General features: G+C 41.7%; 2 protein-coding genes across 2 annotated transcripts in view; both read right to left on the bottom strand.

The window, feature by feature from the left end:
• The window catches only part of CPLX4 (complexin 4), a 21,764-nt gene extending 1,688 nt beyond the window's left edge, over nt 1–20,076 (bottom strand). Inside the window, exons 1-2 of the mRNA XM_006276039.3 lie at nt 19,825–20,076; nt 15,911–15,998 (exon numbers count right to left, since the gene is read on the bottom strand). Coding sequence (XP_006276101.1) covers nt 15,911–15,998; nt 19,825–19,991 — 255 coding nt within the window. The 5' untranslated portion in view covers nt 19,992–20,076. The remainder of the gene's footprint in view (nt 1–15,910; nt 15,999–19,824) is intronic.
• A 16,264-nt stretch (nt 20,077–36,340) lies between these two features.
• Nucleotides 36,341–62,295, bottom strand: LMAN1 (lectin, mannose binding 1). The gene is made up of 13 exons (XM_006276042.4): nt 62,033–62,295; nt 60,086–60,240; nt 59,895–60,002; nt 56,999–57,060; nt 56,094–56,193; nt 54,638–54,761; nt 53,215–53,273; nt 52,409–52,541; nt 51,149–51,345; nt 50,963–51,033; nt 43,880–44,033; nt 41,779–41,900; nt 36,341–39,440 (listed from the first exon to the last, which is right to left on the bottom strand). Exons 1-13 carry the CDS (start codon nt 62,217–62,219, stop codon nt 39,404–39,406), a joined length of 1,509 nt encoding a protein of 502 aa, XP_006276104.3. The 5' UTR covers nt 62,220–62,295; the 3' UTR covers nt 36,341–39,403.
• Nucleotides 62,296–72,089: the final 9,794 nt, after the last annotated feature.

Below are 72,089 nucleotides of genomic sequence, written 5' to 3'. Positions count from 1 at the left end.
TACTAGCTGCTCTTGTTTTTATTTTCCTCTGGGCAAATCAGATGGCCATTCTTTTAAATGAAAAACTACTGTGCACACTGTGTGTGTGCCAGGATCCCTTGCGTTTGCAGCTGGAACACTGACAGAATATCTGTTAGATCCTGAAAGCACAGCCAATGTGTCAGGTTGCGTAGTGCAAGTGAAAGCCAGCAAACAATATTTTTATTTCCTAGGTCTGCTGGAAAAGGCCTCTAGTCAAATGAATAGTGGTGGTTGTGGTGAGGGGTTGCCCTGTCTGAATTTGGCCACTGGAATGGTAGCTGGGTTGCCAGCTCCTATCCCTCAAATTAGAAACTCAACAAGTGAGTTGCTTTTTCTGATCCTTCTGTTTCCAGGCAAGAGCTGCTGTTAGTGGATAGTCACTTTTCCACTACATCAAAATATGGAGAGTACATTTGCCAGACCTTTTTTTGGCCACAGTTGGAGAGGTAAAATAACTAGCAATAAAAAAAAATGAAGTGTGAATCTCAGCTACTAAATTATATCTCTTCTGCCTAGAATAAAATAGGGTTCTATTTATAATACCTTGCTAAAAGTCCCTAGTTTTTATTTGATCTGCTTCGTTGCTTTTCCATGTTTTGTATTAAAGGCTAGACCAGAAGGGCAAGAACTCTCACTCTACAAAAGGTTGCTCTTGAGAAATACAGTGGAAGGAATGGGATTATAAGAACATAAGAACTGCCATTTACTGGGTCAGACCATAGGTCCATCCTTGCCCAGTATCCTGTCACAGTGTTAGAGAGTGGATGCTGAAAGGGAGAGTGAACTGGCCATGTCCGGGGTTCCTTCCACTTGCTCCTCTCTCACTTGCAGTTGCCAGCAATGAAGGTCTAGGAAGTTCTGATTCAGAGGCTATACCCCTAACACTCATGCTCAATAGCTACTTATGCACCTTTCCTCCACTATTATGGGTCAGGGACATGTCCCTTCTTCCCTAGGGCTGAACTGTCTGCCAGTTTTGAATAAGGCCTAACTAGTTCCTACCACTTAGTATTTATACAACAGTCAAAGGTCTCATACATGCTTCAGTAGTGTAACTAAAGGGGGCAACTGGGATACGAGCCTTGATGGTGATTTGAAGGAGAGGGGTACAAAAATAGCAGCCTTCATACCACTGGCCAGGTCACTGCTGGCAGCTTGACTGCAGCTGATTGCCCCTGTACCACCACTGCCACTGCCCGGGGCACAGAACTGCCCTGTTATGCCTCTGATGTGCTTTACACACTAGTTGGAAGACAAGCCCAGAAGAGTTTGTCATCTATGTAGCCAACACAGAGAAAAGCTTTGGGAGAAGCACGCCAGCATGTGATCAAGACTTTGTTCAGCACATTCATCATGTTAAATGCTCAAGGTATTTTTCAATCCCCTTTCTTCCCATGTCATTAGAATTTGACAAGGGAAAGTTTTCATTGGTTTCATTTTTAACTTCCTCTCTCACTCCAAGATAGAGCAAAGAGAACCTGTTCAAACTGTATAAAAAAACCCATACAAACATATGACATTTCGGCCCAAACAGTGAAGATTTTGGCAGTCAGATGCATAGGAAAACAGGGGAGTAGAACGGAAACTGTTCTACTTCCTTGACAAAAACTATAGTTATTGGATGGCAAAACAAGCTATTCAGTTCAAGGCTTTGAAATGTGTTCTATAATACCTTTTTGCATTATTTTCCATTTAAGCTTAAGTCACTAAAAAATCTTCCTGCTCTAGCAAAATGAAAGAACATTAATATGGAGACATATTACCTCTATCTATATTCCTTTAGAATCCCTTTGCCTTGCTAGAATAGCATGAAGAGAGAGTCAGGAGTGTAGACTCAGGTCCAAAACTCAGCTGATTTTAAGGGAGAGCAAAATGGTCAACATGAAATCTTAGAGTGAAAGATTTTCAAAAATAATTAGAGCGTGAAACCTAGAAATGATTTATTGGATGAATTAGTTCCTTCTTCCCTAAATCACGCACACAAACAGCAACTAGCAGTCTGTAGGTCTTTGGTTGGCATCTCTGACAAGCTGAAAATGAGAGGCTGCCTTGTACCTCATCAGAGCAATGCTGTGGGGTAATCGGAGGAGTTAGACAACAAAAGGAAGGATATAAGTTGGGCGGGAGTCTGAGAATGCAAGCGAGAGACAAGAGAAGGAACTGGTTAAGCAATTAAAGGGCTTGAGATGCAGCAAGCATGATCCACCCTCGTTTCCTGCTTGCCTGGTGAAAAGCTCGGCCAATGGGACTATGTCAATATCCCAAACAATGGCCATTTTGTTCAAATTTTGCCATGAATTCCGAGGGATCCAGCATTCATCAGAACAGGATATTTTGACACAGTTCACACATCAAAGATAAGCATTAATGCCTCATTACATCTCCAAAATGAAGCATGACAGTGGCAAAGGCCCAATAGGAATATGCAGCAATGCTGTCAGCAGGAGGTGTTTCAGAGATTGAGAGAGGTCCTGGATTCAAATGAATGAATGAATCAATGGAAGAATGAATGAATCAATGAAGTGCACTGGCCAGGCAGTCTCATTTCGTTAGTGAGGGACAGCGGATCAGCTTGCATAATCGCTTAATCATTATTTACTTTTAGATGTATTGGCACAACACTATATGATACATTTATTGTTACGCTATGTTTTACTTTTCTGTGCAGTTGGAAATGCTAAGGCAGGACATCACCAGAGTTTATTACTAAAACAGTGTGCTGTCTCTTGGCCGCTTGCAAGAAAGAATATGTTTTACTGCTACTAGATCTGTGGGGGAGATGTTTATAATGCTATAAACAAACAGAAGTATTTTCTCTTATTCACATAGTGAGCAACATATTAAACTTTCCCTAAGTACATTTTTGCCATCAGAAAAGTTTCTCATCTTGAAATTCCCCAGCTTGTCTTACAGAAGGGAAAAAGCAGACTCCAGATAACAAAGCACCCTATAAATTAAATATATTCACATTAACCAGCTAGCCATTGATTTACTGATCTCTAAAATGATAACAACCAATACAGAGTCCAGAACATCAATAGTGCATTTAAGGAATTATTGTGTATTAAACTGACAACATGCTACTGTTTTCCCCCTCTCCTATCCTCATTTCATTGTAACATTTTGCTAAGATCTCTTAAATCTTTCCTCTTATTTTTCTACCTGGTTCCTCACTGCCTTTCCATATTATTATTTTGCAATTGATTATAAACCATTCACGTACAAATAGAGACTAAGAGATGTGTGGTATTTTAATAATGCAACAACAAAGCAGATTTTCCAGTCAACCCTGAATTTCATGAGCACAATGAATAAGTTAGACTTGAGTGTGCAAGAACACACACAATGTCACCCTGCCACAAATCCTTGCCTCTTGTATAATTCCTGGGCCAGCATGGCTACATCACTCTAATATCAAAAGTCACTTCTGAAACTCTGAACCAAGAGTCTTTTGAGCCTTCAATTGCATAGCACGGGTGTGCCCAGCGGAGAAGTATTGTCCAATGTAAAAGCAATGTAAAAACAAACTAATTTACTTTTAGGCTGGATAATGCTTCTAAAGTGGTGAAGGAAGGAAAGAGAGAGAGAGAGATTGAGAATGGAGCCCATTTTGAATTTATCAAGAGGAGAACAACTGATGGCTAAACAGAAAGAAAGAACTGCCTCTTCAGAGAGGTAAGATGCAAAGAGGTCAGGAGACTGGAGTAGGACCCAGGACAGCAGGATTCCCAGCTCTGCCACATCTGCTGCGCCTTCTTGGTCATCTCTGTTAGATCATCTCACTCCCTTGGCCTGTCTGTGAATCTCTCAGAGCAGGAGCGGGGCTCTCCCAGGGAGTCTGAACACAGCCCGGTACTGTGGGTCCTACTTCTCAGCTGGAGCTTATAGACTTTGCTGTAACACAAATCAATAACAGGCTGCTTTGATTTATGCTAGTGTGTATAAAACACTATAAGGCTAGTGTTCATTTTAATCACAGAAAAATGTGGATTTGGGGTTCCATTTTTTAATCCGAAAACTGGGGATATTTTTTATCAGAGAAAACCAGGAGCCCTGCTGATAACATAATGCCCACCGTTATTTGCCAGTGGACCCTTCAAGTAAAACCAGGAGAGAAAAGGCCTGAATTTCTAGTATAAAACATAATCAAAATCTCCTTATTTTAACACTTTTGCTTAAGAAAATGTGTAAGGCTGTCTGTATGCATTAGAAAGAAGTCACAGCAGACCCAATTTTGTTTCCTTTGCTGATCATCTTTAATTCTTCCTATTGTAACAGAAACCTGATGGTTGTTTTCAAAATAACCTAGACTAAAAATAACATATCAAAGAGGATAGCTGCATTTTCCTCAGGCAATCGGCCTCTCCTAATAGTCCCACAGGGGTGATGTTCCACATGAGACACTTTAACCTTGGAGGTCATAGCTGTCTCAGGAAAATAGGCATTTCCCCCAATCCACGAGCTTTTTTTTTTTTTTTAATGTGCTGTCTTTGAGGTCTGATCCTGCAAATTTGTCAGTTCAGTGGGACCATTTGGGTAAGCAGGAACTACTCACCTGAGTGAGAGCTGCAAAGTTAAGGCCAGTATCAGCTGAAAATCAATTACTAAGGTGAAGCCAGCCTACAATGTTCAAAACGGGTAATAGAGAGAAAAACTGGATAGAGGTGATGCACTGAACACTGTGGAGAAGCAAAAGTTGTCAACACACCACACTCTGCAAAGATGTTTTCATCCATAAATGATAAACCTGAATTGACAATTCTTTTAATGGGATTAAGGTTCATTAAGGGACTTTTCTTCTATAAATCTGACCCAAATACCAAGCTTTAGGTTGTGCAATGAAAGGGGTGGGGGGAAGGAAACTGATTCATCTTGAAATTCTTTATTTTACTTACATCTTTCAATATCCTTAACATTAACAAATTTCCAATATCCTGGTATTTAGATTCAGTCCTATTTTTTTCAAAATGGTCAGTGAGGTCGGGGCTGATCCAAGAGCATAATATCAAATCTAAGAGCATAATATACTTTCAAGTACCTTGTATGGGGAAAAATATGAGTGTCACTTTAGTTTTCTCTCAGTGTAAAATGTATATGTTTTCTAAAGGTAGATGAATAGCAGAGAAGCTGACCTGAAAACAGGAAAATACTGTATTAGGTAGATGCACATATTAAATAGGGCAAATCTTGCAATAGTTACTCAAACTACAGTTTAGCAAAGCACTTGAGAAAATGCTAACTGTGCATTTAATTGCTTTGCTATATCAGGGCCTCTGTCCTTTCTCAGGCAGAACCCTCATTATTGCCATTAGAAGTTTGGACTGAAAGAGGACTGAGTGAAAACCAGTTGGATGCCGACAATGAAATCACTGGCATGCTGTACAAGTGTACGTGTGCACACCTGTGTAGGAAGTTGGGGAGAAGAGGAAGAAGGAGGCAGAAAAGACACCTGGACAGAGCTTACTACAGCATTAAGATGTAAGTAGGCAGGACAAGGGAGATTTCAAAGTCACTGTTTGGCACCCAACTCCTACTGCTTATCATTAGGAGACGGGCACCTAGCTGCCCTTGGGCCATTAAAAAAAACACACCTTTCAGGGCATAGACCTGTAAGAGTAACAACCATAAAACATGGCTAATGAAACGGAAGTACATTAATAGTGAATGTACAAAAAAAGACAAAGTTTCATGAAACTTTTCTACTTGTCTGCTGACTTTACTCTAGTTTTTGGAAACTTAGGCCAATAACAAAATCAACAATTCTATGTCCAGTGGCTGACTTCCATTTTCATATAATAAACATTTTTGCAATTCATCATGCCCTGGGTATACATTTTTCTTATTCTTCATTATGGGCCAGTGTTACAGAACCCAAACCTAAAAGAAAGTAGTATGCAGGGCTTTGGGCTGAGTGTCAAATTGAGATTGATGGGTAGATAAAAGATTAGTGGATGGTTAAAGAGAAGTCCCACCAGTTTCTTGATATCAGTGCTCACTTATTTCTTCTTTCTAGCTACTGGAAAAAAAGACCAATGTTTTGGATAAGCGTAAGTATATGATTTGGAGCAACAAAGAGTTTCAAAAAGGATTTGAGAAATTCAATGAAATACCATGTGTAAGATCCCTGTATTCCTATATTTTTCAAGTTAAAGATTGGATCCCTTCAGACACCTGTGTTGTGATTTTATTGTCTACCACCATGGTTGACTATGATACAATTAAGTGTTTACTCTGCTTTAGTCTACTTTGAAAATCCCAGCCTAAAGGCCAATACAAATTCATTTTTCCTTCAAAATAGTGAGCATATGTTTAACTGGAAAGCAGAGAGAGCCTTGGTGGCTTACACAATGAAGAGCAATTGCATTTTACCCAGTATGCTTTACAGAAACTCTACCACATTATTTGATAATGGACGTTTTCATTGCTATACACTTGGTCAGCCACTGTTGACTGACAGAGGACATTTTATTTGCTAGGGCTGTTTATATGACAGCTAGCAGCCCCGACAAATATGCTTGTGTTTTGTACCTGATTAAGAACCAGGGTCTTCGTTATTAGTTAAACATGGGTAGTATACATTCACAAACCCACAAGGTTTATTTGCTTTTACAACAGACCAGTGAATTTTAGTTTCAAACCCACAGCTGTGCTTTTAAGAAAGAGGGATGTAATTTTATAAAATGGTCACTAGAGGGCCTCTACTGGCTTGAAGTTAGAAAATTATGCCTGTCGGGTATAATGCACAGTTTCACATTCGTATCTTGTGTGCTGGGAATCTATAATCATTTTCCAAGGTGACATAATTTACTTTTTCTAACTGATGGAAAATTTTAACTACTTCGTTGCCACAATCCAGCTTTTGAAATTGTTGATGTTTGGAAAGGGATTTCTTCAAGCTACTGTGCAGAGACAGGTATGAATCCTTCAGTGACAAGTTACATTCCTGTAAGGAAACGAATAAAATATAATTCAGTTACAGGCAACGGAATGAGTTTTTAAATTTTCCATTACAATTCGCCAGCAGCTTTCTCAGCTCTTTAGGCCAGAACTAAAAAAGGTATTGAATGTCTTCACAATATTAGAGTATGACAGTACATCTGCAGGACTCTACTGATGTCTCTAGTGGACAATTGAGAATATAAAGATGATGCAGGACTTCCATAATCTTAGACTCAGTGGGCACGTCTACATAAGACACTACAAGAGACACACCAGGCAAAAACCAAGCTAATGCGCAGTAGAATTACTCCACTGCTCATTAGCATCACAAAAAAGTGTGTGCCATCACTAATGCACAGAAGTGCAGATTATGGTGCATTAAGTTAGTACCAGTCATTACATGTACTAACCTTAATGCATCATTATTATGGCTCATTAATGAACGTGTAGATGTGCCCAGTGTTATCTGCTGGTGCAGATTCCCACAGATATAAAATAGCTGTAATCTTAAAGTGCTTTGCATTCACTAATGCTCAGAGAATGATTTCTGCTTGGTTTTTAGTATGTAGTACAACTCCCTACAACTTGTCATCACATGCAGAGCTGTGGTGGAGAGTGCTACACAAAGCATTCCCGAAAGAGCCTCTACATGGAATAATGCTATAAAGTTTACCATCCAGAGTTTGCTTAACAGCACAGCTTCCAACACTGACCTTGACAAATTTGTGATTGTACCTGTAGTTTTTATCATCTCTTTTATTTTCTTTCCACAGAATAAGAAGTCATACCTACAGCAGATTTCTTACACAAGTTTGCTGGCCTTACTGACATGAAGGTAGATTATTAGAGGAGGTTCTTCATGACAGGAGCTAAGAGAGTGGCTGAGATGGGTGATGGGTTCAACAGAGGAAAATCCTTAAGTAACAGACTGATTAGCTTTGTTTGCTGGTGGTCCCCTGCAGTTCATGTTAGTGGGGAACATCCCACAGTGCTGAGAGAGGTAGTCAAGGGTCTTCTCTTTCTCAGAGCAAAGAAGGGTTACTCTAAATGATACAAGGCATGGTAGACATGCACCTTTATAGACTAACTAAATAAGATATAAATGGTGGGGGGTGTGGAAAGAGAGAGAGAACAAGCTTTCGTAGACTGAAGCTCATTTCATCAGATGCTGATGCTACTCTAAAGGATGTCAGTTTTATGTCTGAACCACACTTTGGATCTCTGTTGCCATTCCGCAGCCCAAAAATGGATCAAATGTGCTTGACCTTTGTTCATTTCGGGTATGTGAAATTTTTTTTGGACCTGACCTCTAGAATAAGGGGTAGATCACTAAAAAAGAAAACAGCTTTTTGTCAAACAAAATTGTAATAAAATGTTGGTAACATATTATGTAAAGGGAAATGTAGGTAAATGTTATGTTATGTAATCAGCAGAATATGAGCTATTGTTTTACTATTTTAGCAAAATCTCATGTATCCAACTGGAACTAAGGACAAGGAATTTATTAAGGGAATAGAAGCGTGGATAAAAGTGGGAGTTTTTCAAGTGAATGCCTAGAGAAGGACATACCCTGAATTTAGATTACAGGAGTGGTCTGATAATGGGAGAGAACAGAGGGGCTCAATTGTGTCAGTGTTATTGCTGACATCCTACATTTTCCTTACCCATTTCAAATATAAATTCATTTTGGTTGCTCAGAAGAGATGATGCCATATTTTATTTATTTTTTAAATCCCAGACACTCCGTTCCCAAACCTTAACTTTGGCAAAGTTAAAATCATAAGAGCTGACAGCTCATGGGAAGTTTTTTTCTTTAACTTTTCTTTAAGTTGGACCTTAATAAGGTAGTTGCTCCTAGGCCCAAAGTCGACTCTCTGTTCCCTGCTGTTATGTAATCTCTGTGATGGTGACCCTGAGCAATTATGAATGAAATACCCTGGGGGATTAATAGTTTGTTAGTTGAGGACTTTTTAAGTGCGTTGAACTCCCTGTGGATTGCTAATTTCATTATTGATGCTTAATTAATACAGCAATTATAAGGTTGCATGAAGACTTCTTGACACTGAATTGGGCTATCATCTCACCTCCACCCAATAAGAGATGACTATGCAGGAAAATGCTGTGAATTTTTTGACACAGTCATTGGACTTTTATGTACACCGTACTGGAGACCCACAAAGGCATTTTAGATGACTTAGATTCATAGATTCATAGATGTTAGGGTCGGAAGGGACCTCAATAGATCATCGAGTCCAACCCCCTGCATAGGCAGGAAAGAGTGCTGGGTCTAGATGACCCCAGCTAGATGCTTATCTAACCTCCTCTTGAAGACCCTCAGGGTAGGGGAGAGCACCACCTCCCTTGGGAGCCCATTCCAGACCTTGGCCACTCGAACTGTGAAGAAGTTCTTCCTAATGTCCAGTCTAAATCTGCTCTCTGCTAGCTTGTGGCCATTATTTCTTGTAACCCCCAGGGGCGCCTTGGTGAATAAAACCTCACCAATTCCCTTCTGTGCCCCCGTGATGAACTTATAGGCAGCCACAAGGTCGCCTCTTAACCTTCTCTTGCGGAGGCTGAAGAGGTCCAGGTTCTCTAGTCTCTCCTCGTAGGGCTTGGTCTGCAAGCCCTTAACCATACTAGTGGCCCTTCTCTGGACCCTCTCCAGGTTATCCGCATCCCTCTTGAAGTGCGGCGCCCAGAATTGCACGCAGTACTCCAACTGCAGTCTGACCAGCGCCCGATAGAGGGGAAGTATCACCTCCTTGGATCTGTTCGTCATGCATCTGCTGATGCACGATAAAGTGCCATTGGCTTTTCTGATGGCTTCATCACGCTGCCAACTCAGGTTCATCTTGGAGTCCACTAGGACTCCAAGACCCCTTTCCACTTCCATGCCACCCAGCAGGTCATTCCCTAGGATGTAGGTGTGTTGGACATTTTTCCTCTCTAGGTGCAGCACTTTGCATTTCTCCTTGTTGAACTGCATTCTGTTGTTTTCTGCCCACTTGTCCAACCTGTCCAGGTCTGCTTGCAGCTGTTCCCTGCCCTCCAGCGTGTCCACTTCTCCCCATAGCTTTGTGTCATCCGCAAACGTGGATAGAGTACACTTCACTCCCTCGTCCAAGTTGCTGATGAAGACATTAAAGAGTATCGGTCCAAGGACCGAGCCCTGCGGGACCCCACTGCCCACACCCTTCCAGGTCGAAACCGACCCATCCACCACGACTCTCTGGGTGCGACCCTCTAGCCAATTCGCCACCCACCGGACTGTGTAGTCATCCATGTCACAGCCTCTTAACTTGTTCACCAGTATGGTGTCGGATACCGTATCGAAGGCCTTCCTGAAGTCTAAGTATATGACATCCACCCCTACTCCTGTGTCCAGGCGTTTCGTAACCTGGTCATAAAAAGAGACTAGATTAGTCAGGCATGATCTGCCTGCTACGAACCCGTGCTGGTTTCCCCTCAGCATAATTTGTCCTGCCGGGCTCTCGCAAATGTGAGCCTTGATAATTTTTTCAAAGATTTTGCCAAAGATGGAGGTGAGACTGACTGGTCTATAGTTGCCCAGGTCCTCCTTATGGCCTTATTACTTTAATTTCATGCCAAGCCAAGGGATGCCAATGAGGAGCCTGTCCTGGCTACTCACTCCTTACAGTATGTACCCCCTCACAGAAGTGAGGCAGCATAGCCACTTCAGAGTGGCCCTGAGTGCATACCAATAACACACACAGGTGAGAGAGCCCAAGAATAGATTTGGGAGCAGGTTAAGTTAGTTTTAAAGATGTCCCAGGCTCAGCATAGAGATGGCATAGACAGCCCCTAAGAGTGTGGCTCCACAAGCAAATTACTATCAAGCAAGCTAGGTTTTAGACTTACAGCCATGATCTATTCTGTGGGAATGGCTTACATGTACTCTTTTCAAGAAAAATTCAAGATAATGTCATTAAGGGGCAATCTGGCACATACTGAGCTGTAAGAGCTGCTGCAGGCTCTACTCTAGCTCATCTTGCAATAACTTGTTCATGTAAATATACCCTAACTCCTATTCAGGGGCTCATCTCCCACTTAAATCAATTATTTCCAATGGGAGCTTGGTGCCTAAATACCTTTGTAGATCTGGGCCCTTGGATCTTTACTTACAAAGTACTGACTCAGCATTATTTTGATCAAAATATCTTAACTCAGCCTGCTTGAATCTGGGTTGGTGGTCACAATCCACCAAGACAAGGTAAGGTCCATGACTTCCAGGGGAGAAGAAGAATGAGAGAAAGAGCTGGGGTCCAGTAATCAGGGTGAAAACAGAGGATCCTTGAGTGGAGACAACCTTGGAGAACTCTAGGTAATATCTAGTGCTTCAAGAACTTGTCCAAGGAGTCGGTGGAAGCTGTCAAGAGGAACCCTTGCTAGAGGAATACACCCCCAGAACTCAGCAAATTCAGTGGAGCTGAGGACCAAACCCCTACTATATTTGTACACTGTGGATATTTTAACCAACCTGGGAAAAATAATCTTGCTAGTAATCTTTAAAGGGATATGAAGCAATGATCATATTTTCCAAGGTCAGTCAGGAACAGCTCCTGCTCAACTTGATAATTCTTGAAGAGCCAACAACATTATTTAGGAATCCATTGGCAAGGAGCCCACTCAAATCCCAATCTATGAAAGCTTTCTAGCAATTCAGTGTTTGCAAATGGTTTCAAGTCAGCTATGGTAACTGAAGAACCTGGGAACTGGTGCAAAAGGCAGGGAGGAATGGGAATACATAGAGATTTTCTAAGCCCAAGAAAGCCAGAAAAAGCATCAGAGGATGAAATAATGAAAATGTTCTTCCCTCAACAGTTCAAGAAACACATTGAAACATTCTGCTCTCAAAAGACAACTTCAATCATACTACGCTGTACCTGATACGACTGTCTTCTTTTATGTAGTATTAGTCTAAACCAACTTGACTGAACCAATTTTAGGCCTCAGTCCTGCAGTTCCTTGCTCTCGATCAGATTGCTGCAACTGCTTGGAGCATCTTTGCACATGGACTACCATGAAGTTCTACGCAGCAAAAAAGACCGTGTGGATTAAAGCTAAAATATCAACATTCAGTAAAAAAAATTGTCATTCACTGAGATCACTCTAATGTTTAGAAGAGTTTAATTTATTTCTGAATGCAGGGGGAGAAACCCAAGACTCAAGGGAAGATTGCAGTTGGGACAATGGTTCTCTTCAGAGAACCTGGACAACATTTGGCTGAGTAGGTAGTGCTCACACTTGCTCTGCCACCAACAGACATGGTATGACACTCACCCGGCTCTAATTTTTACCTGGCAGCCCAGTGTCCTTTTTATTATGGGCCCCCTCAATAAGCTTTGATCATATGACTAAACCCACAGAAGAACTAAGGCTGTAAGATTTAGCCCAAGGCAAGCAGCCTCTTTGAATCTGTTTCAACCCATTCTAAATATGTGTAAAAAGAAGAGTATAGAAACAAGAAACATAAAAACCCCAGTAGATCTAAACCTGTAAGTCCTCTGGTGGGAAACTCCCACTGAAGTTGCTTCATCTATTTTGTACAGTGTTTTAATATAGACTATTCTCCCAATACTGCCTATCTTTAATTTTTTTTCATTGCCTTATACTAGCAGTTGGTAATTAACTTGCTCACAATTAACTAATCAGCCTTGAAAGTTCCATTTTGCCTCCTTTGCCGGCATATTTCATACAGTGCAATTTGGCTGTGAGACATTGGTGTCAATGGAAGTTCAGAACACTAACTACTTACAGGATTGGTCCTATTGCAAAGAAAACTATTTTGTTTTTGTTTTTTTAACCAGATTTCAGGCCCATATTGTGGAAGGAAATGGTGCAATTAGAATGCGGACTATCAAGCACTGGGAACCTTTCCAGTGGATGGAAACATGGTGGAGGGAAGCAAAAGAAATAATTTAATTGTAAATCTCCACACAGTATAAATTCATTTCACATTCTGCATATTGTTGCTGACTTCCTGGACAACTTGTGTAAGTTGGGGCATTGTCTAGAGCTCTCCACTTGGTGTTCTCCTCAGTGTTTTCTGTTTGGAGTCTGAACCCCTCCTCTGCTTTTCATCCCTTGTTCCCTTGAGTGGATGAGAAGAGTTACCAGATTCCTGAAGGACCCTCCTCTTGCCCAGGTGTATGGGGCTCACGACAGATACATGGCTCCTGATACATGATCCTCTCCTCAGATACAGTCACCTAGTTGAGCTTCTCTACCTAAGACAAGCAAGGAAAAACAACTGGCCTGATCACTGTCATTGTTTTCCTAATCAGATCACACCTTTCTCCATGTGTTACCAGTAACCTCACCCAAGCTCTCCAGCTGCTACATAAAATCATCTGTTGCCCTATAAGAGGTCAAGATGTCTGATTTCTATTTTTTAATATTCATAACACTGTGGTGTTTAGTATTGGTCATATGTAATGCAAAACGGTTGGAACAAACAGAAGCGTAGAGTTAAACCTAGGGAAACATGGACTGTTTAGGGGAAGCAAAAGTCTAGAAAGAAAAGGATTGTGATATCAGCAGAATTAAAGTTCTCATATGGAAAAGGCCCCTGAAATGTTATAAGGTTGAAATCAGGGGAACTTTATTTCAATTAATTTAACTTGCAGCATGTAACCAATTTTCTACATAATTTTTAAAGTTTAGAGAACTGTATCACTATTCCAGAATATTAATGCTGGTTTATAGTAGGATTTGCATGAGCTATTAAAATATAGAGGTCCTTTCTGTAATAGGCTGAAAGGTCCCAAGGGTCCTGACTGTTTTCAAAACATATTTACAATACAAAGCAAAACCATAAAGACACAAACATGCAAAGCAATTTTTTATCTGTTGTCTTCATTGCCCTTTCACAACAGCACCCCCAGACAGAAAGTTCTCCTCTTTCTAACTTCATTTCCTTGCTCTGCTGCTCCCATGAATCAGCAACTGAACACTATTTACAACCACTAAAAGATGGATGATGGACTCTTGTCCATGTTTAAATACATAGCTGGTTCCTGCCTGGCCCACAAGTTACAGCCATTCTTAAGGCTTTTACTTTGGAGGGCCAGCTTGAGCGCCCAGGCAGGCTGAGTGGCTCAGAATTGTTCACAGAGCCTTTAAAGGTCTCCCCTCTTTAGAAAGAGCACTGAGTAGGAAACTAAGGGGAATAAACAAGTGAGAATAAACTAGTCTTTCAAAGCAAAGGAAATCAAAATTGAAATCTGAAACAAAGCACAGGCAAATTAGGTTAACTCAAGCAGTCATTACAGCTGCCTACCAGAGCTCCTCAGACACACGTGACAAACTCACAATAAGAGAAAAGTAATCTCTGTATCAGACAGAAATTATTAGTAGCTCAGTTATCCCAAGTGCTATCAAACAATCTTTTCCAACTCAACAGATGCCAGAGATGCATGGGTCATAATATTCTTAATGGCCAAGATTCTGGGTAGTGAAATGAAAAGGAGTGGGGGGTAAACCAGGGCACCAGTCCTGGACATCAACCCACTGTGGTGAGGAAGGGGGTGCACAAAAACAGTGCAGCTGTGCTGCCAGTCCAGCTGCCACTGCATCGCCACTGATGCTGCCCCACCTGCAGCTACCACCATGGTGCTCCAGCATTCAGATATGCCTCTGCAGATCCTCACAGGTTTTTAGGCATCTAACTCCCAAGATGAAATAAAAGAGCTGGGCCTATGGCTTGTTCACAGAGAAATGAAGCAGGAGAGAGGGATGTTCTGCTACGTTCCCCAGGCTGAACATGAGCCAAACGGTACAGCTGTGACCTTGAGACCTCCAGGTGGTGGTGCTGCCAGGTCTGTGCAGTAGATTGCTGTATATGCGGCAGAGGAAGAACTTGAACACAGGTCTCCCACATCCTCAGTGACTGGAGTATAACGCAAAAGGGTGCCCGTACCACCTTCGCTCTTTTCCAAGAAAGGACTGATCTGACTTGAAGCATACCCAGCCCTCCAGGAGAGAGTTCAAAGCAGAGAATCCTACATGGTGGTAGGCATGTCCCTCCTTACTGAACTGGGAAGGTACCTAGCTCTCTTTGGGCATATCTACATTGCATCACCAGGATTTTAAGAGAGGGACACTACCAAACACACCCCAGCCACCCATTCCTGTTTGCATGGCCCAAACCCAAAAATGTGGTGGGGAAGTCACTCCAGTGACTATTTAATCATGCTGATGAGTGATGATGACAGAGATCTTGAGAGCAGCTGCAGGGTGATACAGGGGGGAAGTCACTCTGGTGGCATTTCTGGGTTTGGCATGTGCAAGCAGGAACAGGGGGACAGAACATGCTCAAGAGCATCCCTTCCTGAGTGTGCTGGGGCTGCCAGGGAGACATAGCTTTGGAGAGAGAGGGGCTTAAACCACACTCTTCACATGTAGCACAGCCCAGTTCAGGCAGCATTTGATGCTGGTTACAGGCTTCTGTGACACCCATTCTTGGTTACCTAATTGCCCCTGTGCCCTATATAGGAAACCCCTATCTTCACAACTTGGGCTTGTGAATATCATTGCATGGTAAATCCCTAAAATTAAGATGTCACAATACTTAAATTCCCCCTGTGAATGTAGCTTCTAAAAATAAGTAGGATCCAAATGAGAGGCAGGTTCCTGAGATTTTCAAAAGTGGATAATGCTTCTAGGTGCCCAACTTGAGACAGAAGCATCTGAGCACTCCCCTGCAGCATGTTTAAGGTTGGACATCCAAAAATGAATGTCTAGTTTTGAAAGCCTCAGCCCTGCTTTTTCCATTTTTGGATAGTGGTGAAGTGTAGGGACCTGCTTGGTGAAGAAGAAAAGACTCAAGTGTCCACATTTACTGCAAAATAGTGTATCAGTATGGATTCCTCTCTACCAGGTAGAAAAATCACAATATAGACTGGGTAAAGATTGTAGACTGTTGTCTTACCTTAGGGAGCCTGTACTTTTCTCTTAGATGAACTCGTAGACAAGCTCTCTCAGCTTTTTTGTGTGCAAATGCTGCATCTCTCTCCATCCTGAAAATCAACATGAAAGATATTTTCTGAGTTTTGTCATAAAATCAATGTGACAAGCTCCTCAGTTTGGTCTTGACACTGAACTGATTCCCTAGCCACAGAAAACAGTCAGTATTTGTTCTTTTCTCATCTTACTCTTTAAATATAGCTGAACACAACAGAAGAAAAAGCCCTGACAATAGAACGCTTTCCAGTAATTTATTAATCAGCCTCACCATCTCTGTGGAAGGTAGGTGTATGTTATACTAATTTTACAGAGGAAACTGAGACGGAGATCAAGTTATTTGTCCAGAATCACAAATGGACTAACTACTAAAGTGGCATTAGAATACCCGTCATTGACCCCCAGGCCTGTTCTTACAGCAATAGACCATGACACCCTGTAAAAAATGCAAAAGCAAGTCTAATGAAAGACAAATATCATGCCGTTATATCTATTATGAATCTCCATGCTTTGATAACAGCTATCATTGGTGCAGTTCTGTACAATGAAATATATAAGTTCAGATTTTTCCATGATACTCTGACAAGAGACTTTTAGCTTTGATTCTGTAAAACTGTATTGAAAGGAGACCTCTATCTCCACAGGTTTATTGCACATGGAAAAATCTGGCCAAAATGCTGCTTACTCCTCAGCTAGTTGGGGGTTGGATTAGATGACCTCCTAAGGTCCCTTCCAACCCTAATTTTCTGATAGTCAAAGTCTCAGTTAAGAGAGGTATTTTTATATATAAAGATACCTTTGACTCAAATCCACACTCCTTAATCAAAATTCCAGGATTTGGCCCCTAAGCATTATCCTTATAAAATGTTTACTCTCATCAAAATTAAGTGATTTCTCATAGCCTTATTTATAGTCTGCCATTTTGGTGAATCAGGGTGAAAGTGGCTTTATTTGATTTCAAAATGAAGTTGAGCGTGAGCTAGTTAGGTTGCTTATGTGTTAACTGTAAAGCGTATCAATCCAGACTTAATTGCTAAGACTTTTTCCCCTACATATTTTAATGATTATTAAGGGTTTGGAGTGGGGGGTTCCCCCATTTTTTCTAGATTTTGTGAAAACCAGCATTTTGGTCAAATCTCAAGCAGAAGCTTTAAAAGCAAAATGCATGGATTTAGTTGTCAAAATTTAATTAATTTAAAAACGTACATCCTTTATGGGCAATTACTAGTTGTGCAGTTATACAGATTCACAGGTGATCCTGTTCATAGAGGTTCATGATAGGGCAGGACAGAAAAAAGATCTTATGGTTTTTTCTTAGAAAAAAAAGTTGTTTCAATGAAACCAACATTTTTTTTATGAAATGTTATCAAGTTATATGAAAATTTCCACCAAAATATTTCAATTTTTTTCTTCTCCTGTTTGGGAAAAGAGTAATTCCAGAAAATCTTTTCATTTCAAAATGTCACTTCAAGTTTTTCATTTTTATATTATTTCACATAATTTCCTGTCATAGCAATAGCAGTACACAATTTGTAGAATAACAAAACAGTTTGGCATGTTGACAATTGTTGAAAGACATCAGAGACACTTCAATATAGAAATGATGTTTTCTTCAGCACTAAGCAGCAGCTGCCCTTAAGGATTTTTAAAATAAAATAAAAAAATAGAATACCTCAAGTCTTATGGGTCATAACATGTTGTGAAATACTATAAATATAACATACATGAAAATAAAAGGCCCATAAAATAAAATGTAGTCCCCAACATTTCGAATTGCAACCCAAATTTTAAAATTCCAAAGTGAAAACTGTCCCTGATGGAAATTTTTCTAGTATTCTGTTTTATGGAAAATATTTTTTTTTACTCCAATTCCAGGGGGAAAAATGTTGGCACCTCAAAATTTTAAGTAAAATGAAAACATCATGTTCACATGAGCTCTGTTTAATGATTCATTTCTCCTTTTTTTAATCCTTCCCTCCTCCTTCTAAGGCATAAGGAGATTGGCCACAGTGGATGATGGGATATTAAATATGTTCGTGCAGTGCTCTTAAGTTGTACTGAAAATACCCTTGGTCACCTAACTGGTGCACCTTGTTCACATGTCCAGGGTCACATGGAAAGAAATATTCCTCTGGTTAGAAGGAGAGAGACCTTTGTGAGTATTTTGCTTTCCTCTGAAGCCGAGGTAAATATACCCAGATGATCTCTCCAGGCAATCTCGCCCAGTTGCTTTACTGCCATTTGCAGAGGCCATGTTCGTTGTCACATCCTTGTCTCTCCTGTGTTTTTGAGGATCAAAATATTTGGTGGAAACAAAGTCCTTGGGATCATTACAAGGAATCTGTGCAATACTTGGTACCTCGAGATATACAGGAGGTAATCAACTGAATTCTTCTAGTTTTACACTCTGTAATATAGGATAATGCATTATAGGACCTATTAGGGAACCCTTTCAACCTTGAGCAAATCTTTCATTTGTTCACACACATGTATTACATGCAGTCCTGACAAACAGTAACTAAAGCATTCTTACATGCAAAGCTGTGTTGTTTAGAGGTTATAGAAAAAAGATGGAAACCAGGAGGGTCACGGGAAGGATCCTAATCCAGTCTGAGCCACTGGCTCATAGTACGACCTTTTTCACATCATTTAACCTGTTTGATCCCTGGTCTGTGTAGCTGCAGCACTGAGTAAAACTAGGCTGACAGTAAAAGCAGGTCTTTTATTTGTGATCAAGCTTGACAGACACATTTATAACTGCAGTGTCCAGTTCCATTATTCACTTTTTCTGTGTGAATAAACTAAAGTATTCATAACTATAGTTCCCATTTGCAATGAAAGGAATATAGTTTGGTAATTCACCTGTAATACAGCTTGACATCTAATATTAAACACAAAGACTCCAAAACACCATTGAAAGAACATGATTTTCTTTTTCAAATCCTTGCCCTAACCTTAGAATTCTTGTTTGGCTTATCGTTTCGAGCACACCAGCTTTTTAAAGCCAATTTATTTATTTTTCTTTAATTCTCCCCCTATAAAGTTCATAACAAAAGCGGGCAACATTTAAAATTTAGTTTTCAAACAAATTACATTTGGTTCAGGACTTTATAATGGAAGCAGCTATTACTAAATATAGACCTGGATACTTTCAATTCTGTAAGTCATTAACCTTTCACCTATAATCATCTTAAATGTAGGATTTAGACACCCATTATGCAACTGATCATTAGTGAAATAGATACACCAATGATTTGCAATTCAAGGGTTTCCTTTATAATTTTACGTGCCTTAAAAATGATATGTTCAAAATCTGTCGTTAATTAATAATTAAACAATGTTGAAACAACTTTTATATCACAGAACATGGTCAAGCATTGTAATTATTAGCAAATTAAAATTACTGAGCTGTACCATTTAGTAGCATTGGACGCAACTGAAAAATGACATAAAATTGACAAGGTTGTGATTAAATAGTGTATGCAAATTGGACATAGTGTTCTAAAAAAGTATAGACCGTATCACTTTCAGCACTTTAGGATTACAACCTCCTTTAGGACACTGGCATACCTAGACTTTAAAAAAATAAAGAAATTACCTTGCTCATACAGCACCAGAAAACAAAAACAGTTGCATATTAGTTCAGCACATCAAATTATGTCCCTGAGTGTTGGAAGTAAGAAATGCAAGATGAAAGGTGATGCCATAATCCAAAACATTTTAGTATTTGTTTAAGAGACACTGTACAACAAAGGCAAAATGCCTTCTGCTAAAAAAGAAAGAGGAGGGAATACTTTTCTGCCTTTTTTTCGGGAGTTCTTCTCATATGAACCAAGTCATCCTGGATAAGTCAACATTGATAATAAGGGAATGTGTACTCACTTCTCCTCAACCATTTGCTTTTGATATTCTTCATATTCCTCTCTAGTCATTCCTGCTGCTGCAGCTGGGTCAGAAGGACTACTTTCTTCTGTCTTTTCCTCACCTCCACCACCAAGGCCTAAATTCTTTACCTGGCTGCTTAACATGCTTTTCATTAAAAAAGCCATTTTCTTCCTGAGGCAGGGAGAATAAACACCAAAAATTTAAAAAATGTTCCCGAAAAGAAACAACAAATTCTTCAGCTAGGGAATTTCTACAGCTTCACCCGCTCTTCAAGGGCGCAATGCTACTGAAATGTGGATGCCAAAAACAGTTTGTCAGCCATAATCTGGATTAAAGTGGTGAACTCCTCTTAGTATCTCAAGGCAGATGGTTCAGATTATTCCAAAAAATCATTAGATGCAACTATCTACTTTTCATATTAATACCTTAAGCTAATTGTACATAAAAATTCACATTATACCAATAGCATTTTCGTTTCTTTAGTCTTCAAACTCTCAGTTACATGAAAAGAAAAGCCTCCCTGGGTGCACACTGCATCTGAATTAAAGTAAGACCTAGATGATTAAATGACTCCCCTGGAATTGTAAATTCAAACTACTGAGGAGAAAATCCTGTTGGGCTCAGAAAATCCAACGAGATTTGAAAACTAGGATTCTTCATTAAGCAGAAAACAAACCCAATCCTTTTATCCATTAATATTGTTTTATCCCATTGGACAGGAAGCATGGGTTTCCTTCATCTGCTTTTTCAGGGTTTTAAATGTTTAGTTTCTTTGACAGATGAATGGGTCATTACTGTCATTGTAACTTTTTCCCCCCAGAGGGAGTAAATCATAACTTCTATTTTTTTCCAACACTGTGATATGTTTGTGGCTCCATTGTGTCTTCATACAGAGGATTACTGACTGGCATGATATGGAGAATTTTTTGATGAAGATTCTTAACCACCAGGTAAGAGAAATGCTTTCATTCAGCTAGATCACAGCATTTTGTTGCTATTTGCCTGTATATTGTCTGGTTAGTGCCTTGTTTTTACAAACCTTTACTCATTCACATGAGTAAAGTCTTTGACTTCAGGTTTATTTATGATTTATGTACCACTTTGCTGGACCTGCCACTTACAGTGCAATCTCAGGTAGGGAAAATGTTCAGTATATCTCAATTGTCTTGCATACTTTTTTATGTTTTAATAATAGACTGAGGATAATTAGGTGCAGTTTAATTAACTGTTTTTGAGTTTTGATTATGCAAATGGTTCTTCTGACACTGTCATAATTTCATTGCAGATATGGGAGGATCTCAGCATGGCTAATGCCTTAATCTACATTAGGACCTTTCTAATTAAAGCACTCCCTGCTACTAAAAAAATAAAGTGCAGGATGTTCGGTAATCCTGGATTATCACTGATTAATCAACAGATTTTAACTTTCCTTTAAATAGATGAATATCACTTAGAAGCGAGAATGTAAAAATCATAATAACATGGATTTGATCTGCTGCAGATGATTAGAATTTTTTTTAAATGTGAAATGATTTTACAATTATGCTTCATTTTAACATTCTGCATAAATATTGTGAAGGCTCTCTGGCCAGGACCAGTCCTCCTGTAGTGAGGACTCATTCAGCACCTAGCTAGACTGAGCCCCAAATTTAAATCCTCCAATCAGGGAACAGAAACAAGACCATTCAAGTCAAACTGCAACTAACCACACAGTTTGAACAGAGAATTCTGAATGCCCACTATCGACTTGTGCACAAACTATCAAATAATTAATGGATAAAACATATGTAAAGCTCATTATCCATTTATACATCATGCAAACAGAATGAATGGTTTGCAAAAAATAATCCTGCTTCATTTGTAGGAGTGCTAGTGCATGCATTTCAGCTCTGCCAAGGACTATTCAGCAATTGCATATGTGTAAAGTCATGTCTTAAGTAAGCATGGGTTGCCACAATGCAAATTACTCAGTCAGTAAGAGTTGTAGCTAATAACTTACACTGTGTTATGTTTCTAAAAAAAGAGGTGTGTTAAATCCTTTACAAAGGAGATATAAAAACAATCACAGAAAGTAAATTGCTAAAGGGGATAATAGCTGATGTTTAACGGAGAAACACTGATAAAAGTGCACTGTCCAGGACAACTGCATGTGAAACTGAGGTAGGGTCTCTATCCCCAAACTATATGACATGCCATGTTGTACAGGTTCATGGTCCAGTGGCTCTAGACACTTCTCAGAAAGTCTGCGAGTCCCACCTGCACCTGCACACAGGGCCCACAGCACTTGCCAGGGAGTTGCTGCATAGTGCATTGTTCAAAAATCATTCAGAGCCAAGGGGTCTGTCCAAGATCTGCTTCGATTCCTGTCTGAGCTCAACTGCTTAACATGAGCCCCTGTACATAAAACATATCCTTCACTGCAAACTGTCAACTGGCTCTTGCGAGAGCCCCCTCCACTTCCCACCTCTTCCCTTCCCAGCCAAACCTAACAAACCAGACTAATATTAACATAAACACCAAACTTCAAAAGCAGAGGAACAACCTGACAGGGTTCACTTCAATTCGGAGGCATCCTGCACTGTCACAGACCTGTGCATCTCCTTTGGGACTTGAGCACTATGGTCACTGGCCAATAGTAACTCTATTGGTACTGAGGTTTGTGTCATGTGTATTACTTATGCTGTATGCGACCAATATTTTTATTACAGAACAGCATAACATCAGTTTAATGAAGGGAGGCAGCATCCAGGACCCTAATTATATGGCGGTTTTGTTTTGCCTTGTCTGTATCTTTATATAGCTGCGAGTCCCCAGTGATTCTGACATCTGCGTGTAACGGTGCAGACATTCTGGTTCTCGGTTTCCTGTTGAACATAATGTCAGCAGGTGATGGCGGTGCTAAATATGGATCATGGACTGACATTGCGATCCTCTGAAACAGGCATTTAAATTATTTTTACACCATTTTGCACCAATTTGCTGGAGTGGAAACCATCAGGCCAGCAGCGATATGTCTATGCTGCTACTTCACTGCAAACCACCTGAACCCATGCAAATGCTCACTTAGCTGGTGTTTATAGTTGACATAATCCATTGCAGTTCTTGTGCACTTTTGCAATTGCCAGAAGTTATCCTGGCTTACACTGTTTGCCACAGCATGTGCAGCTCCATGTGTTGTTTTTTCAGCTGCTCTCCACAGGTCTTTCCATTACAGGTTTCGTTTCTTGTAGTACTTTGGATTTCTATAATGCCCAGTGTCAGAGCACTGCACATCCTCCATAAATTTTAGTCTGGCCTGGGTGACTGCTATAGCTGACAGGCTTTGGCTCCCTCCAAGTGTTACTTTCACTGTAGGGTGGAATCTGAGGAATTTTATCCCGGATCCCAAAAATTGTGCATGCTACCATACCTGATGTTCACAGTCTGGCACAGCAGGATGGGCAATTCTTGCAATGCAGACTAAAAGTCCCTAAAGCCCATCCTGCCCCTCTCTGCCTGCCTGTAGGCTTAATGCACACTTGTATAGCCCAAGACCCAGGTGCTGCTCACCAGTCCTGGAATACATGTGTCCCCTTAAATCTGTCAGCAAGCATAAAGCCTCACATGGGAGATCAGCTCCCCAGCACCAGGTTCCCAACATGCTGGGAAAGGTTATGGGCTTGCAGACACTGAGCTTATCATCCATGAAGGGCTCCCTGTCCACCAACAGATTTCAAGGAAGTATGGGCAGCCCAGTACAGTACACTCACTTCTGAGGCCAGGATCCCCATGCTCCCTTGGAACCACTATCTTACACACCCAAATTAAAGCATGATGCAAACCAGCCACAAAGATGTGCCACATTCAATTACTAGCATCTTTGGGCACTTATACACATGCTCTGGGGTAGGGGACTGGTGGCTTTTTACTTAGAGTGGCTCTTGGAAGCCACTCTAATTAAAAGGCCCACAGAGTCTCATGTATTCAGCGTCTCTTTTGACAAGCTTTAGTTAAAGCACTTTCACTGCCATTTTGAAACAGTGGGACACTGAATACACAAGATGCTGCAGCATGCTAGAGCATTCTGATCAGCTATGGCTCCAACACGTTCTGATCAGAATATGTGTAAAAGTGCCCTTTATGTCTGGTTCACCATTTTTATCACATGATCAATTGCTTGAAGGTCTAGTTTCATAGTTGGTAGGGTCAGAAGGGACCTGATCAGATCATCAGGTCCGAACCCCTGCCATGGGCAGGAAAGGATGCTGGGGTCAAATGACCCTGGCTAGGTGATTATCTAGCCTCCTTCTGAAGACCGCCAGGGTAGAAGCAAGCACCACTTCCCTTGGAAGTTGGTTCCAGATCCCACCTGCCCTGACTGAAGTAGTGCTTCCTGATGTCTAGCCTGAACCTACTCTCAATCAACCTGGGGCTGTTATTCCTAGTTACACCTGGTAGTGCTCAGGGGAACAGGGACTCTCCTGTTCCCCGCAGGTTCACCATGGTAAGTTTATAGACGGCCACCAGATCCCCTTTCAACCTTCTCTTGTGGAGGCTGAACAGGTTCAGGTCCCGTAGCCTCTCTTCATAGGGCCTGCTGTGCTGCCCCCTGATCATGTGAGTGGCCCTCCTCTGGACCCTCTCCATGCTGTCCACATCCCTCCTGAAGTGCGACACCCAGAACTGGACGCAGTACTCCAACTGCGGCCTGACCAATGTCGCACAGAGGGGGAGGATCACCTCCTTGGACCTGCTTGTGATGCATCTGTGGATGCATGACAAGGTGCAATTACCTTTACTGACTGCATCCTCACATTGGCAGCCCATATTCATCTTGGAATCAATAATGACTCCAAGATCCTTTTCTGCCTCTGTGCTGACGAGAAGGGAGTTCCCCAGCCTGTAGGTATGCTGCTGGTTCTTCCTTCCTAGGTGCAGTACCTTGCACTTGTCAGTATTGAATCCCATCCTGTTCTCATCTGCCCACCTCTGTAACCTGTGCAGATGTAGTTGTAGCCTGTCCCTCCCTTCTATTGTGCCCACCTCTCCCCACATCTTAGTGTCATCCGCGAATTTGAACAAGGTACTTTTCACCCCCTTGTCCAAGTCGCTGATGAAGATGTTGAATAGTGTGGGCCCAAGGACTGAGGCCTGGGGGACCCCACTGCCCAGGTCCCTCCAGTTCAAAAATTACCCGTCCACCACCACTCGCTGGGTTCGGCCCCCTAGCCAATCTGTGACCCAACTGACTGTGTAGGCATCAATACCACAGTCACCTAATTTTTTAATGAGAATGGGGTGAGAGACAGTGTCAAAGGCCTTCCTAAAGTCCAGAAAGGCTACATCTACCGTGACACCTGCATCCAAGGATTTTGTGACCTGGTCGTAGAAGGCTATCAGGTTGGTCTGACAGGACCTGCCCCTAATGAACCCATGTTAGTTGCCTCTAAGCATAATCTCCCGTGCTGGTCTCTTGCAGATGTGCACCTTATATAGATTCATAGATGTTAGGGCCGGAAGGGACCTCAATAGATCATCGAGTCCGAACCCCTGCATAAGCAGGAAAGAGTGCTGGGTCTAGATGACCCCAGCTAGATGCCTATCTAACCTCCTCTTGAAGACCCCCAGGGTAGGGGAGAGCACCACCTCCCTTGGGAGCCCGTTCCAGACCTTGGCCACTCGAACTGTGAAGAAGTTCTTCCTAATGTCCAATCTAAATCTGCTCTCTGCTAGCTTGTGGTCATTATTTCTTATAACCCCCGGGGGCACCTTGGTGAATAAATACTCACCAATTCCCTTCTGTGCCCCCATGATGAACTTATAGGCAGACAATTTCATTTAGATAATTTTCTCAAAGAGCTTCCCCAGGACCGAGGTAAGGTGAACGGGCCTATAATTACCTGGGTCCTCCTTCCTCCCTTTTTTGAAAATGGGGACCACACTAGCCCTTTTCCAGTCCTCTGGGACCTGGCCAGAGCACCACGAGTGCTTGTGAAGCTGTGCCAGGGGTCCTGCAATGACCCCTGCCAATTCCCTCAGAACCCTGGGTTGGAGATCACCTGGACCTGCTGATTTAAACACGTCCAGCGCCACCAGAAGTTCTCTAACTCGGTCCTCCCTGACCCTAGGCTTGTCTGTGCCTCTCCTGAGTCCGTCCAGAATCCTGGTGGGGGGGATGTCCCGCTCCCTGCTCAGAAAAATGTAGGCAAAGAATTTATTAAAGAGGTTAGCTTTATCATCTGGTGCAACCACCAGCTTGCCAAGCTTGTCCTGCAGGGGCCCCACGTTACCCGGTGCCTTCTTTTTACTCCCTATGTATTTAAAAAAGGACTTTTTGTTATCTTTGATCCTGGTCACTAGTCCTAGTTCTGTCTCCGCCTTAGCCTTCCTAACAGCCACCCTACAGTCTCCAGCAATGGAGGTATAATCCTCCTTGGTGATAGCCTGTCCCTTCCACCGTGTGTACACCTCCTTTTTAGCTTTCAGACATTCCTGAATGCCTTTGGTGAGCCATGGGGGCTTTTGAGCACTCTTGCCCGCTTTGATTTGCATTGGGACTGTCACCCCTTGGGCTCGGAGGACCGTCTCCTTAAGGAACGACCACCTGTCTTGGACTCCCAACTCCCCTACCCTCCAGGACCTCAGTGCCTCTCCGACTAATCTCCTTAACTTATTGAAATAGGCCCTCCTGAAGTCAAGGGCCACTGCCTTGCTGCAGGCCTTTGACACCCTGCGTTGTATAGTGAATTCCAGTAGGTGATGATCGCTATCGCCCAGGTGATCGAGAACCTAGCATTGTAGCAGGGAGCCAGAGGCTCCTGTTCCTTGAAGGCAGAGACAGCAGCAGGGATATCCACAGGTTGGGAAAAGACTGCATGTTATGGACTGTCTGTAGGGCAGGGGTGGGCAAAATGGTGGATCCAACCAGTGGCCAGATTCCATTTCCCAGCAGCCCCTGCCCGCATCGCTGTGGCCAGTTTCTGTGGAGACCCCAGGAGCTGGCAGGAGAGCTGCTCCAGGGCTAGGGATCTTGCAGCAGTGACAGCATTGTCCAGAGCCGGGACAGAGCTGTGATCCATGATCTGCTGCCTGCATGCCCTTGCCTGGGAAGTACAGGCAGCAGATCACAGCTCTGGACCACGCTGTCACCACCACACGATCCTGGCCCCAGAGCAGCTCCCTGCCCTGCTGTGTGCCCTGCCAGTGCTGCTGGGGCTGATCTCCATGGAAACCCTGGCCCTGCACTGTCAGGGCACCACTACTGCTGAGGTCCCCATGGAAACTGGCCACAGCAACATAGGCAAGGGCTACTGGGTAATCGAGTCCACTGCAGGCCTGATGTGGCCCATGGTCCAGACTTTGCCTGCCCCTACTGTAGGGGAGTAGGCAGCCAGGGACTCATACTAAGAGTGCATATTGCTTATTGCTGGACTACTAGCCCTGCTAAGGCAGCAGGAGTAGCAGTTATAAGCTGCCCTGGAAGCTAGCCATCAGGCCCTAATAGGAAACCCCTGTTTGTTGGAAAAGAGCCATCTGACCAGAAGGGGCAGGGTTTAGGAGGCACATAAAGCCAGTGCCTGAAACCAGGCAGGGAGTCGAGCCCTACAGTAAGAGGGCTGTAGGGGAGCAAATGACCTGCTACCTGAGTTTCTCCAGGACTGCAAGTAAGGTGCTGAGAACTGGCAGGGAAGTATGCCTGTGTGGGGGACAGGTGTGGTACAGCCAATGAGCTATTGTTTATGTTTGGACCCAGTATGGCAATAGTTGAATTATAGCCTGGGGGCTTGTATTTTGATTTATGGTTACATTGGTGGGCTGAATTGTGACTATAAGAGGAGGAGCAGAAGGTCACAGAGTACCAGAAGGGTTTGGGGGAGACCGTTTCCCCTAGCGCCCCCCGGGATAACAAGGAATAACGGCCACAAGTTGTTGGAGAGTAGGTTTAGATTAGACATCCGTAAGAACTACTTCACGGTCAGGGCGGCTAGGATCTGGAACCGACTTCCAAGGGAAGTGGTGCTGGCTCCTACCCTGGAGGTCTTTAAGAAGCAGCTCAATGCCTTCCTGGCTGGGGTCACTTGAGCCCAGTTTTCCTCCTGCCCAGGCAGGGGGTCGGACTTGAAGATCTACAAGGTCCCTTCCGACCCGACTTCTATGATTCTATGATACCAGAGAGGCACATTAAGGAGCCTTGTTAGGGGCAGGGCCCAAACCACAGTGGTGCTGTGGCCAAGGGACACATGAGTGTTTGAGCCCTTCCCAAGGGCTGGGCCCAAATCGCAGACAGACAGCAGCTGAGAGGGCCAAAGCCTGGTGCTAGAAGCAGCCTGAAGCCGGGAGGATTAAGAGCCAGAGCCCAAAAGGGCAGAACCAAAGCCAGGAGCCAACATCCTGAGAGGGTAAGCTAGAGATGGCCTGGAGAGGCCAGACCTGTCTGTGATTTGATTAACTGTTAATACAGGTGTCCTGCAGGCACAAGCAAGCCCGGAGGGCCCATCTAGCACTTGAAGACCAGGATTGTGAGCAGTGGGAGCTAGGAAGGACTTGCTGGTAGAAGGACAGATGAAGACTTACTCTGGCATGCCAGGGCAGCCTCCATTTTCACCAATTAACTCATTACATCAAGGTGTAATAGGCAAGGGAAAAGGAAGGGGACCCAGGGAGACAGAGCAGGATAGGAGTCACACGGCGGTCTCTGGGGCCAGCTCTACTAGGACAAGTATGTTACAACTGATTGCACGTAACATTTGAAGAGGCCTTGAATTGCCTTGTCAAGGGTTAGTTTGTGATCTGGCAGTAGTCCCCTTCGCAGTGTTCTGCCCTAGACTCCAATCACAATCTCATCTCTTCCCCTTTCACCCCACCCAAAGTGCAAGGATATGCACACACACCCCAAAGTGCAAGGATATGATTCATCTAAGGATGAAAAGCTAAACCAAACATAGCTACCTACAAGTCAGTTGCTACAACGCCTAATTTTTAGGTGCCTGGCCCCTGCAGTGGAATCCAAAACCCTGCTAGGTACCTAGGCTCCCTATCCTGTACATAGGGAGAGTTAAGTACCTTAGAAAGGCATGTCAAATAGCCAGCAGGATGAGTAGAAGAAAACACTGAGGACTAAGTGCAATCTAAACCCTGCCCCTCTTCAAAACTTTGGCACCTGAAGGCAGCAGGGAAGCGATTTCATCCACATCCTGGCATCTTCTGTGGATAACGAGCGTCTGCAGCCATTCTTCAAAGAATGAAGTAGACAATGGTGGTGGTCTTATGCAACTCATCCAGGAAATAGGAAACCAAGAGACAATTCCCTCTTCAGCCTCTTTTTAATGACCTAGATGCTGGAAGAGAGCGAATGCTGAGCAAACTGGCAGACAACGCAGAACTGGGAGGGGCTGTAAACACTTTGGAGAATAAGATTAAATCTCGATAAGATGGAGAACAGAGATGTAGATAACAAAAAGAAATTTGGTGACAAAGAAGCATAAAATGCTATACTAGAGGTAGAAAAACCAAATGCATGAGTACAGAAGGGGGATACGCAGCTTGGGAGTAGCACTGCCAAGAAAGGTCACAGCTACTTACCAGAAGCTGGAGTTCCTTGAGAAGTGTCATCTAAATACATGTTCATAGGAATAAAGAGGACTGAAAGGGATGTTTGCAGGTCATTGCTAACTGAAGGAATCCTAAAAATTGCCACGTCAAACTTTTATCTCCAGCTACAAGGAACAATACCTGAAACACCAAGAACAACCTTTGTAAAAGCAGGGGAGACAAGAGCACTGCCAGTGGATACGGATGCAGTCAGTTAACATGTGCTCAGAACAACATAGGCAAAGGATCATGCCCTGTGCTATGGAGAAAGGTCAAACCCCTACAGTTCAATCCAATCTGACATAAGGGGGAAAAAGTCCTTCCTGATACTAGATTTTATGATTGGTATGACCCTGAGTGGAAAAGCAGGACACTAACCAGGAGCCTCTGGGCTTTCTAGTACTGGCAGAAGCATAAATGCATGCAATCTAGAAACTGCCAGTCATAGCTATGGCCAACATCTCAAAGCCTCAGAGTAAAGCAAATCCCTCCCCGCAGCTCGTTATCCCCTACCAAAGCCAACAGCATTCATGAGGAGAACATTTCTTCCTGGTCCCAACTGGCAACCAGGAAAAACCCTGTGGCATGGGATTACCAGATGCCATCCACACTACAACAGCTTGGAGATCGCAAATGCGTGACTCCACTGATTGGTGTGCCAGTACTCCCTGCTCTATCATAACCGTCCCATCCACAAATTTACCTAGCTCAGTCTTAAAGAGATCAATCTTCTTTCCCTTGGTACTTTGCTTGGAAAACTATTCTAGTAACTCTTCTGATAGCTAAAAATCTGTTTCTAATTTACAATTTAAATTTATCGGTAGCCAGATTGTTGCCACTTGACCTTATGCCGGTCCTGTTTTTCCACTAAAAACTGTTCACCCAGAAGGGACATCTCTCTTGCCTTTGCAACCCATTTTATGAGACCAGGAGAACTGCCCAAGTCTCTTACTACAAGTGACACAGGGGTAACTTTTCACCCAGGTGGAAAGGAAGACCCTCATGGCCACATGTGCGTGGACATTTTTTTCCCTGGGGATAAGAAGCACATTGTGCCACTACCACTTGTCCCTGGGGAATGTCTGTGCCACGTGCTCTTTGGCACATGGCAAATTACCCCGGGTGGGGTAGCAAAGGCTGGGGCCAGCAACCCTGCGGGGGGCCTTGGGGAGCTGCAGTTGCAGTGATCCTGCCTCTTGGAGGCTGGCCAGCAGCTGGAGCTTGGCTCCAGCTGGCCAGGCTCTAGTTTTGGGTGACATGCACTGCCTCTGCGTGTACTTTTTTTGTGAGGGTTTGTTTGACCCCAGGATCTTCCAGGGTGAAAAGAACCCCCTGAATGGGGAACACCTAAATGTGTGGTGTGTGGCACCACAGACTGGTCTGCGGTGGTGCATACTGCACAGCCATGCTCATCTGGGTGCAGCTCATAAGACAGCTTGAGCTATTTCTATTCCAAGATAGGCCAGATACAGCACTGAAGATAAACAATGCCTTGGATCCAGTTAGATTGACACAGGCAACCATGATTGTGGATAAATTGCCTGGTTTTTATGATCTCGACGTAGTAAAAAACAACAGCACCTCAAGAAGGATGAACCCTGAGGCTATTGGCCTGAAGGCTGAATGGCATCATGGGATCATTGGCTCATCTGACATCCCAATCAGCTTAACAGAGAAAGTGGTAGTGGCAGAAACTCATACAAAGGTCCAGTGTGCAGCCCAGAATCAGATGTGAAGGAGGAAGCTACCTCTACCAGGAGTGCAACTGGCCTAAAATATCAAGTAGGGTATCAGAAACCTGAATACTAAAAGGATCATACTGGTTCAGTACTGGTCGTCTTGGAAGGGTCACTGGGAAGGGCAAAGATGGGCTCTTGGCTTGGATATAGGACCTAAATAACCAGTCTATCAAACCCTAATGAGGGAAGCTGCAAGAGACTATGGTACGAGAGAGGCATCTGCTGTCACTTGCACACTCTAGAGAGTCTTGGAGCTGGGGCACATATGTTTAACAGTTTTCCTTTTCTCAGCAGTCCTGGTGAGAAGTGAGTGGTACCAGACAATACCACTTACCAGTACCCAGGTACACATGAAAACTAGATGGCTCCCATGCTACAGCACCCAGAACTTATCTTGGACCTTGATAGGCTGAGAAGTCTCAGAGCCTGATTGATGACTTGGAGACAGTTTTGTGGAAGATGAAGCATCTGCAGACTTACAAGTGGGGAAAGCAGGTCATCTCATTGCATTCTTACCAAGGGTCCTTCCTTTAGTGCAAGATCAAATCATACCAAGCCTCCTTGTGCTGATGAGGGAACTGCTGGTAGCGGTTGGGTTGTGGTCTGGGATCCAACTGATCAGGTCTCTAGAGTTGGACCTATTACCTTATTCAAGAAAAACATATGGAGCTTCCTCTCTTTCCTGGATCTGGATTTTAGGGACTTGCACATGTCGCACCTCTTACTGATTTATGATTTGCCAAGATCATATAAATACCAGGCAATCTGTCCAAGGTTGGAGATCACCTGCAACAGGAGGGACAGCTATGAAACCCAGGAGATTTCAGCAATGGTGTCACCAGTGAAGGGAATGAAGTGAAAGGTCTTAAGAGAAAAGAAAAACAGTGAAAACAGGAAAGCTTCCAGAATCACAGGGCAGGCCTACACGGCAGATTTAGGAAAAAAAAAGGGGGGAGGGAAGTGTTAAAGGAAATGGGACAAAAAGGAGTCAAATCCATCCCAAAGGCTAGAGTCTTCTCCCTTCATTCCTAGAATCAAAAAAGAAAGGGGAAAAGGATAAGACAAAGTAAAATGAAGAAAATAAGAAGTAAATACTAAGACTTCAAATATAAGTCGACCTCGATGCAGGGTGACAAGAGCATACTCAGACTTGGACATTGTTATAGGAACTAAGGAAAAGAACTTCACACACACCAGAGTGTGGAGAAAGGGGTGTAAGGGTTTTATCAATACTACTAAAACAAGAAATCTCTGGATGAAGCATGCATTTTCATGCTGCAAGTACCTGGACAATTACTCAGAGGAGAACTGGAGATTGTGATGGATCATAAACTGCATTAGCAATTTATTGCAGAATTGGGTAGCAGCCGAGCTAGGGCTTTTTGGATCACAATTTTGGACTTCGGTGCTTCTATTCCACCTAAGGTCTTCTTTGGGCTCCTAACCCAATGGATCCAGTCGTGTCTCACCAGCCCTCTTTCTCAATGTTTACATAAAGCTGCTTAGAGAAACTGGCAACACAAGCTAAGAATCACCATTGGCGTGTTGGAGATCCTTCACATCAGACTCTTTGGGCACATCCACACATGCAGGCATATACGTTTGCAGCAGCTCAAATAGAAGCGGTGCAAATCTGAGCCAGGGCTTTTTGCCTCAGTGCATGTCCCCAGATGCACTTTAGTGTGGGGCAAATCGTTCCACTTGGGGCAAAATAACCCTGCCTAGCTCCTCCTGGATCTGGGAGCTAGAGCCCAGAGCTAGCACCTGTCCTGGCCCCATCAGTACAAAACGTTGCCCTGTCAAGTAGCTCAGGGCTACTTGCCCTCAGGAGCTTCTGGGGCCCAGCCAATTGGACACACCACCCCTTGTGCCAGCTGGACGGCTAAAGTAGCCCTGAGAGTTCCCTGCACCCTTTGCCCACTGTAGCAGTGGGGGCTGCTGCCTGGCTGTGACCTGCTGTGCACCTGCCAGACCTGGATGAGGACTGCACAACCAGTAGAGGCATCTGCCCCTCTGGGCCAGCTGCCAGTGGGCTGTGGCTGCAACGTTGGCCTTTGTGCAGCACTACTGCCATGTGTGCCCCTGCCCGGCCATCTGGGCAGCTATCGCCCGGAAGATGTTCCAAGTGTGGTGGCCTGCTTTGAACTGTCAAAGCATGTCCTCCTGGCCCCAATTGGCCAGGAGGTTGGTCACCTCCAGCTAGGTCCAAGGTGCCAGCTCTGAGCAGGCAGCGTCCTGCCACTGACCTCCCTACAGGAATTCTGGTGTTCCCTACTGGAAAACTGAAAAATCCCTGATAAAAAAATCCCAAAGTCATCCTGTAAAATACCCCAAGGTCCATGTTCCTCCACAATTAAAACTAAAGACTACTATACAGAGACAGAGAGAGAGAAAGACAGTGATCAGTTGAGCAATGTTTTATTGCTATATCTCATGTTAAAGCAACATGGAAGCCTACCAGTGTCTCTATCATCATAACAAAGTAAATTCTAAATACCTATATGTTTTGCTGCCCGCCACAGGGGCCAAATGGCCCCCACAAGGGCTACCCCCCCCTACATGCCCCACCCCCGCTTGCTCCCCCAACCCTCCGGACTGCTGCCCTGCCTGGCCCCATCCCTCGCCGGCTCCTGCAGCCACCCCAATGGCTGCCCCACCCAGGCCCATCCCCCACTTGCACCCCCAGCCACCCGATGGCTGCCCCCCCACCCCAGCCTCTAGCACAAAAAAGAAAAAAAGCCTCGCCTCTCCTCACCGCAGGAGCAGGGGCTCTGGGGCCTCCTGGCAGAGCCCCGCCATACAGCATGGGGCAGTGGGACCCAGGCTGGGGCGGCTGTGCTCTAACTCAGCCACACACTGCGGGAGGGGGGTGGGGAATAACCCCGATGGCAGGTGCTACTGCTAGTGAGTGCAAGGGATTTTTTTGGGGGGGTGTTTTTTTTTTTAATTGCCAAGATGCTGGGGCCTGGAGGGGCAGCAATTGGGGGGGGGGGGGGGCAGGCAGGGGGATGGGGCTGAGCAGGGCCAGGCAGGGATCGGGGTGCTCAGGGAAGCAGGCAGGGCATTGATCCAGGGGACTGGGGAGCAGGCAGAGGTCCCCCCCATGGTCTCCTCCCCCCTCCTCCAGGCCCACTACCCCACTACGTATGGGCACTAGAGCCCACTCCCTGCACGGGCAGGCAGCGTGCTTCAGCACCAGGGCGAGGGCCAGCCATAGAGATGCTCTAGCTGCTACCAGTGTCTGCGGAGGACCCAGCTTCTGGTTGCCTCAAGACACAGTCCAGGACTGTGCCTTGCCCCACTTTTTTCCATTGCTTTTTTTTTTTTGACCCCTGGATATCCAGGGATCTAATTTTGCCCCGGTGCTGCAAATTTGTAGCGCGGGGAATATTTTCTCATTCCTGCATGCGCCTCTTACAGCCTTGCAAAGGGCTTTGAGATGCTGCAAGATGCACGTGTGCTTGTCTGGACATGCCCTTTAAGGCCCAGGTGGCCTCAAGTATCTGGCACAAAGACCAAGACGAACACAAGTCACATTCAGATTGTTCTGGGTAAGAGCGAACTTGCGTGGATTGGCATACAAAAGGAATTGGAGAAAGTGGTAAAGTAATAGTTTCCTTACTTGAAGGTATCTGATCGCCTATGATCCTAAGTGGTTTAACAAGCATGTGGCTTGCCTGGATGGAGCTTTTGTCAGACTTGTCCAGCTTCTAAGCCCCTTGGATGCTGCACGCCCCAAGAGCCACATCAGGTGAGTGGGGGAGTCCCCACCGCTACTCTGTGCACGCACAAGAGCATCACCACCCCAACCACTGCACTGGGCACCCCTCCCCCTCCCCCTATTGCTACATTGCATGGGTACCATTTCCCCCTCACAGGCACTGCCTCACCACTACCCCACCCAATGCAGACATGATCTCCCCCTCTCTGCATAGCCCAGACATGCCCTCATCCCCCCATGCTGCACCACACTGTCCTGCCTTGCCTCCTGGGGTGGGGGCAGGGATCAGCAGCCAGTGTAAAGGGAAAGCTTGGAAACTCCTGCTGCTATTACAACTGGAGCCTTTAAGGGGGGGGGGGGGGGCAAGAGGGGAGAAGGGGAGGATAGCAGCAGCTGGGCAAGAACTCAGGGCTGCAAATTAACCCCTCAGGGAGCCACATGTGGCCCAAGGGCCACCAGCTGGACTGCCCTGCTTTAATGGTAATAGTGCTAACAATTTTGCTTAACTTGCCCAATGTAAAAGTGAACCAAGACACTATAATACAAATGTCATATAGCTGTTTGTTCTAACAATTGCTTAGAAGTACCTGAGCAAGCCTGAAGAGAAAATTAACTTCAAATACTAACAAGAAACACAGCTTTATATAAGACTTATCAAATAAAAGAATGCCTGTTCTTTTTAGAACCTCTGTTCCTTTTTGGAACTTGAACTTCCTCTTAGAGGAAGACTATTGTGATTATTAATATGATTGTTCAAAAGGAGCTCAAGTCTATTTTTATTCTCCATGAAAGAAATGGGGAAAGGAAGAAACCAGAATTAGTGCAATGTGACCTAGAAGTAACGTTTGAATTCTGAACTGTAAAATATTTTCTTTTGAGAGGCCTGGGATGTCTACCTTGGCTTGGTGTCAGTCTTGAGATTGTTAAAGAAAAGTAAGCTCTGCTCTGTACACCTGAAGATGTGGTACTACTCCTCCCTCCCCCATCCCAAACGTACAGACACTCCTGCTATCAAGAACTGAGAAGAGTTTGAGGAGGCACCCCCAGCACCACATTTTTCGGTTTGGAGAGTGGAAAGCAATAGTTGAAAGTGGGGGTGGGGTGTTCACGCTCATGTTAAATGCCAAAAGAAGGGCAAGCAGCATGGAGTTAGTATATGAAAACCCTTGTGTTCAAGGCCTAATTTAATACAACTATTAGAATGTTAAATGCACTTGAGGTATAAAATTCCCAAACCTGTGCATCAAACTGGCCAGGCACTTTTGATAAAAGATTCCCTAACTGCAGAAAGGAAAGCTATTACCTTTACAGTAACTGAAATAAAGAGTGTTTTTATGTAGACTTTCCAAATATTGTCCCATGGGCAGTTTCACTGCACATCACCACAGACCACTCCAAAGATATGCCTGCTCTAGTAGCTCGGTGAGGCAACAGATAAAACTGAACTGAATATTTTCTACTGTAGCAATTTCAAGGAAGAGAGTTTACTAAAAATATGTATCTTTATTCAAATAAGGTTATCATCTTGAATTCCAGCTATCAAATTACATTAGAAACAAACATAAGGAAAGTTTCAACCATTTAAAATTTTAGAACAATTGATGGACAGCCTTTTTGGTGTTACAGTAATTGAGATGTGAACAACTTCAATTCTCTCAACAGGGAACAATAAATTGAAGAAGTTTGTACACAACAACTATTCATTTTGTTTAAAGGACTCAGATATAACCATTTATTTACTGAACATCATACCACATGCTGGAATTTTCATATGGCCAAATTTTAATATTAAATTTGCTACCTATCATCCAGAGCTCTCTGTTAAAATTCAGACTAGACTATTTTACCCCTCATAGTGTTAACCTGGTTCAAGTTTCTTTCTCCCAATAAACCTCAATTGTTTGTTTGAAAAACCAATATGTGTTTGAACTTACAGTTAACATAAGTAGCAGCAGGAAGGCAATACTGTTTTAGCTGATAAAAATATTCTGACTGAAAAATTAAAATTATGGTAAGAACAAGAACAGCAAGGCCAAGTTTTCATGAACATGGTTTTTAGTTTTCCTACCATCCAGCAAATGGCAGGGATAATATGTTGTCTTTCATCAAAACAAGAATATCTTGTCCTGGAAGTTATGTTTTCACCGTTCTTCTGAGCCCACTAAAATCAAGGGCAAGTTAATCACTGGTCTACATCAGCTCCATCCAACCAGCAAACACTTTATTTGAACGGTACACTGTAAACATAATTTTAGGTTGCAGCTTGTTCAACACAAGATACAATACCGCTGGTTACCTTCAACATTTTCGTTTTCAAACTGAACAATAAGTCATAGCTGGAGAGATTCACAGTGTCAAGGAATAAGCACATTAATTAGAGGAAGTCTTAAAGAGCTATTTATCACCAAGCCAAATATATCCTGAAAAGAAGTGCATATGAGGTCTATCTATTCCTTCTGCGTAAGAGTGCTACAAAGTCTACCATTAGAGTGGGAGTTTTGTTGTATTTAGCACTGGTGGTGAGAAGCTTAAAGCTTAGGGTGAAAGAAGCAATGCTGTGCATTTTAGTCACCTTTTGAACCATTTCTTTTACAATAACTTAGATCAATGAAAAAAGGGTCAATATTGTAATAGTCTAGCCCAAGGCACCTGTAGATGCTTGCTGGTGAGAGATGTGAGCAGTTTAATAACCGTGCTGTGTAATTCCGACTCAGTGAAAGGGTTCCATCGTTGGACTTGTACCTTTTTATCCAGCAAGATTAGTTTGAGCCAGTACTTTTTGCTTAGTGCAGCTTATTGCAGCACAGCTTACAGCTGTAGCAAACATAGCCTTCTTATAATTTAGCAATAAATGTATTAAGCTATACCATTTACAAAAAGTTTGTCACATCATAGCCATATAAATATGTATGGAGGGAATCACATTTTGTTGGTATAGCAGATTTCTATATTACTATACAGTTTAAGAAAAAAAAGTATATTGCATAGATTTATTGTCCCTCCAAATTATCAGGCACAATATTAACAATTTTGTTGTAACACTGAACTTGGCAGCATATGTTGTCTCTTTCAACTGAGTTAAAAGTTGTACAGAATTTAAAATGTACACAATTTTTTTCAGATATAAAGAGATAAACTGATTGTGTAATTAAAAACATTAAACATTCAGTTTTCATCATGTGACTTACAATTTAAGAATTATATCTGAACTCTACAGAGAGCTACTCAAGGACAGATTGCTATGGATATGTAAACAAGGCAGACTGAATCTGTTTTTATTCCTAATTTTGAATATTTGCTCCATTTCCATCCTGGAGCAAAAGCTCACATGATAACAATATTGAAGAGTGTTCAAATGCATAAGACCGAACACTTAAACAGTGAACTCTCACAATGCTTGCATGAGTAAGAACTGCTGAATTAACAACAGAACACATCTGAAATAACAGCTTCTGAAAAAAATACTTAAAACACATACATAATACTCCTAGTTTTGAATACCTGTGTAGAATATTGACTAAAGTATCTGCTATGATATTTCTGTTGATTCATGAAAGACAACAGCCTTATCAAAAAAATAAAGGAGCATTCCCCACCTAAATATGCCATTATGTCAACTGGATTTTTGAGGCACAAGCAATATAATCTTTGTTGAAAGGAGATTCTATGACACACTAAACAAAACCATAGAAAGACTTGGGCTTAGAAACATACTGATCCCACAAAACATGCTTCACAAATACTACCAGGCAACTGGAAAATCCCGTCTTCCCCAACAGCCTCAAAACAAGAACAAAAGAAGTCTGGAAAACAAACAAAAAAGCCCTAGAAAGAAACCTCCTACCACCCACAAACCATTCCTAAAACCAAAATGACAAGCCTTTGTTGGCTTCCTCCATACAGAGAGCTTTTGTTTTATACTCAAGAAGATGCTAGTCGGGCTGTTATTAAAATACCTTTATCTTTCATCATACACATATTATAAAAATTGTTTGCAGAAACTTATTATTGCAGAAACAAGTCACTGAATCATAGCCAAAGTGACAAATCCAAATAGAAAAAATGAAACACTTTTTCATGCTTCTCCCCCCGACATACCAAAATGGAATATTGAGGAAAGCGGTAGTTCATTTAAAAAACCCCAAAAAGATGAATCTGATATGTGGAGATTTAGTGGTATTTTTTTTTGTGAATCCTTGTGTGTCCAATGCTCATCAACAGCAACCGAACCCAAGTACCCCAATTCTTTATCTTGAGAAATTGTTGGCAAAACAATAGGAGTATCATGCAGTATCTATTAGAAACTTAATTAAAAAGAAAAAGTAGGATGGGCCCACAAGTTTTCCTTTTACTTGCCCCACAGCTTTCAGGTCTGTTTTTAAACCATTGTATTAACAGCTTAACTTGAATTCACTTTGTATAACAAAAATTCAATAATTTACAATAATGAAGTATTTTTAAACACTAAAATTTCCCTCATTTACAGACTTGGGTGATGTTCTGTGCATACATACAGCAGGATTGTACACACAAAATGAACAAGTCATCAAAAGAACTTTTTAGCTGCTGCTTCTTGCTGGGTCCTAAAAAAAACAAAAACAGGGAAGAATACATTAACTTAAATACATAGTTACTTTAGAAAGCTAATCAAATTAGCAATCTCTCTCTTTCCAGTACAGATCACTGAAAAAGCAGCTGTTTTTATACCTAGGAAACCTAATAAATACCATTTCAGAGATTCACAAACTTGAAAGTATAAACATACTCTAATTTGGATACCACAGAAACAGATCAACTATCCATATACAATGGCACCAGGAGTTTTATAAAGAACTTTTTTACAATGGTATTTGCTTTTTCTCTTCATCAACCATATAGATATATCAACAGACAGGGATGCTGAAGATGAACAGAGAATGGAAAGGCTAACAGTTAAGAGGGTGGAAAAAAGAGGTCTGCCACTTCTCAGTTCTTCCTAATCTCCATGTACAACTGGGAAGTCATCTTCCCAAAAGCCATCCTTATGAAAAAGACCTCTTCCCTTTGAGAGGGTGCAGATACAGAACAAACGTTAATGCTCTTAGCAGTGGTGTTAACTACCAGATTGATGTGACTCATCATCCCATGAAAGTATGCAAATACACACACATACATGGCACAGTACTCTTCACCTTTTTCTGCAGCTCTTTTTTCTGTTCTCCTCACAGTTGGGGGTAGGGTACAGATCCTTATATCTTCAAATAAGATTTCCTCCAATGAAGCTTTCTTTACAGCATTGGAAGTGTACCCCCATGGGATTAGTTATTCATAAAGTCAGAAATTTCAGCCCCCTCCCCCCACTTTTTTAAACCCACTCAGGCCCATCTGCCACACACAAGATTCTAAGACCAAATTAAGAAGTTCTAAATATTGGCAAAAATGCTTCAGTTAAAAGACAAATTTTAAAGAGGCATTCCACCTGCAGTATTTGAATTCAACAACATGGTAAGTATTGGTGAGCACAGTGCAATAGGAAAGCAGACTAAGCAAGTTTAATTTGTTAGCCTGCTTAAATAAGAGTGCACATCTACACGCAGTAATTTTTTTTTTTACATCTCAGATTATCGTAAAGAAAAATTGTTTTAAAACACAATTAATTACCATTCCACTTTAGTTAGGCCCCCTCGACATGTTATAGGTACTGTACAATTAACTGGTTAACTGCAGAATTATCTTCAAGACCACCAACACATGCAAAGTACTTATCACGTGATTAAAAGCTCCAACCTGCTATAGTCATACTTCAAAGATGTGTATTAATTTTATGGCTGGTTGCTAGCGAGCTTTAATTTGCAAGTGCAGCAGGATCTCCTCTGCAGCTGGGAGCCCCGTCAGCTGATACAGCTCCCAGCTGCAGGGGTACACCATGCTCAGTGTGGGTTTCATGTGCTCCCAGACTCTAGGGATCATAGCAGCTGCAATCCCCCAGCGTCTGAGAGTTTCATGCACCCCTGGGAGATGACTGCTACTGTTATCCCACGGCTCTGGGGGGCGGGGCATGGACTGCCCCCACAACTCAGAGCACCTCAACTGAGGAAGATCCCATCCATGGGAGCTTGCTTCTTGCTGGTGCAAGGGATCCTGGAATTGGGCTCCCCTTGCACTGGCAATAAGGTGCTATGGGATCTGATGCATGATCCCACAATCGCACCTCCTGCCATGCACATGCAGCACAGCAGAAAGCATAATTGTGTGGATCACACATTAGATGCTATCAGCCCTTTACCTGCATGTGTAGAGGAGGCCATAGAGATTCCAACTGTAAGAACAGTTAGGCCCCTGACACACATTACACTTAAGATGCGATGAACAGGTTAATTAAACCCGAGTGTCAGGATCCAGCATGGGGCAGCACCAGGGTCTGGGACAAAGCTGTTCCAGCAGCCTGATCCTAGGGTCCCCATGTGCCAGGAACATTAAAACCCCATGTGCTGCCCAGTTGGATGGCACACAGGATTTTAACTCTGCCCTGGACCCTGGGTTTGGATTCCCAGCTGTAGCAGCCCAATCCCAGAGTCCCTGTGTGCTAAGACCTGTAAAAACCTTAGCTGGGGCTTAATAATCAGCTGATCGTCAGCAAGGGACAGGGACCTGACTGGAGCCAGTTTAAGATCCTGCTTCAGTCCCTGGCCCCAACTGACAATCAGCTGATTGTCTGCACCTGGGTTTCAACTTGCTGGTAGAGGGAGAGCTCTTATAGTGATAAAGAAGGTGTGATAGGGATCTAATGTCTTATCCCAAAAATCATACCTCCTGCCACGTGTTTGACATGGAAGAAAGTATGATTGGGATCATGGCTTAGATCTCATGGCACCTGAAACTGAACATCTGCCAGAGGCCTTAAAAGACATTTACCCAACTTTATAAAAACTTTTTACTTACCTATACATGATATAACCAACAAACAACACTGTTTGTACTGCTACGAATATAAAGAAGTGCATTGTAGATAAACATGATGGAAATGGTGGCAATTCTGGACACTTAGGTTTCTCGTTTGAAGGCTAGAAAGCAAAATATATTTGTTAAGATTGTGATGATTCAATTAGCACCTTTGCTTTTCTAAGACTAATACTCTGAAAATACCCATGACATTGCAGAATTGTAAATCTATGATAACAGAAAGAATAAGGAAGAGAAGGCAAGTCACTGAAATGGCAAATCATGATAGAACTGTTTTACTATATTTTTAACTTGATGTATTTTAGCTAAACAGATTGATGTTGCTTGGAGTGAAGAGATAAGTGTTTGGTAAAGTGCTTAAGAACAGAATGGTTTCTGCGCGTATCAAAAGCCATTTGAGTTCAAACTGTTATGAAGGTGTCTTGAACTAATAAGGCTAGACTTATAAGCCTTGTAGAGCCTGACCAAAATGGTAATGAGACTGGTGACTATCCAAGTGATAATTCTTCCGATTACCATAGGAAAATACAGTCAGGAGTGGTAAAATGTGCAATTTATACACACGCAAGACTACTGTTGGCACATACCCCACCAGGAAGAGGGGCAGTGCGACTGCTGCAGAGAGAATGACTGCATACACGGTGTAGTCAATTTATAAACTTGTCCGCAAAAAAAAAAGTAGTAGTTCTTAACAATCAGGCTTAGCTGAACTAAAATACTGACCTCATGTTTCAGTGTGGGGAGGTTGGAAGGCCAAAAAACATAAATAAAAGTTTCGTGTGTGTGTGTTCGTGTGTGTGGACAGATCAAGATCAGCATCTGTGAATCTAGGACTTCTTAATAGGGGATTTTTTTTAAACAGACCAACTACAGACAATTACTGTAGGTCATTCTTTAGAGAATTTGAAAAAAAAAAATCCTACTGCTATCTAAAGATTTACTACCTACAGACTCACAAATCTTATTAACATTTTGGTCAGATTCTACAGTGCTTACTAGAGCTATGTGAAGCTTCGGTCACCGATTCGATTTGGAAATTTGGCCTGATTCGGTGGCCAAATCTCCGAATCGAATCAGGAGACCCTTTAATCTCTCTGAATCAAATTGGAACCCTCCCAATTGATTTGGAGAGATTCAATGATTCGGCCATAGACACAGCTTTATATATGTTTTTCTACATACCTCCTCAAGGTACCAGGTGCAGCTCATGAACATTGAGATGGTGGGGCGGATGGAGCGTGCCATCGGAGCACAGAGGAGGGTGTCCCCCGCGCGCTTGGCGGTGGACCCGGAAGTGGACCAGAAGTACTTCCAGTCCACCATGGAGCACATGGGGGGACCCCCCACCCCCTCAGCTCAGTGACTGATGCCTCCTGGATTTGGGGGGGCACCCAGGGTCCCCCCATAGCCGATTAATGAGCTGGAGGGTTGCGAAGGAAGGGAGGGGTCCTCAGTGTGCTTGGTGGTAGACCCTCCCATGCTCCCATGGGACACTCCATCTGCCTCAGCATCTCTGCATTCACGAACCATGCCTGTTACCTCGAGGCACATCGAAAAAAAACAACATATAAAGCTGTGTCTATGGCTAAATTGCTGATTCTCCAAATCAGAATTGAATATTCAGATTTGGCCAAATCAAATTGAAACAGTGATCCAAATGAGGGAATCGAATCACTGTCCCCAAACTGGGCTGAATCTGAATCGAAAACTGCCCACTTCACACATACCTAGTGCTTACATATAATTCCACACCAAGAACCATGTACACTCAAGTGGAAAGTAATACATTTAGTTGTCTATTTACATGAGCAAGTACCAGATTTACATGTCGCACTACATGGGATTTCAAATCAGTTTTAAAAAAAGAAAGAGTCATGCCCTTTGTACCCAATTTTTCAAAGCACTTAATTATTCCAAATACTGTTCCATCTTGATTTAACTGAATGAGAGGTCTTTAGGAAACTGCTTAATGAAGGATTAATTGTCCAGTGAATTGCATGATAGCCTGCCCCAGCATCTCACATATAGCCATATGCTACATTATTGAAACCAGGCTATGTACTAGCAGTATAAGAGTTACCATATTTCGCTGTACTAAATGCTCAATGTCCCTCTTTACTACATGAAGATGTTCTTTGATATCATTGAAGTGCTGGGTTGTTTCATAGGCTCCTGCTGCAGCCCCTGGGTGCTGAATGCCACTGACTAACCGAAGAGTATCTCCCATGGAACTCCTAAAAGAAAACAGAACATCCCCTTCAGCAAAGAACAGTTTCTTATAGCCACAGCATGTGCATCACAAAGAATTTTTAGTTCATTCAAACTAGTCTCAATCTCCTATTTTCTTGCTAAGGAAAAATTTTCTTTTCTTTCTCCTATTTTCTTCCTTTCACCTTTCATGAATACTTATGACAGAACACTTACCTTTTCAAAGTATCCATTTATAAGATTCCCTTCTGCACAAGAATCCCAGTTTTGTAGGATGCAACTTGTCCCAAATCTATACTGATAGCAAAATGTAGTGATATTCTATTTCAAGGCATCTGCTATGGCTTATTCCTTAATGAAGTGTTTTGAATCGCTATTTCTATTCAAGGCTTTAGGATAAAAATATCATATAATGTAATCTTTCCATAAGACTGCTCCAAAAAATATAATAGAGTCATGTAAGAAATAAAGAGGAGGCTTTAGGGATAAGGAAAGATTTAAGACCATCCAAGTTCCATGATTACCTTTTACATGAGAATCTCATTTCCCATATGCACTGCTGTTATACTTAACATTGCCTTCACATGAATTCATTCTGTTGTTACAACAAATCAAATTAAATCCATAGAAAAGCTGAAACTGCATAACTAGTATTGAGAGCTAAACTAAACTAAATCAATGAAGGCAAGATTGTGCACTACTTAATCAATATGTTATTATATAATTTTTCTTTACTCTGACATCTCTTTTCAGTTGCAAAGAGGATTAAAGTCTTCAGCTAAGATATTTTATCATGTGAACATTAATCTCTTCATTATTAACAGAATAAACAATCAAAATTTGTGTCTTGAATTTCTTTTTAATTTACTTGTAACTTTGTTTTGTTCAGACAAGAGGGTTTACCCACAGCTCCTTGAAGGTAAGTCCTAACCCTTTATCCAATGCTCAGTAAATCAACTTCTAAACCAATATCATGTGAGTTTGAAGTAACTCATGGTGGTACTGTAGTTAACAGCGCATATACTGCATCAAAAATAGTCATATAAACAATTTTTATAAATTGTTTAGGAGTTCAAAATAAGATCACATTCACTGTGAAAGCTACAAGATTGAAAACAAAGCTCATATTCTGCCAGCAGTATTAGCTACTTTACAATCTTAATGCTTAAACTTTCCTTTAACCAAGACTTACAAATTAAATTTATGAAGATTATTAACCCCTCTCTAAACTTTACATCAGTTTCTAGTCACATGACTAGAAACTTCAAGATGCAGAATTCCAGTAATAAAAAGACACTCTGTGCAGGGAGAATCAGAATTCAAATGGGTATATAAGGAGCTAACAGCATATGTATTTAAAGGTACTATAGCAGGAATGCAGAATCTGCAGATTCTGGGAATGGCTTTCTTTGGCTGGTCTAGAAGATGTACTGTCAAACTACAGGTTATTAAAGGTGTTCGCCCTATTGTGATTAAAGTTTATTTAGATTACTACTTGAGGAGGCTTCCTGTTAACTTGATCACAACCATTTCACAAGCTGCCATGCACCTCAGTGATATACTGGGACAGGGGTTTTCAACCTTTTTTTAAAAGGACTGTACCCCTTCTGGCACACAGCCCTCCTGGACAAGTACAGGGGGCCCCTGCAGTTGGTTGATGAGCAGGGTAAGGTGGTTTGGGGGGGAGGGGGGGAGAAAGGGTGTTGATGGCCACCTGGACACGAAGTGTGGCAATGGCACATGGTGGCAGACAGCGGCAGCAGCAGGCAGCGCAGCAGCGATGGCAGCACGCTCCCCAAGTACCCCTGCCTCTCCATGCCACTGCCACGTACCCCGAGACATTCCCAAGTACCACCGGAGGTATGCGTACTCCCAGTTGACAACCCCCATACTAGGACATTACTATAATCCAGGAATTCTCCTTCCCAGAACAGATTTCTGACAGCAACCCCCTCCCCCCCCCCATCCTGACACTACTCCATTAAAAAAAAAAAAAAAAAGTAATAAATGAATAAATAAATAAAGCCAATGAACAACAGAGGATGAAGTTTTAAGCACCCCAGTTACGGGTTCTTCTAGTCTTTCTGGTTAAATCTCAGCCCAGTTCCAGAATATTTACTTCACAAAAAGCCAAACATAGCCAGTCACAAGTTATTGCATAATTCCCAATATTTACCAAAATAAGTTCCCATTTTATTGTGATTTATAGCCTACCACAAAAAATGGCTTAAAAAAGTAAATGCTTTAATTTTTTGCTAATAGTCACAGCAGGTGTCCACCCCACTCTTATTTTATATTTTTGGTCTCAGAACGTTATAATCTTAAAAGTCACATTCAAAATGTCCACGTGGCAAATTCAACCAATTACTAGTTATTTCTTCCCCCAGAGAAATATTCAAACATGGTAAAAATATCCTAATATTTTCAATTATTTTACCAAGAGCCATTTTACCATAAGAGCATCCCTATATTTGGGAAATGATTTTCTGTCATCTAAACCATGAAAACTATATCTAACTATGGTAGTGATATCTACTCAAATGCAGATTATTATTCATCTAACCCTATCATATGTTTTTATTCTAGAAGTCAATTGTTCAATTTAGAGACTTTGAACACCTTTCCTAAACCTACCCATAATAGGCACAAATCCCGACAATAAAAATTCATAGATTGCTTTTAATAACAAATAGATCAAATAACTTCCCTATATAAATATGGCCTCTGTCAAATTTAAATTATTTTGTCCCTTCAAAGAAACAAGCAGCCCATGTTCTATTGTCTACACAGGCAAAGATTCTTCTGTAATCAGATGACTAAGAAATCTGCAAATCTTGCCATGAAAATTACTTTGACAATAAGTCCTGTTCCTCAGGGGATGACCAATAAAAACACTGTTGTTCATTTTTATCTATAAAAAACCGTTTCTTTAATCTTAGCAAAAAATATTAAGATGATGTTACGCAAATGCATACCTAATAAGTAGCAACTAGAAGGCCCAGTCTGCTGATGTTAACAAGAAAATCTAATTTGCTTCCCTGGTATAAAGATTTGTCAAGAATATTAAAATAAAAGCTCTCCTAGAAGAACAAGGACAAAAAAAAGGGAAGTACTCTAATCTTTATTTTACAAAAAAAAAAAACAACCTGACCTATTTAGATGGATAATGATAGGTTGTCCTTGAACCAATACTGGCAAAATATGACTGTTCAAACATGGAAGTGTAAACATTATTTGCACATTTTGTTTCAGAAGATAAAGACTGTTTGAATGATCAGAAACATAAAAGTAATTTAAAGACTTCCTAACCAAAATGAGGTAAGTTTATAAAGCTTTTTAATTCATTTTCTCATACTTTGAACGTAGTACAAAAAGACATGTCATTGGGGAAACTCTTTTTAAAATTTTATCTTGCAGCTTTAAATATTAGTAAAACTAAATATCACAAAATTTCCCCACTAATCTCTCTGCATGCACAGATGAGGTGACACTTGAATGGGCTTGCTCTTCCACTGATCAGGCAGAAAGCACAGTGGCACCTTAAAGACTAACTCATTCAGAAAGGCATAAGCTTTTGTAGGCAACAGTCTGCTTCAGATCCTTTCCATTGCATGTCTCGTCTGTTAACTACCTGATCTCTCTTGCATCCTGTTTTTATTTACACGTGGAGTTGCGTACAAGCCTTTGTTCTGTCTGCTATTTAGCTCAATCTGTGCCTAGCTTTTTCCGCAGAGACCTAAGGAAGGGTACCTGGTATATGAAAACCTGCCTATATCCCTCCCAACTATACAATAGGTCAAGTATAAAAAAAAGATACCCCTGAAAAATTCCTTGCCTCTAATAAAAATCAGTAATTTATATTCAGAAAAAACACAAATCAGAATAGATGTATTTTAAAAAATGTGCAATATGTGCATTTTAAAAAAATTACAACTATTAACCAAGATATCAACAAAACTAATACGTCAAACCATCTTTTGTGATTTTGGCAGGCTGATTTTGGCCCGACAGGAAAGCTTCACTGAAGGAACAAAAAACCAAAACTAAACTCTAGGTATTTTCCACACAACATATTTAAACAGGATTTTGTTCTAACTGCACTATACTTAGGTACAGAGATCAGCATACAGCTGAACTCAGTTGAAAGATGGCAAAAAGGTCCATCATCAATCAATCAATCAATCAAAATGCCGTTTATCATTATCCATGTATGGTATACAAGGCACTTGGGTTTAATCAACCAATAAACCCATTTTTCACAAAACTGAAGAATTAGGCCATTCACCCTAAAACAACAAAAATAATTTCTAAATAAATGCAGAGCACATACAGTGCATGTAGAGACCGCACAGGTACCAAAATGCACAATGCAGCTATTTTGAAACGCAGTTATGAAATGGAAGCATGTTTCCTAAATGCAAGATTACTATTAAATTTCTTTCAGAAAAAACATGGCAACTTTTAAGAGTCACATTAAACACAAAACAATGTCACATGAAGAACTCAGAAACTCTGAAGTTACAGTTAACACTTCCACCTTTAATGTGTACAGCATTGCATATACTGAAAGCACATACAATGCCAAATTACTGCAGTAAATTCCTTTTCCTTTTCATATATAAATGCTACATAGTAGAAAGTCTTTGTTCTAGGCCATTACGGACTAACAAGTTCTAGGTTATTTAAGCTACTGTCTTCAGCACACAAAATAAGCCATTTTTCCCCAAGAGATTTCCTAGATTTTCCAGAAGTGTTCACTACCACTATTATTATTTATTTTATTTTTTTTTAAATCCAGACCAAACTACATGAGCTGAGGATTTTTTTCAAGTCTGACCCTTGAATTCCCAGTTCCACTAAAGGTCAGCAGTAAACTGTGTCTTCAGTCATGGTAGAACGGGGACTTTCTAAGGTACTCATTTTTTAATATGTATGCTTAATGAACAAAAATTCAAGACTTCAGGAATTTGGGTATTTTTGGGCAACTGGATTATTAACACAGCTACAGGTAAAATGGTATCTGTTGGACAATCTAAAATTATAACTACAGATCAATATAGAGAGGCCATAAATTATAGTGATAAGGATCAATCTCCGATCAACTATTCACTGTGGTGGTAAAGCTTTACCCCTCTGCTTAACAGGTTCTTTTCCTTAACTTTAACAAACATGTAATTGTTTCAGGTACAGCTACTTCATTAAAAGGAGTAGTATGGTAAGAAAAGATACTAAATCTAGCAATGACACCCATAGCTGAACTTCTAAATGCAGAAACAATAACAGAGCAAAATACTAAACACAGCATGAAATTTAAAAAGCCAGGCCCCAACTTATTAAGGATATCAAAAAGTGTTACTGTCCCAAATTCAAGTTTAAAAAAAAAAAAAAGTGTGCAAGAGAGCTGTGATATACCTATCTGGCTATCTATATCACTATTGTTTCAGTTTCGAGAAAAAAAAAAGTAATATATATTTCATAAAATGTGTGTGTGTGTGTGTGTGCGCAAATGTGTGCATGCACGATTGTGTGTGTGTGTGTGTGTGTGTGTGTGTGTGTGTGTAATTAAAATTATATAATTAATATTTTCTGAACTCTAGAAAAGGTTAAGAAAATGTCCTGGAAAGTTCAATTCCTTAAAGTACCCTGATGTATGCAAACACCTATATTAAAAAATAATGACGTTTCACACACTTGTTCCAGGCATGAAAAATCTTTACCTGGCATACAGAAAAACTTTTCGCTCAGAAATCAGAATTCACTTGCATTACATTTGTTCATATTATAAGAAAGAAAAATCTTATCAGTATAAGAAAGAAAAATCAGCAGTACAAACTGAAAGTGGGAGATTTGTGTCACAAAGACAGAAAAATATTGTTCATACCAATGACAAAAGCCAAAAAAAAGAATATAAGAAATAAGCAAAATAAGTTGTCTGCTTTTCTAAAGAATATAAACTGAGTGAATAAAAGACCATCAGTATCTTCATTCTAATCCACTGTCACATGTAACAAAGTTACTGAAACCAAAAGATTAGGAAAAAAGTTATTTTTCAGTCTGTTTACTGTGTTCCTTTTAATTATTATGAAAATAAAAAAATAGCCTCTGTAATCAAGAAAAGTAGAGAACTCCAGGGGACATAAGGAACTTGCTTTGGCCAGGAAAGTTAGAGTAAACAGCAATTAGATGCCACAATAGGGTTTTCTACAGCAGCAAGGACTAACCCTTTTAGCTGGCTGGCATGCTACAAACGACACCCCTACCACTCTGATTCCCTTCCTCTGCCCAATCCACTGCTCTGCTTTCAGCCCTATCTGCTGCTGTGCTGCCTGCCCCCTGCTTGGTCTCCTGACTACCACGCATGGGGCCGCCCATGCCACTCCTAGTATGCATGCTACATGTTGGCAACCCCTGTTCTAGAGAATGCCTCAAGTAATTTTCCCTGTTTTACCTTCATAATCAGTTCTCCTGCCTGCATGGTCTTTTCACACTAGCAGTGGGAAGAAAAAAATTTGTATAAAAATATATAAAAATTATGTGCATGTGATATCCATATATTAGTGCAAATTCCACCCCCTTCTACCCTGCCCATAAAAACCAATACAGCGTCTTGAGGAAAACACATTTACCTGAAATGCTCTTAAAAAAAATGAGGAAAAAAAAAAGAGAGGACTGCCTGCTGGTGATGTCCCTTCAATTTGCTACTGGTATCTGAAGTCTTAAATCATTCATTTACTGATGCAAAAGGCATTTAAAATAGGTTTATCCAACTTGAGTTTGGAACTGAAGAAGTTCCCTCCACATACAAATTCTTAGGACTTGATCTTGACATAACTTGCACGGGGGCAAATTGGAAAGAATTACACTGAACTAATAAGTGGAGTTACAGGCTTGGGTAAAAACAAAGCAAGGCAAGATCCAATCACAATCTACTGCCTTGCTGAACATGTCTGCTTACTTCATTTCATTCACTTGTCTGAGGACCTCCTCTTGAGTTTTCACAATAGTGTCAACCTCTTGTTGGGAAACCTGAAACGAACATAATAGAGCTGAGCACACAGGGAAAAAAAAGGGGAGGGGTGGGAAAGAGTCACATCTTTAAAGTTATGATCGCTGATGACTGGTGGTACAGTTTAAAATTCACCTGTCCTTGTTGGCCTGGAACACCTGATCCTCCTCTTTTGGCAATCTCTTCCGTCACTGCAGAGACATACCTCCTCTGCTCATCAAGAATCATGTCCAACTGCCTGTTAAGTTGCTTAATTTCAAGATGAATTCGATTCTGCCCCTCAAAGATTTGTCTCAGTTCACGATCACTGACACTTTCATAGATATCTTCCGCTAACAAAACAAAAAGGAAAAGTGACATTTATAGCTCCTGTTTTCAGAGAGTGATGCATAATTTCCTCATTTTATGAAAAGCTTCTTAACTATGAGAAAAGTAGGATAATGGAACAAACTGCTGAGGGTGATTGTGAAACCTTTCATCTTATGTTTTCCAAGATGTCCAATCTGGCATGGTATCTGTGCAAAGGTTGGACTCGATGACTCAAGGTCCCTTCCAAGCCCAATTCTATACAATGAAATCTTTTATTTTACTTACATTTCTAGCTCTGCACCATAAGCACGCAATTTGCCAATGGCTAAGGATATTCAATATTTGCGCTGTTTACTCTAGCAATACCTCTGCATAAAACCTAGTGTCAGATCCATTAAAAAAAAAAAAAGTCCACACATAAATAGTTCCTAATTTCAGAGAGCTCACACTATAGGTCTAGATTCAGAAAATATACAAGAGGTCAACCAGTAAGGAGAAAGGAACAGAGATGAGCATAGTAACAAGAGGGACAGCAGTGTTTGCATGAATTGATGGCCACAGCAGTCTTGGTAGTTCAGTTGTCTACTACCAACCAGGAATGAAGAGTCATAAAAACAAGAGATTAATTTCAAGGAGTAATTTGTGATAAGGAGGTACCTTAGTACATTCTGACAAGGTAGCCTTCCCAAACACATAGTGCAATATGAGGTTGGGAAAAAGTCTCAAGTAGCTTTCAGGAAGAGTAAGCAATGGGTACCAGCATTTATTTGCAAAATAATGGTGAATATCAACACTTCAGTTACATTTGAAAAGGATGGTGGAGCTAAAAATGTTAGAGAGCCTTAAAAAAACAAATCTGAACTGGAGATAGAGAAAGAGAGCAATCTCTTAGCACAGGGAAGGCCAAAGAATTCCTGGGTAAGGCTAGTGATGTGAACTCCTGGATAAGGCTAGTGATGTGAAGGGGAGTCCAGGGAGCTCAGCCTTTTGTGGGCCCAGCTACTCTGGCTGTGGCCATGAACATCATCTTTAGTTCTATCAAAGTATTATTCCCCTGCAAATTCACATTGTGTTCATTTAACTTGCCTGGCTGTCCTTGTACATCAGGATGTTCCTTTTGAAATTCTTCTTTCTTTTTATCCAGTTCTTGTTGAAAATGCTCAAACTCCTCTTGATATTTCTCTTTATCTGTTTCAGGAATTTCTGCATCAGGGACAGGCTATAAAACAAGTTTATAAGATATACAGATATTACTAGCAACCCTTAAAGCTTACAGTCTCTTCCCAACCAGACTTATCTCAAAGCAAATAAATGTGCTTCAGTTGCAGTGTTACATCCTGGAAAGTGCACCATTCGGCTCTCATAAGTATAACACTTGCACTGAAGTTGACATTACAAGAACCTACTCATCAGTAGTTGTACTAGCACTGTTTCTCCTGCCATGTTGTTTCTTGTGGATTTTCTGTAGTTAGAAAAAAAAAAAACCCTGTGTAAAAGGAATCTTGACAAATATTGCAGGACTATATTAGAATAAGGTAAAGAGGAAAAATGGAACTGGCACACCTTCATTTTCCTAACATGGAAATTGGGAGAAGTATACCTTTTTTGTTTAAATTTTGTGTTTACAATAAAGATATTTTTATTTTTAATCCAGCTCTCCTTCAAAGAGGGCAGCATTAAAACTTTATTATTTGAGATTTTACTAATGAAACATATTTTAGTCTCGTTTTCCAAAGATAGCAGCCTGTATAACTAAATGCCAACATTTTGAAACTGAAAAGTTATGAAAGGGGATGCTTAATTGCTGATTGCACCACATTTTAATAGACTGCAAACTACACAATCAACATTCCTATCTGTAAGATATGTTTCTGTTATAAAGAGATGCTTACTGCTTCTTTCCCAGGCTCTGTCAACTGGAAAGTCAGAAAAGACAAAACATCATGGTCATCTGCATTAGAAAAAAAGAAAGCAAAAATACACACAAATAAACCTGCATATCCTGTAACTATTACAAGTCATGGAAAAGTTGTTCCCTAATGAAAATGCAGATTTATTGGGGAATTTTAAAAATACAATTCTAGGCTTTCAGAATTTGTGATGCCTTCCTCTTTTTCACTAACTGGTCAGCTGGATCGGTAGGCCACATAAATGTATGGCAGAGACAGGAAACACGTGAAAAGTTTGCTTTTAAAGGAGTGTACTTTAAAATGAGTTATCTACATTCTAAGCTGCTCCATTTAACTTTTCTCTCTTGGCTATCTATCCACACCCCCCCTCCCCACCCCACCCCCGAAATACAGATTGGCTTAAAATGTTCTAGCAGTCCTCATTTCACTTGAAATGTAAATCTGCCAATCTGAATTAGATTTAAATCATGGTTAATCCATGATTTAAAGAAAACATGTGAGGCTAGATTCTATTCTACCTATCTGGAGTGTAAGTGGACACAGACACCCACATGCCTTTCTATTCAACTCTGCTCGAGTCCCTGAAAAATCCATGAATCCATCTGCTTTTGTAATACACCATCATATCACCCTTCAGACTGAATCACAAAAAAGGAAGTGAGGTGAAAAAGGCACCCAACCTGGATTTATATTAACAGTTTTCCCAAGGATTTGAGCAGGGAGGAACAAAATCATGTTTAGATGCCTAAGTCCAATGCCAACAAGTCTATTCCAATAAGCTGGATACAAATGTCCCATGCTGTTTTTTAAAAGTTTATCTTAATTATTAGAGTAATACATACCCTTCAAGACTTTTTCCTCCTCAGTCAACCTAGTATTTGTGAAAGGTGGTGAATGCCTACGAGATTAAAAGTCCTACAATGTTCATGCAGATGCAGAGAGCAAGAAGCAGGATGAGACATGGAACATAGTTTACATGGAACAACAAGTGCAGCTGGCACAGGAGGTATCCTTCGTCAGTGCACAAAGGAAGGCAAGCCTCTTCTTCAACAAGAAGCACAGTGCCCAAAAGGTGGTTTAGAGGACTAGCCAAGACCACTGAGTCTGTAAGACAGTCCTTTGCTAGACACTTGAGAAACACCAGCAGCTCGTATTACGTATGTTAAATTCCTATTACATAGGTCATTTCCATCTTATTCCTAGGCCAATCACCCTCATTCTGTGCCAGTCCCCTGGACATTCTGCCATTTATAGCTACGTTCATTCTAATGTCAGTTGCCAAGTGGTAATTTACTAAAGTCTTATACATCTGGGGTGAGGAAAGCCAGTTAAACCAACATGGCGTCCAAACCTAAAAACTAGGAGTGGGATCAAAACGGGGGAAATGGAACAAAAATAAAATCACCTGCAAGCCCCCCTGTTGCTGCAGATATTCCAAAATGTCCTTGTGGTGGTAGTATCATATCTTCCACTTTCGCGCAAAACTCATAGTCTTCTTTATCTGGAGTGAAGCCATTGTTAATCAATACCTAGAAAGACAAACACCTGGGTTTATACCTGAAATTCCCTCCCCCAAACACAGCATTATAAATAAAGTAAAAATGTACTGATTAGCTTCTTTACAGAAAGCTCTAAAACTATAAAATCATGAAGTGTTTCACTCCTGAAGCTCTTTGCTATGCAGTGTGGGATAAATCCATCATTAAAATCACAAGTCCAAGAGGTACAGATTTTTGTTGTTGTGGTTTATTTATTTTAAAGTTAATCAACAGTAATAGAAAACTTTGTTTTCCTTTAGGATTCCCCTTTGAAAATTAAGAAATGTCAGTCTTAAACCTAGTTTAGATAGGACAAGAGAGCATCTATGCAAATTTAAGAAGTTACTCTTAGGGCCCAGGTAGCAGAAAACACATTGTACAAATAAATGTAATAATATATTTGCTTCAGGGTCTCACTCAACAGGTTGACTTCAGTATATACATAACGGTTTGGGTCTGAGTGTAGAGACTCTTCCTCCACAAAATCATTCAACGGTATTTAAAGCCAGCTGAACTGCTCAGGCTAACAGATAATAACTCTCTCATGCCAGGGTTGGTGGCAGGGAATGCTCACATCACAAATGGTCATTGGATTCTAACATTCATTTTATCTCTGGACAATACCATATACATTTAAAGTATATTATGATTACTTTATTAAAGAAAAAAACAGAATTAAAAACTTAATTCCAAAGGAATATTCACTTCATCCCTGCTTCACCCTAATATTATGTTTGTATTCCCCTCATTCCACCCCATTTGAAGCAGCTATATTCCATAACAAATCAAAATAATTTTGAAATTTCTCTAGCCCAGTGATTCTCAAGCAGGGTGCCAGGGCACCCTGGAGTGCCACCAGAGGCTGCTGAGGGAGATAAACAGGTGAGTGAGTGAGTGAGTGAGTGAGTGAGTGAGTGAGTGAGTGAGTGTGCATGCACACACTTGAGGCACCCCTTATGAGGGGGGTGAGCACTTATTAATAGATATATATAAACATTGGGTACCACTCAATTCATAAAAGTTACAAAGCAGTGCCAAGCCCAATGAGGGGTGCCTCAAGTCTAAAAATGTTCAGAATCACTACTCTAGCCCACAAAAGCATCACATAACCTGCAGTACTTATCCAAGGCACCCTAGGAATGCAAAGACAAGCATACTACAGATGTATCACCGGAGCTTGCGGAGTGGCTCACCACACTACTCTTGGCTCAGATTTCTCCTGCCAGACCCACAACTGTTGTTTTTAAGAAGAGTTGTAAGGAACTATCAAAATGTAAAAGCCCCAGAAGTGGAACAAGACACCTCATACTGTCCAATACTTACAGTCAGTGTTTTTTGATAGTATGTAATCTTTGCTCGGACAGGATAGGGCTTGTTGCGAAAATCTCTCTGACAAGATGCCAGTGCCTGTGTGGAACCATCACTGTGAAAAAAGAAAATCTATTCACAAAATTCTGTTTTTTATTTACAAGCTAGAAAACAAAAAGGCATTAAAGTATCAGTAAGAAGTGCCAAGCAAGCAAGCAAGCATTTTGCTTTTCACAAAGCTTTGGGACCAACAGTGCAGTAAGCTTTGCACAGTCAGAAGTAATTCAAATTATTCCGTGCTGCCTTTTTAACACGCAAGCCTTTGGATTGGGATTGAAATGTGTGAGGCTGTAGTTCTGTGCCCTGATCACACAGCCACAAGGATGTCAAATGTGATGCAAGCACAAGGAATGAGACCACCAGTTTATTTTAGAGGGGACAACCAGTTTCTACAAGTGCTGTAACGATTTGAAGCACTAAAAAGGGAAAAAAAAAAAGGAGCACTATGAGGCGGGACAGACGTGTAGAACCCCCCAATGAGAGAGCTACAAAAGCCCCAGCAAAGGTATTCAGTGGCATGCTCTCCAGTCAGGGGTAAGAGGAAGTTCTTGACCCGGTGGCTCTACATCCCCTTCCCACACTAGGGGTGGGGAACCCATCAATCAGAAAGTTTTTTTAATTCAAATGCAGAAGAAAGCCTCTACAATGCTTCTCAAGTGGAACAAGAAAGTCTGAAAACAAAAATAATGCAGGTTTCTAGAGGGTAAATTCAAATCAATAGTTACAATATACATATATACTGGTACGTGCAAGTACAACTATGAAACGGTATTCTTAACTGGCTTCAACCTCTTAAAAAAGCTTCTACCCTTATTTCATCTATCAACACCACATTCAGATAAATTAAGGGCTAGACTTACTTCTGATGATCATAATGGAGTTTTCCATTGTTGCCTACAACGACCACTACTGGATTGTTTTTCTGGGGAAAAAAAACCAAACAGTATGAACAAACAAAGTTTATAACAAGTTTGGAAAAAGCCAAGATATTAGGAGGGGAAGTTTACAATGCTACTCTGTTAGTCCCCAAGGGCTGAGAAAATTAGCACTTGGAGTTCATGGGCTTTAAAACATTGTTCTCTCTGAAGTATACATTATTTCAAAGAACTGCATATTTTCTACGCTACAATCCTTAAAAAAAGGAAAGGATTCAGAAACTTAAGTCCAAAGTATTTTTTTTATATTTTTCTTGAAACGTTATTTGAGGATCCTCCATGTTAATTTATGACATAAGTTAGTGTAAGTTATGATGATTCTAAGGCACGATACTGATCAAAGAAAATGTACTAACAGTTCTACTTTTTAACAGGAGTGTAGTTATCCTGCAAGACTAATAACCATGTACAATCACTCAGAAGTTTTCTTATTCATTTTTTATTGCAGTGAAAGTTCTTTAAAAAGCACATTTTAATTGCTCATTTCTATTTCACACAGGAACTATTCAACCTGGGTTTTGAAAAAAAACGCGCGTGTAATTCAGACTGAGCTTGTACAAATGACTCGTTTCCAAAGGCTAGTGAACAATAACATTCAGATATTTGTGTTTTAGAAGGGATTAAACAACTACTAATTTTGAGTACTCTGTGTTAATCGTTAACTAGGTAACTGATTTCTGTGAAAGGCAGTGTTTGCAAATAAGACCTAGACAAACAGTAATTGGATCTAAAATAGTGTTGAAAATAGCTAAGGAAAATCAAAATTAAAGAAAAATTTTGCTCGTGAAGATCCTGAGCATTAGCAGTGTTGCAAATTATTATATTTCAGGTGTTTCTGCTCAAAACTCTAGCTCTTGGAGTTGAGAATCTTAAATTTCATTTAAAATAAAAATCTAGTTGCCATGACTGTGAAGGGAAAAAGAAAAAAGGGATATAAAGATAATCAATGGCACAAAATCCAGAGGGCAAAGAAACAGAGTTTTAGAAAAGCCCTGACATTTTTAAACCAAGTTCATGACATTGGAAGCACAAGGCTTGTCCCTGCTTTGGTCTCTTGTAAACCAAGGTCAGAATCTCAAATCTAACCATGCGGAGAATACCTCTGACACGGCAGCTAAAGAACAGATGGAGGCTGCCTCTCAGAGGACTTTCACATAAACCCCAGAGTAGATGCAGGAAACGGTAACATGGAGATTCTGAGAGAGGGCATTGCCCAATGCAGCCAGAGCTCAGGCTGGCCTCCAGGGCTGTCTAAATGATGTAAAAGTTTCCTCTCCTTTGTCAGGGCAGCCTTCCAGCTGCGGACCTGAATGACCCACCCCAGGTCAGAGCAGGAAGGTAGACGCTAGGACCTATCTGTCACCAGGGCTGGTGTACACTGTATAATCACATGTACACTGTATAATCATAAGCATTAATGAGTCCATGGGAATATGATTAATGCATATATTTAATAATTGAAGATTTTTGTCTGGTCCGTCTACTGTGCAGAATCTAATTACTGGAAAAGATAACTATGGCATGCTTATTAGAATATTTATAGAAGATGGAATTCTGGCTCTATTCCAAAATATCTACTTTAAGTAACTGAAAAAATGTAGCTCCCTAAAGCAATATTATCTATGTCATACTGTAGATTCAGAGTATATTTGTTTTATAGATTTTAGAACGTTATATATAGCTTACTATTAAGTAAAGTCAGGAATTAAAATACAAAGGCATACACCAAGGCCAAATTAGTACTGTTGTAGGATATCAATTCTTGCATTCAGTAACTTGTCTTAAAATGTTTATCCTTAATGATCTTCAAATATTAACCCTTATGGGTCGGGGGGGGGGGGGGGGGGGTTGTTAAATGAGATGCAGAAGCTCACATTTGGATGCACCTGTTAATTTCTGATAACTACCACAAGACTGCCAGTAAAAGTAGTAAACACAGTTACAATGCTAGTTCGCTATTATTCAAGAAGTCACTTAACTACGTGTTCCTCCACCCAGGAAGGAGGGAGGGAAATATGCCTGGAACTGTCTAATTACTTTTTAAAGTTTCCTCCCAACTGATTCTGGTTCCAAGCCATTTCCAAAACAGAAAACTCAAGCAAAGACAAAATGCACACTGACTTCAAGATGCAGATTCAATAGTCTCAAATTAACTACAACAGCGTTTCTCACCTGTGGGTCGCGACCCAAAAGTGAGTTGCAAGAAGATATGAAAGGGTTGTGAACAAACTTTAAAAATGGATTCACTTTTAAAAGAGAAAAAAAAAACTTTGGAAACCATGGCTTTTTCCTTGTAGGCTGGCAGAGTTCCAGCCTGCGAGGGGCTGCTTAGGGCTCCCCATGCCCCACACACACCCTGCCTGCCCCACACACTGTGGGCTGGTGCCTCGAGTTGGGGGAGGGGTGGTGGTGGTGGGGGAAATGGGTCGAGAGTGAGGGGAACTGGCTCAGGACTGGCCACTGATGTTTATGAATGGGTCCTGGTACATAAAAGGTTGAGAACCACTGAACTACACCACACCTCATTTAATTCTGGTAAAGAACAAGGCAACCAAAGGCAAGAGGGTCCCAATAAAGCCTTTGCCTCATAAAAAATTTACTTCCTGTGAAGATTAATTGCAAAGCAAGGTTCAACCTTCAAACTTGAACCATTTTTTTCTTTACATAGCTAAGAAACAAAAGGGGGGTGTCATTTTTAAACCAATATATATAGGAAAAAACCAAACAAGCAATACAAAACTATTATATTTTTGTGTGACTAACAGACATCAAGTGTAAGACCATTTTGCAACCCTATTGTAAGAGGAAGTTTCCAACTAACCTTTCCATCATTGTCAAAAGAGTCAAAGAAAATGCCAACACCATTCCAGTTATCAGCTGCCCCAAAAACTGGACCCTCCAGGCCTTGATCTTCAGTAAACCAGATTGCCTGTGCACAAGAATCAAATGCAAGTCATAAGATTCACATTTAGAAAATAAGTTTGTTGTATAAATTAAATCAAATTCATATACCAGTCCATCTGCTCCAATGCGGCCTCTCCCTGTCACTCGAAATGTCACCTCAACCTCCCAGTTTTCAAATACAGATTTGTTTTTTGTCCACACTGATCCTCTCTGGCTTTTCAGTGACGGAGTTATTCGAATCTGATCCGCGCTAGGTATGGCATCTGAAAAAGGAAAGAAACCAGCATTAAACATAACAGCAAGCACAGCAATTGATTTTTACCTGTAAACACTTAACCTTAGCCTCGTAGTAGATGGTTCTCACTGCTGAGCCAACCAATTTCAAATAGTATTAAATATTAAAATTAATATGCTATACTTCACCATTTTTAAAAGCATTGAAGGATTTTCTAAAGTTACTGAATGTTTTACAGGTGCCTTATTCAAAGTTCCTGAACATGAGAAGAAGGTTGGTCTCATGGTTGGGGCACTGGACTCCAAGGCAGCAGATCAGCATTCAGTTTTCTGCTTTCATATGTTCCTACGTAACCTTGGGTAGATTACTTATTTTCCCCACCTTGTGTGCCCACTACTAAAGCACTACTTCCTTTTATGCACTCCTTGCCCACGGTAACATAAACCCTAAACTTTTTGGACTTGGTCTTGCTATTACATGAAGTACTCAGTGGGAACCCAATCTCAGTTAGGACCACTAAGTGCGGTGGTTATACAGTTCTAAAGAGAAGATTTACTGGAACGCACATTTAGATACTCTATTTATTTAATAAATAAAAAGTTATGTGCAACCAATTTATTTAAAAACTTACACTAATAAAGAGCTGCTTAAAGTCATCTCTCTCTGCATCTTACCATGTCTATAGAGTTAGCAAAAGTACACAGATATATGTAAGATGTCCAAATATTCCCATTAAACTACATTAAATTCCTTCACAGAAAGTCAATATACAGCTTCTTTGGGGTGCGCCAGTGCTCCTGCTAGGACCATAAGCTGGAGGTTCCTGGCCAAAGGGTCTTGGGTTAGACCAATCCCTGTATCTGGGGTCAGGAATTGTACCCCACGGTCGGCCTGGCACAGATGATGGGGGGGTTTAGACTGGCACAGATGATGGGGGTTTGCCTTCCTCTGTAGCAGGGGAGGTAACCTTCTGCCTAGGATCTCTTAAGCATGTACTGACAACATTTCACAGAAGCAGGACGTTGGCTGCTCTGGTTCCCCTGCTTTACCTGTGGCAGATTAGGGTGTTAGGTCTGTGCTGTGTCAGGGCTAAGGGTAGTTTTAGGAGGCATTTCCATTACGGATTGTATAGGGTGGTTTGGACAGGGCTGATCCTGCCTCAGGTGGGGGGCTGGACTCTAGGTGACCTCTCGAGGTCCCTTGCAGCCCTACACCTGTGCGATTTGCAGCACCTGAGACAGAGCAATGCTCTGCCACTAGCACGTATCCGCACGTTTTCTAAACCGAGCCAACCAATGGGCGAAGCAGCAATCTGGAAGTATAATAAAGACGTATCATAACCCTGCCGCAAACCACGGAGAGGTTACCTAACCAGCACGCCGTAAACAATGCAAATGCATGCCCTCTCGCAACCAAGGCATGAGCCTAACCCGATTTCTAAAAAACCCTGTCTCTGGGACTCGTTTCAAGGGCTGGTCCCAGGCCACAAGTTTCGCTCTGCTCCGAGTGACACATCATCACTGGGCTGGGACGAGCTGCCGGCAGCGGCCCTACTGAGCCCCAGAGCTGCCGGCCGTCCCCTGACGCCTGGCGAACTTGCAGTATCAGGCTCCCTTTCCCCAGAGATAAGGATAATAACCACCGTTGTTTGCACCGTGCTCAGCCCCCTTACGGACACCCCCCCCCAACGCAGGTGGCTGGGAGCGGTTTGGGGACACGCCAGAGCAGCCGCCCCGGCCCCGGTCCGGCTAGGGGGCGGCGGGCAGGACTGAACAAAGCCCCGCGGGCTTCCCCCCCTGCCCGGCCGGGCCCCTACTCACTGCCCGTGTGCGCCCAGAAGGGCACGGCGCCGTCCGCCTGCACCAGGTGCGGCCCCTTGAAGCTGTACTTGTACTCGAAGCGGCGGTGCGGCCCCACCGCGCCCGTGCCGCCGGCCCAGACCAGCAGCACCAGCAGCAGCCGCCGCCACAGGCTGCCCCACGCCCGCGCCCGCCCGGCCCCCGCCATCTTGCTCCGCCGCGGCCGCCCGGCGCAGCCAACAGGGCGCCCCCTGATTGGCTAAGCGCGGCGCAGGGGGGGGCGGGCAAAGGGCAACGGAACGCACCCGCCGCATGGCCCCGCGCGCGCGGATAAGGAGGGGGCGGGGCCCAAGCGAGTCCCGCCCACCTCTGCTACGCCCCCTCCCCTGCTGCCAGTGGCTTCAGGCGGGTCGGCACACAAGCCCCGCCCACCTCCCTGGCCCCCGCGCAGTTCAGCCACCGGCATCGCCCCGCCCCTCCCTATGTCGTCAGAGGGGGCGGGGCTGAGTGATCTGGGGTTGGGGTCACCGGGGCAGCTGCCAGGCAGGGGTGGGGGAGCCAGGGTTTTGGAAAGAGGGGTTGGGGGGGGGGGGGTGTCCAGTGAGTCGTCATCACATGTAACAGAATCAGGGATCCTGGTTTTCTTGCTTTCAAAAAAATCCCCAACTTTCAGTTAAAAAAAGGAACCCCAAATACACATTTTTCCATGATTTAAATGAAACACCACTAATAGATGGATAGACAGATAGTGGTGTTTCATTTAAATTTTAAAATTAAGTCATTTTAATTAAGTCAAGTAATTAAGTTAAGTCATTTTAATTAACTAAAAAATTTCAGTAATTAAAAAAAGTTACCTCAAATCCACTTTTTTCCATGATTTAAATGGAACATCACTAATACTTAGATAGATATATAGATAGTGGTGTTTCATTTAAATTTAAAAATTAAGTCATTAAATTTAAATAATTAAAAAAGTAACCTCAAATCCACATTTTTCTGTGATTTAAATGAAACTTCAGTCACCAATATAGAGATATATATAGGTAGATAGATAGATATCTATAGAGATATATCCACATTTTTCCTTGATGTAAATGAAACACCATTACTGTATCTATCTATCTATCTATCTTTATTAAATCACAAAAAAATGTAGATTTGAGGTTACTTTTTTTTAACTGAAACTTGCGGATTTTTTTTAAATCAGAGAAAACCAGGATCCCTGAACATAATGCACACTTTTATCACATGAAAAAGTGATTAGAAATTTTACTAATAAGCCCGTGGCCTGCAGGGATAGTTTTCAATTTACGATGGCAGCAAAAGCAAATATAAATTCGCTGTGCCATATATTATACATCTAAAAACACCCCATAAACTAGACGAAAATAAAACAGTAAAAATAGGCTGTTTTATCGGTCCTGGAGTCATTATAAATTTTCAGTTTCATAAAATCAAGCCTTCTTGAGCATCTTGACACTGCCTCCAGTACTTCCCTGAATTAATGCCGTGAGCCAGTGTTAAAGAAAGAGGCTGCAGGGTTGTGAAACAGGAGAGACATGACCAAGAGCGTTAACAGGCAGCAGTGCTGCAGAAGAAAGACCAGCTTATTCAGAGGTGTAGGTTTTAGCCCTGTTTGCTGCTCTAAGGACACAGGCAGACAGGGGTCTTTGAGTAAATCTGATATCTTTTATTAGACCAACTAAATAGTTGGAAACATTTTTCTTAGGAGGCTTTCGGGTTTAAAAACTGACAAGGGGTTTTTAAACCCAAAAGCTTGCTAAGAAAAAAGTTTCCAACTATTTAGTTGGTCTAATAAAAGATACCAGATTTACCCAAAGATCCTTGTCAGCTTATTCAGTGGAACATAAAGACCAATAAAAAGAGGGAGGGTCGTTAACACGGGTGGAATGGAGAGTTTAGAAGGACTGGGTGGAATATAATGAGCCATGAAGTCAATCGACCCCTTCCTTGCTGCTCAACAGATATGTTGCTGCCACCTGTGGGCAGTTTTCAACGTTGGGTGGAGCAGACATCAAAGCAGGGTGCAAATGCACCAGTGTATCCCACCCCCATCCCCTGCTGGTCCTTTTTTCCTATGAATCAAGAGGCAGCCAGAAGAGGAAGGTCCCTGTATCCAGAAACAGCTTTCCCCTGCTTTAGGGTTCACATCTGAGCAGCTTAGAGAAGAGAGTCCATGTGGGAATGACACAAACCCACCCAGACCTGGCACAACCCATGCTATCGTATCGGCACACTGCCAGGACTTTGGCACCAGATCATAGTTGCCTTAAATAAAGAACTGAGCCAAGTTTTACCAGCTGCTCTAAGCAGACCGTATGCCACCTGATCTAGGCCCCGGCCTTCCACAAGATCTGCCTGGTTAATTCCACTCCCGTAGCACCAGCTTGAAAACAACCCAAAATTTTGATTCAACCCTATGCATCTTTCATACATGTGTCTTCATGTTACAATTAAAGTAGGCAAACAATTCATGGTCACTAATGAGGTGAATCTCTGGGATACACGTTGATGATTACCTGTGCTCTAGAAACAAGGTTCTTGACAAAAATGGCAATATTTTCTCATAGGAACTTGGCTTTCAAAGTCAGCTTTTTATAGGATGGGAGGGGGAATTGGAGGTACGGTATGAAATAACAAAACATAGTATCATAGGTGTGGTTGTAGAATAAAGGAGTGACAACACCTCTTGGTCCTAGTGAATGATCATATTTTTTGTAATGATCAGAAATCTTTTTTGCTTCCTTGACACAGAAAGGCTCTCGTTGTTTTCAACAAATGCAGCCAGATCCTCACTAGAGATAAATTTGGGTCACATAAGGTGCTAAGCATGGGCACTATTATGGAAGCTGGTGAGTGCTGGAAACTACTGGACTCTATCTTGAAGAATTAGGTCCATACAGTTTGTTTTGGGGGATGCCTGTGAAAGGGGAGTGTACAGAGCATGGAGCATTTCTGTAAAGAGGTCTAGCTGTTTGGCTTCATACCTCTAACAACTTCATATCTTTTTTTTAAGCCCTGTGGGTATGTTGTTTTTGCCTTTGTTTCACTACCATGACTTCCAGCCAATTTTACCAAGAAATGGCTGACTTTGTTTTAGGTATATTGTTCTATATTATGGCTTCCTTTCATATCACAGCAATATGCAAAATTTCTTTTCCAGTTTCCTTCCTTCTTTTCCTGCTTCTTTCCCCTGTCTTTATTCATTTGCTTCTGTGAATCCTAGCTTTCCATTTACCTAATCAGTTAACGTGAGTTATTTAAAGAGTCACTATACGGGTTCATAACCTAATACAGAGGATGATGATCTGGACCTGCTCAGAAGAAATGATGCTGTGGTGGCTTGTTTTAACATAACATACAAATGCATTAATGTAGCTAAGAATAGGATCTTAGACATCAGTCAAGAAAGGCACATTCCCTTCATGAACTACATGGGATTAAAGCAAACACTGACCATATTTTATATTCAAAGTATTCCTTCAAATTACTTTTTAAAAAAATCCAATGTCATATAAGCATGTGTGAGTACTTGGTAAAAGTTAATGATATTATAAAGCATAGAAATATCTCATGCAGTTTTATATTGATAGTATCTTTCATGCAACTTGCATACTGATCCAAATTAGTCAGTGATCCAAATTAATAACAAAGGGGAAAGGAAACAAAACATCTACCAGTGAAAAAAAAACATGTTTTCAGGTGAGAGTTCAAAATGTGGAGTAGATGGGATGAAGAGATACAAGGAGAAAGAAATAGTAAATCCAAATAAGTAAATAACATGACTTTCCAGAGAAAAGCTCTCATGCAATAAATGGCAGAAAGAGGTAACAGTGGGATGGGGTGACCAGAGGCAGGAGGAGGAGGAACAGAGCAGAAGAAAATAGTCCTTCATACTTCTGGAGCAAGTGTGAGGAAGCTTTAAAAAAAATCAGTGTGTCAACTGGAAGAGGAAGATTGGACTATCAGTTTCTTCCTCCCAGCTAACCAAGAAACAGAAAGCTCAACTCTTCTTCCTGTCTGGCCAGAAATAGTTTTTGGTTGCCAGGGCATAAAAACAGAGACCTCTGCTACAATGTAACATAATGGCAAATGCTTCAGAGGCCTAATAGTGTCAAGCCCTTTCTGGGGGGATTGTAACTTTCAACACTTACTGCAGGAGCCTGTTATGGTGGTAACTCTTTTAGCTTGTCACGCGAATAAAATCATTGAACTGAATTGCAACTGACTACTCTAGTAAAATGAGAGCACTAGAAAACAAAATGATCTCTGTCTCACACACGAACAGGTCTGATATCCCATCCTGCAAGGGGCATGCAAACAGATACGTAGACAAAAAGACAATCCTATTAGGTGGTTATATAATAAATGAACTTATCTCAACCAGAGTTCAGGAACAGTGATGATGTATAGTTATTTGCAAAACTCCAAATTTTCCTTCTGGTTATTCAGTTTCTTGGCATTTGGCTAATCATGGGAGCCTGTTACAGTATGTAAATCTCCAGTGTCTGGCAGTTAAACTGTCAGAAGGCAACAATTTGCAAATCAGTTCAGTTATTCTTAGTAACCATACTGTCAGGCAAATCTCTTATTAGTTAATATAACTTTTCTGTACTGATGGGTACCTATATTCATAATTTCTTCTTGTTTGCCAGTAACAAAGACTCCACATAAGCTTCTGAGACCCTTAGCTGAAGAGGAAAACTAGAATTTATACAAACACAGTATCTACCACACCAAAAATCAGGGGAACTCCAGGGAGGTCAAAGTGGGGAAAGAGTTTTTTTAATTGAAAAGTTTTAATGAATAACTAATTTTCCTTGTTCCTTCTCCCACCGACCTTCAGAGAATCAATCATATGCTTGTGTTTCCATTGTCCAGTTATCAGGGTATATTGCAGCTATTCTGGGAAAGGACCTGTGCCTGATAATAAGCACTTGAATAGTCCTCATAAATGTGTGCTTAAATGCTGTTATGGGTCAGGGCTATTGTAGGAAAGTAGCAAGTGAAGAAAGGAACTCAGCAGAAGAAATAATAAACTACATGGGGATAGGGAGGAAAAAGCAAATGAACTTTTTAATTTATATTTAATCAGTTTACCGGTTAGATTTAGCCAGCCCATTGTATTCTTTATAATTTTTCTCTTCTCTGTCATAGATTCATAGATTGTTAGGGGCTGGATCTATGAATCTATGACAGAGAAGAGAAAAATTAGGCAGACAAGGTTCTTCGGGTGAATCTCGTCTGCCTATGTCCTTAGACCAACACGGCTACAACCTACACCCTGTAAGAGAAAAATTATAAATTTTAATTTCAATTCAAATTAAAGTATTTTCTTGTAAATCTCAAAATAATAATTATTTGCTCAAATCCATTTGGCAATTCTTATCTCCTGGGCTTAAAAAACACTCCCAAGACCAGTTTGCTATACATGCCTCAAAGTTCATTGGGCTCTTACCTCATAAACTTTACCTTATAAATTCAAATCCTGATCCTAAAGGTTGCTGAGGGATTAAGTTTCATGATCAATACCAATTACTGGCACTTAACACTTCCAAAGCCCCCTGTCAACAACAACTAGTTAATCACCACAACAACTTTGTTAGGAAAGTAGATTTGTATCCCCATTTTCAGGGACAGAAACTTAAGGTGAGTCTACATTACAGCAACTTTGCTGCTATTGCAAAATTCTGTAAAGGTGACATGGCTTATAATGGTAAAAATAATTCTATATGTATAGTTAGACTATCTTCCCAGATGGGATGAACTAGGCTAGCAAGGGTCCTTTGGCCAGTATAAACTACATCTACATGCAGAGGAATGGATTATCAGCATAACAGTTAGGGAGGGATATAATTTATTTCATACTTCCAACCAGCTTAGCTTCACAGTTACTACTTTGCGGTGCAGACTTACCCTCCAATAGGAAGAGTTAAATGGCTTGCCTGAGGTAACTAAAGGTGTGTACAGAAGTGCTCTGTGCACATTTTACAATGCTCTGTAATTTAGAGTACTTTTTATAGCACTGTAAAGCTACAGTGCTATTAAACATGACAGAAGTGCAGTGTTTGGGTTGGGGCTCTGACTCTCCCTGCACTTTCCAGGCTAGGAAAGCTCCTGGGGCTTCTCCATTGGTCAGAAATTTGACCAGTGTACATAAGTTATTTAGAGCATTGTAGGTTGCTAAAGTGCTGCAAAATACACTGCTTCAAATTTAATACCTCAATTAACAAAAGTTAATTTAATGCAAAAAAAAGCTACCTATAATGAAGTGGTAGCAGATTCCACTACTTTGTACCACAGTTTAAAAAAGATCTTTCCTTGTTGCCTCTCTACATACACTCCCACAGCACTGGGTTGCATTAGAGCTGGGCAAACATGAAAATATTATCTCTGTTTTCTCCAGTAAAAAAATGAGTTTGCGCTAGCCTTTATCTTTACTTGTCTTCACTTTCAAGCAACCAATCAGCTGAGCTTGAATCCCATGACCACTGGCAGCAAGTCAGTTTTGAAATCTGTAGGTTCAAGGATCTGCAGCCTTTTCAGAGAGAGAGCATGCAGACTTTGACGTTACTTTGGGTCAATGGCAGTGGTGAGGACAAAAAAATTACCAACCAATGTCCTTGCTATGTTTTACCAGAGGTGGGCCACTGAGGCTCTAAGCAGAATCAGCCCTGGGAAAGAGGGCATTCAACAAGCCAGGCTAGGATCTGCCTGCATCCTTTGCAAGCTGATCCATGCAGACTCATTTGTTTTGTGTAAATTTTACAGCAAAAAGTTAGAATTCTACACCTAGTCACATATAAGCTCAAGTCCTTCTGTAAGTCAGTGGGGACTTCAGTACCTAAACACCAATGGGAGGCTGACACTGAAATACTTTTGAGGCACCCCCTGGTTCTCACTGGAAGAACTTCAATCACCCTGACGTATGCTGGGAGGGCAATACAGCAGTGCACAGGCAATCTAGGGGCATTTTTACGTGTGCTGTGGGATGCAGTGCTGGGCACTTTAATTAGTGAGCCATGTTAATTAAAAGCACCCGCATGTCACATGTATCAGTGTTACTGTGTGTCCCCACGCTGAAAGAATAGCAGAGGTGTGATTTGAACTAAAGTTCATCGAACATGTTTTATTTCAAAGTGCCCCACCACCATTTTTTCAGCGCAGAGACAAGAGGCAACCTTGATACATGGGACACAGAAGGCTGCTGGAGCATGTCAATTTTCACGCTCCAGCAGACTTGATTACTCAAAAGCCAGACTCAAATGTTCTCCAAACACTACCTAGGGCTCCTATACATGTGTATGGAGCCTGCACCGATGTGCTGGAAATCCAGCATGTCAGAGCAGACTCAATTAATTGAGTCTGGCTTTTGCTTAATCAAGTCAGCTCTGACATGCTGGAATTCCAGCACATGGGAGCAGGCTCTGTACACATGTATAGGAGCCCTAGGAAGTGTTCAGAGAGCACTGGAGACAACCTCCTGGTGCAAGTGTTAGAGAGGCCATCCAGGGGCCATGCTCTTCCTGGCCTGCTCCTCACACACAGGGATGAATTGGTGGGGAATATAGAAGTGGATGGCAACATGGGCAGCAGTGACCATGAGATGATTGATTTCTGGATCTGGAGGAAAGAAAGGATGTAGAGGAGCAGAGTAAGGACCCTGGACTTCAGAAAAGCAGATTTTGACTCCCTCAGGGAACTGATAGGCAGAATCCCCTAGGAGGCTAGCCTAAGGGGCAGAGGAGTCTAGGAAAACTGGTTATATTTTCAAGAAACCTCACTGAAGGCACAGGAATAAATCATCCTGATGTGCAAAAAAATAGCAAATATGGCAGGTGACCAGCTTGGCTTAGCAGAGAACTCTTTGGTGAGCTTAAACACAAAAAGGTTACAAGAAGTGGAAGCTTGGACGGATGACCAGGGAGGAGTATAAGAGCACTGCTTGGGCATGCAGGGATGAAGCCAGGAAGGCCAAAGTGCAAATGGAGTTGCAGCTAGCAAGGGATGTAAAGGTTAACAAGAAGGGTTTCTACTACAAGTAGGTTAACTACAAGAGGAAAGTCAGGGAAAATGTGGGTCCCATACTGAATGGGGAAGGCAACCTAGTGACAGATGCTAAGTAAAAGGCTGAAGTGCTCAATGCCTCTTTTATCTCAGTCCTCACAGACAAGGTCAATTCCAAGATTACTGCACTGGTCAACACAGTTTTGGTAGAAGGTGAGCAGTCCTCAGCAGTGAAAGAACAGGTTAATGACTATTTAGAAAAACTGGATGTGTACAAGTTCCTGGGGCTGGATGCAATGCATCCAAGTATACTGAGGGAGTTGGCTGATGTGACTGTAGAGCTGCTAGCCATTATCTTTGAAGACTCTTGGTGATTGGAGGAGGTCCCAGACAATTAGAAAAGGGAAAATATATTGCCCATCTTTAAGAAAGGGAAGAAGAAGGATCCAAGGAACTACAGACCAGTCAGCCTCACCTCAGGCCCTGGAAAAGTCATGGAGCAGAAGAATCCATTCCAAAGCACTTGGAGGAGAAGAGATGATCAGGAACAGTCATCATGGATTCACCAAGGCAAGTCATGCCTGACCAACCTGATTGCCTTCAATGATGAGATGACTGGCTCTGTGGATACAAGGGAAGCAGTAAACGTGATATAACTTGACTTCAGTAACGTTTTTGATACAGTCTCCCACAACATTCTTGCAAGCAAGTTAAGGAAGTCTGGGTTGGATGAATGAACTGTAAGGTGGAGAGAAAACTGGCTGGATCATCGGGCTCAATGGGTAGTGATAAATGGCTCTATGTCTAGTTGGCAGCCGGTATCAAGTAGAGTGCCCCAGTGATCAGTCCTGGAGCCAGTTTTGTTCAATGTCTTCATCAACGACCAGGAAGATGGCATAGAGTGAACCCTCAGCAAGTGTGCAGATGACACTAAGCTGGGAGGAGTAGTAGATAAGCTGGACAGTAGGGCTAGGATTCAGAGTGACCTAGACAAATTAGAGGATTGGGCCAAAAGATATCTTATAAGATTCAATAAGGACAAGTGCAAAGTCCTGCACTTAAGACAAAACAATCCCAGCACCAGTACCGGCTGGGGACCAATTGGCTAAGCAGCAGCTCTGCAGAAAAGGACTGGGGGTTACAGTGGACAATAAGCTGAATATGAATCAACAGTGTGTCCTTATTACCAAGAAAGCTAACAGCATACTAGGCTGCAGGATCATTGCCAACAGATTGAGAGAAGTGATTCTTCCCCTCTGTTCCTCAATGGTGAAGCCACATCTGAAGTACTGTGTCCAGTTTTGGGCCCCACACTAGAGAAAAGATGTGGACAAGTTGAAGAGAGTCCCCCGGAGGGCAACAAAAATAGTGAGGGGGCTGAGGCACATGACTTATGAGGAGAGGCTGAGGGAACTGGGCTTATTTAGTCTGCAGAAGAGAAGACTGAGTGGGGATTTAATAGCAGCCTTCAACTATCTGAAGTGGGGTTCGAAAGAGGATGGAGCTGGACTATTCTCAGTGGTGGCAGATGACAAAACAAGAAGCAATGGTTTCAAGTTGCAGCAAGGGCAGTTTAGGTTGAATATTAGGAAAAAAACCCTTGCTAGGATGGTGGTAAAGAACTGGAATGGGTTACCTAGCAAGGTTATGGAATCTTCATCCTTGGAGGTTTTCAAGGCCCAGTTGGACAAAACTTTGGCTGGGATGATCTACTTGGGGATGGTTCTGCTTTGAGAAGGAGGTTGGACTAGATGACCTTCTGAGGTCCTGTCCAACCCTAATTTTCTATGATTCTATGATTTGTGCTCCTAGTAACATCAATATGAATGAGTGCTTATATAACCTGGAGGATCTGATCCTTAGGAACCAAAGTGATTTAGGAACTTTAGGTCATTTAAATTGCATTCAGAGTCCTATGATAAACTAGTTTTTCTATGACTGTTTCCTCAGGTAGGACCTGTGTTGCCTGGAAAAGAAAAAAAAAATTGTTTTTTTTTTAATAGTTCCTAATCATTTTTACCTGCCACATATTCTAAATTACTCCATATCT

This window comes from Alligator mississippiensis, chromosome 3 (genome assembly GCF_030867095.1).
Source record: "Alligator mississippiensis isolate rAllMis1 chromosome 3, rAllMis1, whole genome shotgun sequence".
NCBI classification, from domain to species: Eukaryota; Metazoa; Chordata; order Crocodylia; family Alligatoridae; genus Alligator; species Alligator mississippiensis.
Note: the sequence above shows the minus strand (reverse complement) of the source record. Positions and strands in the feature narration are given on the sequence as shown.

Coding starts and splice junctions, on each gene's coding strand:
- LMAN1 (XM_006276042.4), bottom strand. CDS start 62,219: ATGGCGGGGGCCGGGCGGGCGCGGGCGTGGGGCAGCCTGTGGCGGCGG. Junction 53,274..54,637: donor AGCAACAGGGGGGCTTGCAG/GTGATTTTATTT, acceptor TTTCTAATGCAG/ATGACCATGATGTTTTGTCT. Junction 44,034..50,962: donor AGACAAGTGAATGAAATGAA/GTAAGCAGACAT, acceptor GTTTTCTTTTAG/GAGTTCCATGGGAGATACTC.